This window comes from Neltuma alba, unplaced genomic scaffold, assembly GCF_004799145.2.
Source record: "Neltuma alba isolate B1F8T4 unplaced genomic scaffold, ASM479914v2 tig00011509_pilon, whole genome shotgun sequence".
In the NCBI taxonomy this organism is placed as follows: Eukaryota; Viridiplantae; Streptophyta; class Magnoliopsida; order Fabales; family Fabaceae; genus Neltuma; species Neltuma alba.
In genome coordinates this window covers 117,014-173,523 of record NW_021636177.1, presented here as the reverse complement: position 1 = coordinate 173,523, position 56,510 = coordinate 117,014, and the positions used below count along the sequence as shown (strand labels likewise).

Here is a 56,510-nt window from a genome sequence, read left to right as displayed (position 1 = left end):
TTTTCCCACGTGAAACGTTCACCCAGGACTGGAATTTCAAGGAGACCTGCCGAGTTGACACATTCTGCAAAGCTTTGCATTGCACAGATTTTTGGTGGAGATCCGCCCAATTTGTCAGAGGGTGTCAAAAAAGTGTTAAAATCTCCAATCACCAGCCAAGCTCTCGAAACTGATTCTGCCATTTCTTTGATGGCATCCCAAAGAGGACCTCTTCTAATGCGAGACGGTTCTCCGTACATAAAGGTAGTTAGAAAATTCTCCCCGGTATCTCTATTTAGGATCTGGCAATGTAAAAATTGAGTCGTAGAACAGAGGTAATCAATTGTACATTTGTCGTCATCCCAGAGTACCCAAATACCACCAGTGAAGCCCGTCGCCTCCAGCCTAATCCAATTATTAAAACCAAATCTACGGACAGTCTTATCCGCTCGCTCCCCACTAATTCTTGTTTCCGAAAGACATAGCACATCAACTTTGTACATTTTGACAATATGTTTGATGGTGGCAGAGAAGTTTCTACTCCCTACCCCCTATAGTTCCAAGAGGCGACTATCATTTTAAACAAAGGATAGTTAAGAGACAGGAGTGCTTACTAGTCAATTGGGTCCCCATCCATCCATGTGGGGTTGAGAGAATCCTGTACAGATTGTGTTCCATTTCGCTTTGCCACCACGAGGGGTCCTGGTGTCATCGTTCCTGCTGCTATGTGTCCCAGTGCTAGATCACGAACATCTGATGGATTTCGGTCTTCGGGTGATTTTGTGATCAACTGGGTGTTCTGCAAGTTCTCCGGTGCCCCCAACTGTGTAGTTGCTTTTGGAGTTGTGACTGGTGTGGACTTGATCACATGGGAGCCCACTTCGTTCAAGTGCCCACTAACAACAATGTGAGTTCGCTGGTGTGATTTATCCTGGGCTGGTTGTCTATTAGGAGGCAGAGGCCTTCCTAATTCAATTCCTTTCTCCACGATCTCGGCATTAGTGTGGGCCTTACCCAAAATCACCGGCCCACTTGTCCTAGGCATTATGTTCTCTTTTCCTTTAAGTGTCACATTTGGCACTCCCTTTTGCACTTCCCTCTTGCTTCCTCCTCTCTTCGTAGACCCTACTGCTACTTTTTGTCCTACTCCAAATTTCCTTTCACCATGTAGGGGTCGTCCTTGTTCATTTGAATTCGAGGCGTCCGAGCTGGTTTTACCATAGCTGACATAGTCCTCTGACATCATCTCTCCTTCTTCCAGAGTTGTTAAAATTTCGAAGCTCGACTGCACCCCGCCGCTCCTACTCTGCTTGAGTTGCTTGTGTCCTCTTTCTTGGTTAGGCCTGCCACCCTTTGTTTCTTCTTTCCTTGGATTACAAGCTCGGTTGCCTTTCACAATCATCCACGCGCCAAACTCTTTTTCCACAATGGGGTTTCTTTTTTCCGATGCCGGTGTCGATGAAGATGTTGACCCCATGCTGTCGCGTGTTGGTTCTGCATATGTCCAGGAATAGTTTTCCTTTTTATGTTCGTAGCGGCCACAAGTAAAGCATATTTGGTTCAAACCTTCGTATTCAACATGGAAGAGTCTGTTGGCAGCCATTACTCTCGGTACTAGTCTTTTTTGGAGGTCTAGTTCAACACATATCCTCGCATAACGTCCTCTTTCCACTCTAGAATCCTCTTCCGATAGTGGTGTTAGTGTGTTCATGTCAACCCGTAATGTTTTGCCTATTCGGTCACCAAGCCTAGATATGAACATCCTGTTATAGCACTGTAGAGGGATGTGTGGGATACGAACGCAGGTGACAATTCTTCCAAGCGGATTGCAGAACGGGTCGAACTCCGGTTGCCAGCGTTGCACTAGGACACAATGTTGTTTCACCACCCATGGTCCTTCGTACATGATTTTTTTGTATGTTTCCGTCCAGCCTTCCTTTCTGTGGAGCTTAACAACAAAGTAGTTGTTGGGAATATCTATGAGATCAAAATCCTGCGTGCCCCACATTCTCATCAGACAACTTTTCAGGGTATAAACATTGTATTTCCTTCCTAGCATTGTAATAATGAGCGAAGAGTTCCAAGGTCGACACCATTCACTATATTCCTCTGGTGAGATCGGAACAACTGGAACTTGGTTCATGAGTGATTTCAGTTCATCTGAGAATTCTGGTAATTCCCATTCTTTATTCATAACATCAGATAACAGTTCGTCTTCTTCCATACAATTTCCTTGGTTGGCTATTCCATTAAACCCCAACAACGAATCCCTGTATGAGACTTGGGGTCTTTTTGTTATGTTTTCATCATTCTCTGTCCCCGCGTCATGCTCCATTTCTTCTTCCTTTCCGTCAGCTACCTCCTCTACCTGTGAGTCTTGCATCAGTGCATCAGGTATTGGGGGCAGCGAGAGCACTTGCTTCTTCTTCTTCTTACTCCCACTAGCGAGAGCATCAGAGGGTCGGTCCGGAGGAGTTTTCCGGTGAGAGATGTCTTCCATTTTCCACGGCACGAAATTCAAGAGAGAGCACTTTAGAACGCACTATTTATTAATTTTATCCCTTCAAAGCCTTCGATTTCTGAATTCAATGGTAATATGAATATCTAGAATTGTCTACTTTTTCCTAAACTAAATACCCCCTCCTTATTATAATTCTACTTAACGATATTACGTGATTTAAAAAAACTTAAATAATAAAAATAAAAAATATATTTTTTCCTATGTCTTTATTTACAATCAAGTAGGTGTGAGTGAAAAAAAGAAAAGAAAAAATGTATTAAAAAAAAAGATAATGAGAGTATATTAATTAAGAGTAAAGTAGGTAAAAATATATTTATTGATTATACAAACTCAAAAAATATCTTATAAATAAGAGCAAATCAATTTAAAAAATTAAATCTTATAATAAAAAACGGAAGGGTATGACCTGCAAATTTCAATATATGCTTACATATGAGCGACCCGTAAACACAAAAGTTTAAATCAATTTAAATTAATATATATATTTCATTTGGTCTTATATATAAGTTTTATTTTTAGAGATGGATCTCATCCAAAATATTAGTTTTATTTTTAAATTTGTATGAGTATTTATTATTATTATTTATTTTATTCTTAGTTAACTGCATTTACTACTCTTTCTCTCGTTAATATTACTCTAATATATTCTATTTCATCAATTTTTATTTACTGTCTCTCATTTACTCTCTAAATAAATAAAGGTAAATTTTGAAAAATTCATTTCTAATCTATTATTATTTTAAACTGATTTTAGCTACTAATTCATTAAGCGGGATTCGGTTATTTAAAACTTATATATAGGAGCAGAAGGATAATACTATTTCTAATCCTAATATATACTATAAATCATTTCTTATATTTATGACTGGACATAGTGTCCAATTAATAATATCTAAAATATAATAATTCAATGATTTATTAACATAATCATGTAAAACATACGCTAACCATTCTGATGTGTGATGGTTAAAGATTTTTAGGATGAAATGACCCCATTAATAATCACTAAAACTAATTCTAAATTAAAATAATTCTCAAGGAAACAAGTTCGACTATTGTTGAACTGGAGGCGTTTGGTGAAGTGGATGGCTTGCGAATCAGAACATGCAACCTCTTTATGATGCGAAGCCTCCATCATCACCTAGGATTTCGCTTGAAACTTCTTTACAATATTAACATCAACGAAAATTTCAACTTTTTCTCCACTTTGTCACAAGCTCTTCTTCCGCCAGAGGAACCATACCTTCCAATTCGTAACCAACGAAGAATCAGACGTGAATTGGCCAACTTGTTACAATCCTCTGATTCGGTAGTTCCTGTGTCGCATTACAAGAAAATTCATGCCCACATTGTGCTGCTGGGATTTCACCAAGATGTCTTCCTCACAAATATTCTCTTGCATAAATACTCTAAAGGGGATCTTCTCAGCGATGCACAGAATCTGTTTGATACAATGCCTGAGAGAAACCTGATCACTTGGTCTTCTATGGTTTCCATGTACACCCAACATAACTATAATGAAGAAGCATTGACATTGTTCTGCCGATTTAGAAGAAGCGGCGACCAGAAACCTAATGAATACATTTTAGCCAGTGTCATTCGAGCTTGCACACAATTGTGTAGTATCAGTCAAGCTCTTCAAATACATAGTTTTGTTGTTAAAGGTGGCTTCCTTCATGATCTTTATGTTGGTACCTCTTTGATTGATTTTTACACTAAACATGGCGATATTGATGAAGCAACGCTGGTGTTTTGCGGTCTAGCGTCAAAAAGTTCAGTCACCTGGACTACAATTATAGCGGGGTATATCAAACATGGAAGGAGTGACGTTTCCTTAAGTTTATTCAACCAAATGAGGGAAACTGATGTATCACCGGACAGATATATACTTTCTAGTGTTTTGAGTGCTTGTTCAATGCTTGAGTTTCTCAAAGGTGGTAAGCAAATTCATGCTTATGTGCTGAGGAGGGGAATTAACATTGATGTCTCAGTAGTAAATGGACTTGTAGATTTTTACTTGAAGTGTCATAAAGTGAAAACTGGTAGGAAATTATTTGATCAGATGGTAGAGAAAAATCTTGTTTCATGGACCACAATGATTGCAGGTTACATGCAGAATTCATTGGATTGGGAAGCCATGAAGCTTTTCCTTGAGATGGCAAACATCGGCTGGAAGCCAGATGCATTTGCTTGCACAAGCATTCTCACTTCATGCGGTTCACTACAGGCTCTAGAAATGGGAAGGCAAGTGCATGCTTATACTACCAAAGCAAATCTTGAAAATGATAATTTTGTGAAAAATGGTTTGGTTGACATGTATGCAAAATGTAATTCTTTAACTGAGGCAAGAAAAGTCTTCGACCTTGTGGCTGGTTCTAATGTTGTCTCCTTTAATGCAATGATAGAAGGGTATTGTAAACAAGAGAAGCTGCATGAAGCATTAGATCTTTTCCATGAAATGAGGCTAAGTTCATCGCCACCAACTCTCTTGACATTTGTAAGCCTTCTTGGGTTATGCGCTTCCTTATTTCACCTAAAGCTGAGCAACCAAATCCACGGCATCACTATCAAATGTGGGTTCTCTTTAGACATTTTTGCTGGAAGCGCTCTGATAGATGTTTATTCAAAATGCTCATTTGTTAGGGATGCCAAACTTGTTTTCGAGGAGACGCAAGAGAAGGATATTGTAGTATGGAATGCAATGTTTTCTGGATATACCCAAAACATGGAAAGTGAGGAGGCTCTCAAACTCTTCAAAGATTTACAGATGTCAAAAATAAGGCCCAATGAATTCACTTTCGCGGCCGTAATTGCAGCAACGAGTAACTTAGTAAGTCTGCATCATGGCCAGCAGATTCATGGCCAAGTCATAAAGACAGGTCTTGACACTGATCCCTTTGTCTCAAATGCTCTGGTCGATGTGTATGCCAAGTGTGGAAACATCCAAGAGGCTCACCGAGCTTTTAATTCCACAACTATGAGAGACATTGCATGCTGGAATTCAATGATTTCTACTTATGCACAACACGGAGAAGCAAAAGATGCTCTTCAGTTGTTTGAATGCATGATTAAGGAGGGAACCGAACCGAATTATGTCACATTTGTCGGCGTGCTCTCAGCATGTAGCCATGCAGGACTAGTTGACCTCGGGTTTCATCACTTTAAGTCAATGGCAGCTAAATATGGAATTGAACCAGGAATGGAACATTATGCGTGTATGGTTTCCCTCTTGGGCCGAGCTGGGAGAGTATATGAAGCTAGGGAATTCATTAATTCAATGCCAATAAAACCAGCAGCAGTTGTGTGGAGGAGTCTGCTCAGTGCGTGCAGGTTCACTGGTCATGTTGAACTGGGAACATATGCAGCTGAAATGGCGATTGCAAGTGATCCAGCAGATAGTGGATCATATATCATGCTTTCTAACATATTTGCATCTAAAGGTATGTGGTTAGATGTGAGGAGGGTGAGGGAACAAATGGATGAAAGTGGAGTGATGAAAGAACCAGGTTGTAGTTGGGTTGAAGTGAATAATGAGACCCATATGTTTATTGCCAGAGACACATCTCATCGTGACACTCCACTAGTAGCTTCAGTTTTAGACAACTTAGTTATGCAGATGAAAGAGCTTGGATTTGAGGCTGATAGTGTCACGCTTCTACTAAATGATTGAGACCAAATCATATTGTGATGAAGTGATGATCTGGCAAATTAGCCTCACTTCACAAGTTGATCCTTTCTGCACAACAATTCACTTAGGATTGTTTGGAAACGTATTTAAAAAAGTGTCTCCGTAGAAGTTGAAACAAAATTCTTCTTACATATTTATCTCGAACTTTATAAAATCATATTTAAAAAGCTATTCCTGTGAGTCTAAAGTTAGACCATTAGAGACTTTTCCTTGGGATATAACTGGCGCTAACAATTAATGGACTCTGATATCTATTACTCCTCTGGTCCTTAATATAGGACTATGAGTTAGCCTAAATATAGACCCATTATCATATTAAATTTTCTCAAATTACCCCTGGATACTCCCATAATCTGGGCTATAATAAATAGAAGAAGATGGGTATTAAGAAGGATTTATTAAGAAAATGTTCACTTTTCTATAACTAACTAACTTACCTAATTCCTATTTAATCAAATTTTAAATAGGTCTTCATTAAAGACGGAAGTATTATCTTATTAATCTTTTTCCATATAAACTCTGCTTCCTGGGTTACAAAGAGTATAACGATGTTAATTTTTCATCTATAGCAAGTTTTTTCGATTGCTATGCTTCTCTCTGAATAGTTTGAGTATCTTCGGAAAAATGATGATGAGAAATAGTCCTATTATATATCCGCTCTTGAAAAATATTAAAATAATAAAAAGTTATAAGTTTTTTTTTCTTGCCTGGATAAAAAAGTTAAACCAAGGTTCTTTGAAATATGCTATGTCGTTGCCCACGGAGTCCCGCCATTAATTGTGGTAAATTGGCTGGTTGATTTTTAGTGTAAAAATAATAAGAAAGATTGTTGCCCTAAAATTTTTGTCAGGAAAATAGCAAAAAAGACCCTTAAAATTATAAAATTACAAAATGGGTTGATTAACAAAATTGCTATCTCTGATGTTAAATATGAATTATGAAATATTGAGGGGAAAAAAAAACCAGAATGTCCTCTTTCTTCTCTTTTTTTGTCACCCTCATCGTTTTCAATTTCCTTCTTCTCTCCCTCTCCTTCTCTCGGTCCCTCGTCTATCATCATGGCTGGCCCATCATCACCTCCTGATAAGAAACCTCCCTACACCACCTATGGATTCTCTCATTTTCGCCGATGATACCTTGTTTTCTGAAGCATTTCCATACATACTATCTCCGGTCTTAATTATAAGAGCCAGTTGACTAATTTGAGAAGATTAAGGAAGTAAGTTGAGTTAGTTATTTGTCGATGTTATCTTTCTTAAAATATCCTTACTAATCAAGTGTATTAATTAGAATTATAATTATTAGAAGAACTATCTTGAAAAAAATTGAGTAAATATGAGAGATAAAATAGATTGATGTCTTATATTTAGAACCAAAATAAAAGTCAAATAGAGTCTTATATTAAGGATTGAAGGTAGTATTAGATAAAAGGGGAACTTAATTTTTAAAAGAGCTGTTGGGAAGTAAGAGAAAATACCTTACATGGAATATGCAAATATTTTATCTAAACTAGCCATAGACATTATTAAACATTAATTATATGGAGCAAGTATAACACGGCTGTAGATGACCGATTTTCACACTTTCGCAACATGGAGCAATACTGTCGCAAAATCCCAGATGAGCGATTGATAAATTACACCTGACAATATTTGATTGAAACACGTGCAATAGGAAATTACACTAATGAAGAGCTGTAAAAATTACACATGACAAGATTTGATTGGAAAATTATAATAAAGAACGTATGGAATATCATTTAGAAAAATTGCAATTAGATATATAATTAATTACAAAAAAGTTACAAATTTTAGCAGAAATTAGGATTATTTCAACAATTTCATATCACCATGAAATAGGAAATTACAAATCTGTAATAGGAAATTATAAGTTTAAAATAGAACATAACAAATTTAAAATAAGAAATAACAAGTCTGAAATAGGAAATTATAAGTCTGTAATAAGAAATAACAAGTCTAAAATAAGAAATTACAAGTATGCAATTAGAAATAACAAGTCGGAAATAAAAAATTACAAGTAGGGCTGCACAACAAACAGATCGGACCAGACCAGGGTCCAACTTGAAGTTTGATTTGATTTTTGGTCGAGTTAGTTTTGGCAATCTATGGTTTGGTCTAGTCCAGTGGTGACCCAAGATCGAGTTGGACTGGTCCATGTGGTCCAGGTTTCTAATTTTTTTTATTTTATGAAAAGCAAGATTTCAACATGATAAATGCAATTTAAGACAATAAAAAATACCTATAATTATATAAAACCCATCCTAAAATATTAAGACTTCATCATAAATACATAAAAATTTCTAAAAACATTTTAAAAAAATAAAGGTAACATCAAAATTATAAATTGTTGAAAAATGAAAAATTCACCTAGACTGGATCAGACTAGTCCAGGTGGTCTAATCACTTGATCCAAAACTCACTCTAGCTCGACTAACCAGTCTGGTCTAATTTCATTATATAGTTTATTTGGATTGGACTAGATAAAACCAGACCACTTCAGGTTGGATTGGATGGGACCAAACTACTGGATTTTTGCACACCCCTAGTTACAAGTGTGAAATAAGAAATTACGAATATGCAATAGAGAGTTACAAGTTTAAACTAGAAAATAACTAGTTTGAAATAAAAAATTAGAAATTTGCAATAGATAATAACAAGTTTGAAATAAAAAATTATAAATCTAGAATAGAGAATTATAAGTTTAAAATATAAAATTACATATCACCCTCGTTAGACTTTTTGTTTGTTAGATCGTACGGACCCATGGATTCAGGATATATTGTATCGCGTAGTGTAGTCAGAGGGATGTTGCTCATGGAACCAAAAGGTTTAAATAGTGTTAGTATTTACCCCTTGTTAGAAGGAGTCCTCTCTCTTAAGTTATAAGCATTTTGGGTAGATTGCCATTTATTTGGCTGTAATTTCTATATTATTTTTAGAGTTAATATAAATTTTAGTATTTTAAGTTTATCTTCATTTAGTTTTAATCCTTCAAATTTCTTTTCATTTAAAATATTGGTTTTTATAATTCAATAAAAACTTTGACACTTTACCTTTAGAGAGATCAAAACTTATGGTTTAAAATTTGATGGACTAAAATTAACATGAAAGCAACCTTGAGGGTCAAAAATTATGTTTAACCCTTATTTTTATTCCATTTGCCACCTAAAAATTCCCAATATCGTGTCAATGTCCTAAATTGGCAAAGTCAAAGAGATTATGTGGCGATTTGATCTCACATCCACCATACCAACTCACCGCCTCCTTTTTTTTTTAGATTTCTCCATCCGGTATCCCAGGGCAATAGCCATCTTTCAGGCGTGTTAGCGGTCCCAGATTAAACCGGATCGAAAGTTTACAAAGAACCTTTCGGTCGACGCCCTCTAGCCCCTAAGGGTGCTGCATTCCCACGGCTCGAGACCAGTGGTTAAGCTAGGACAGCCCCGGCCAGCTGACCTAACGCTCGGTTTGACTCACCGCCTCCTTTTCCTACGCACAGGTGCATATGGACATATACATATTAACACCGAATCCATTACCCTCCACCTCTTGCTTTAATTTCTTGGCTATGAGAAATAGCTTCACTAAAACTTATTCAGAGTCCAGACTCCAGCCAATTAGAAAGGGGTTTATAATGGGAAAAACAGAAAAATCCGCGCCACCAGAACACGTTGGGTGTTTACATGGAGGAGGACGGAAATCACTCTCATCACTATTACCATTGCACCATCCTACAAAATCTTTACATTTCTTTCCCTGAAAGAAGAAGCCGATTTCAAACTCAGTAAATAATGGGGAAAACTCACAAGTTTTGCTGGCATCGAACGGCTATCATCGCCAACTGAAACGGGAAAAAACTTTGAGATTTATAATATGCTCTTTTGATGGGGCAGATATAATAGCTTTTCCCATAGTTACGGCCTAACCTTAAACCCCATGATCACAGCGACAATAAATCTTCGGAGGTGGGGTCTTTGCATTTGAGATTTTGAGGGTCGATAGGGCAGCCACGTATCCAATAACTTTGTCAGCCGCATCGGAAGCCAAAATCAGTCTGCATTCTTTGAAGAAAGAAAGAGAAGAGGATGAGATGGAAGAAAGAGAAGAATGGCATTTTTGTCTTTTTCTTCTCAACATTTCATAATTCATATTTAAAATCTGGTTTTGATAGTAGTTTTGTGAATTGAAATGCCCAAATTGTAGTTTTATATATTCTAAGGTCTTTTATTGCAAATTTTCCATTTTCTTAAGCCTTTTTTTTTCTGAAAATATGTATTTATATGCCATTTTGCGAACGGAGGTCCAGCCCAAACTACATTCAAGCTTGGGTTCGCGGGACGTCATTACGTGGCTAGCCAGAGTCCACCGGCCGGACTATTAGAAGGAACGGCCCAATATACTTACAAGGCAAAACTCCCTGTTCGTTTCGCTGCATTTGTTCTAGCACTTTCTTCGCCCTGGGACTTCAGCTCTCCTCGTGAACAAATAGAGCAGAGCTTCTCAATCAGTTCTCAGTTCTCATTATCCAATCGCGCTGCCCGTTAGCAGCAATCTACACCTTCTTTTCTTTTCTCGGAGGTTCTTTTTCTTCAACAATGGCGACGGTTATGCAGAAAATCAAAGACATCGAAGATGAGGTTCCTATACTTGGCCTTAATTCCTGCTTGATCCGGTCTCACTCTGAGAGGATTATAGGACTTGCATGTTGTAATATTATTTGTTTGATTGAAAATTTTACGTTATGACTGTCTGTGTTGATTTAGGAACTTCACACTTTTCACTATTTCGCAAGGCCGAGAGAGTGGTTGCTCTATCGCAGTATTTTTCTTTTCTGTTATCCGGTTCTATTTTCATTCGGTTGAGAACTCTTTTTTTTTAAAAAAAAAAAATTATCTCACCCTGTATAAACCTCAGCATATTCTTTCTTTGGTTGCTAGGTAGATTTGAGTTAATTTAAGTTAATCACGAAGGCTTGCCTTTAAAATGTTAAAGCATCAAGTAGGGAATGAACGGTATCATGGTTCTCAGAATAACTGAAGTTGGTTTATTGTATTGTAACTAAAATAACTTAGCTTCTCAAATGTGATATATTTATGAGAGAGATTCATTTCTAGATTCTATATGTACAATTTTTTTTATTGTATGTCTGAGGAATACGTTGCAATAAAAAAAACATTGTATATTCTGATTGTTTTAATGCAATAGACAGTAACTTTTATTTATTGTGCATTTTTTAATTCACAATATGAACGCTGGCATTTGAAATTTCGCAGATGGCAAGGACTCAAAAGAACAAGGCTACCGCGCATCATTTAGGCTTGCTGAAGGTGAATACCTTGGTTCATTTTGTTTGATTATCGAGTTACATTCTGGAAAATATGTTTTGGCTGCATTAGTAACCAATGTGTTGTAATTGAGGTTATTTTTATGGTGATAAATGACGTTCTTTAGCATAGTTGAGAACAACTTTTATAGGCCAGGGGATAAATCAGGGTTAATTCTTACGAAAATGTCATGTCTTGGTCAATTATTACCTGAGTGAAAAATTGGTAAGTTGGTGTTTGAACGGCTTAAAGGAGAGGATTGCTATGTTGATATGACTTGCATTTGCAAGTGCTTGTGGCCACTGATCCTATCTTTTCCCCAATATCTTGTTGTCAAAGTAGTGTTTACGGGCATTGAATGTTCTGCCTTCTCATTTTGTTGTGCCAGTCCCCAGGATTGTTAAGTGTTAAGAACTACTGGTAATCTTTGGAAAGGTAATCTAATTTTATGTCAGCTCATGCGTGTATATTTATATGGTTAAAAGGATGGAAAATGCTCTTGAACTCCGGAATTAAGTTCTGTCCCATAAAAATAGGATTGCTTGTTTCTGTTATACACAGGGATCCTTGATATGATTTTTTTAACATGTGACATATTGGAAGGGAAGACGGATGTTTTCTTTTTTTAATGTTGTTTCTGAATGACAAAGTTTCCCTAAGGATATAATCATACTTGAAATTTAACCCTTACATATTTTTAAAACTTTGCAATGTCTTTTTATATGTTTTGCATTTCTATATTTGTGGAGTAAGTACAGTATTTGTGAATGCATGCTACTAGGCCAAACTTGCAAAGTTGAGGAGGGAACTACTGGCACCTCCATCTAAGGGAGGTGGGGGTGCTGGCGAAGGTTTTGATGTTACTAAAAGTGGGGATTCAAGAGTTGGTCTTGTGGGATTTCCTTCAGTTGGCAAGTCTACTCTACTGAATAAGCTGACTGGGACATTTTCAGAGGTAAGGGAGTTTTATATAAATTTTCATCTTTCAATATGCCACATCATGTAGCCAATATTTTCATTCCTTGTATTGATTAGCATTTCATTCAGAATAGTCTGAGGAATTGATGCAGCTTTGGACAGGATTGAGACTATGAGAACATTAAGTAGAAAGTAACTGAGGAATGGAAAAGGTAGGAAGAAGCTTTAAGGAAATTAAATAAGCCATCTGAAACTTCTTGCCAGAGTAAGAAACTTGAATCAAGATAAACAATTAAAGCAATCTGAATAACCTAGTGAACTATAACCTTCTGTACAGCCTCAAGTGCTTTTAGGAATTCATTTTATCATAATTCACTCAACAGGTGTTGGACAACATCATAATTTTCTGAAATATCTAATTTTTAGGCTATGTGGAGGTATTCTCTGAATATTCAACCTTGTTTCCTCTCTATTTTCAGGTTGCTTCGTATGAGTTTACCACTTTAACTTGCATCCCAGGTGTGATAGTGTACCGTGGAGCTAAAATTCAGGTATGGTCACAGAAAGAAACTGTGTTGTATCATTCAGGCATTTAAAAATCGTTAACATGAGTTCTTCATCATGTTAGACATTAGATGTTCCCGCTAATATTGCTTGTTTTTAAAAGAAATATTTTAAAGGGAGAATCCCAATTAAATCCATTTAAAATATCAAAATTCAAATTTAGGCCTGCACTTTTAACAAGTTCCTAATCAGGCCAAGAAGTCTGATTAGAAATTTCAGAATGTTGTTAGGAGATTAGAATGCCCCTCTGTGGTTGAAAAATATTCAAGTTAATTGTAAGCCTCATTTTGATTTTGATAGTTTCAGCTGGATTTAATTAGAATTTTTTCCCTTTGTTTTTAGTTTTTTTTGTATTATTTTTTTTCATAAAATAAACAAATATTTATCTATATTCATGTATTTAATGCATAATAAAAAATTATTTCAATTTATCCATATATATAACCCAATCCCGGCAAAATTGTGTGTTTTTTTTAAATGATTATTTGTAGATTAGTATTTATTACACACACATATACATCACTGCTCATTGAAAATGAATATGCATTTTTTCAATGAATTTCAATCTCATGGCACCATTTCAAAACTCCTTTCACTTAAAGGTGATTTTAGGATTTATAAATTATTATTCTATTTTTGTTGACTTTGCTTCTCTAACACATAGTAGAAATTTTAATCATCTTTTAATATTTTACTAAAAAATAAAGATGATTTTTTCCATAAAAATTGGCATTTGATTTAAAAATTGTGAACAGCGTGTTTTTAAGTTTTTTTTTTTTTTGACAGTTCAGTTCTTAAAAAATAATTTTATGTTATTCATTAAATATATATTTGTTGTATAAAAAAAACAAAACAAATTAAAAATAAAGAAAAAAAATTCAATTAAATCTGGCTAAAATAATTAAAACCGAAAAGCCTACATCTGCCTTTTATTTTTTTAGCTCCAGATGAACATTTTGGTCTTTTAACAACATTTAAAATTTTTTAATTTAGCCTGTTGGTCTAATTAGGAACTTATTAAAAATATAGACCTGAATTAGAATTTTGGTATTTCAGCTGTATTTAATTAGGATTCTCCCTATTTTAAATGTATTCTCACTGCCGGAAATTTGTCGTCGATGAGTTAGATATGCCTATGTAAAGTAATAATCTTCTTTGTCTGCAACTTTATAATATTCCCATTTATAATGCATGATCTCATGTCACTGTCCACGTGTCTTTACATGGTTGGGCAGCAATTTTTTGTTGGTATTGTTATTATTATTATTTTTTTGGAACTAGGTTCATCCTCACACTTCAGAGTAATTACGCTTTACACCCCTTTAAGGTTTTGATAAGAAGGAGGCCAGAATTTTGTGGTAGAGTGTGGTTTTTTGATTTTTTAGTATATCTATCTGGAGAGGAGTGCCCAGATCTTCAAGAGCATCATCCCTTTGCCCCATACATATGTTAGAAGCTATGAACTATGCTGCTTTAAAGGAGTATCTATTTCAGATATGCAGAGATTTTATATAGCCTTTTGCTAATTTTAAACCTCTTGGGCCTTTTCTTTTCATTTTTTTTCCCACTTGGTTGTTAGAGTATCTCATACTTCTTTTCCTTTAGTTTTATCTCTTCTCCTTTATCTCATTTAACCTTCCCTTTTTAGCAAAAAGTTAAAAGAATAAATATTTAGCTTTTGAATAGTACTAACTGAATTCTACGTCGCAGTTGCTGGATCTTCCTGGCATCATTGAGGGTGCTAAGGATGGAAAAGGCAGAGGAAGGCAGGTAAAAGGTTATACTATGTCATCAACAAAATTTAGTTTCATGCTGCTTCTTTGGGATTATTTGTGTCCGGACTGCTTAGCTTTACTTTGCCAGCTATGACTATAAAATGTAAACTTTATTGCATCTTTAAAACTTCTTAAAAAAATTTATGGAATGTTTTTGTATCATGGGGCTTTGACTGCATGCATGTATAAGTCCAGGAGGGTCGGGTCATTATAGACATGAAAAATTGCGTTTTATGAATTTTCACATGGTCTAGAGTGTTGGATGCACATTGGTCTCTATATCTGAATAGATCGAACTTTGTATTTGTTGCTCATCTCCAGAATCCATATAGCTACTGTCATTGACGTTATAAGGGATTCTGTAATAGTTTCAAGTGCTTGAGACCCAAAATTCTATTACATATTACTGTTGAACTATTGAGTTTTTCTATGATGCTTGCTTGATTTTTTTCAAAATACGTGCATGACATACTAATGGTGTGGCTTTAAGTCCTGTCAGCAATTGACTGTCCTTTTTTGGGGTTTTACAACAAAGAAGGATTTGATTCATCTCATTTATGATTTCTCAGCGCCATTTCATCCATCTTTGCATATCTATGTATTGGGTTGTGAACTGTTTTTTTACTGCAGGTTATCAGTACGGCAAGGACATGCAACTGCATTTTGATTGTCCTTGATGCAATAAAGCCAATAACGCACAAGCGTCTCATAGAAAAAGAGCTTGAGGGATTTGGCATAAGGTAATATGTGGTGTTATTTCTCTTGCTTCTCTTATGTTATTTCTGTGTGGCATTGTTGATTTGCTATGGGGTTTTGGTCATCGTTCTCTCGGTGAGGTACAATTCTGAAAGATGGCGGACTCTTGGTTTTGCTTCCTGATTGAGTCTTTATGGAAGCAGCCCTTTATCATTTTGCTTTACTATTTCTGCATCCTTGTCCGTTTCATGTATTAATTGTCAACTTATCAATTCTGACATTAATGAACATGTGTTGGTAGTCTTGCTCAATTTCCCCCCGCCTCTCTCTTATGTGCATGGAGTTATGACTCCTCTTAAGTGGTAACAATTGCAATGATTGTATTTTTAAGTCACCTTGTTGTATTTGGATACGATCTGAAAGCACAGATAAAAATTCAGCAAATAATTGAACTGAACTTATCATTATGTAATTGGCCTGGATCTGTAAGTCGCTGTGAATTTAATACAAGTTTCTTGTGAAAACACAGTGCATATTTAGTTTTTAACTCTGATAATGATAATGTATTTTACTTTTGTCTTCTATAAATGTTTGGGCTTTATTTGGCCATTAGCCATTCAGATTTGAATAGCCATACGGATTATATTCTATGCATTTGAATTAAATATTTGGCTTTTGAGATATTCTTGCTTCTATTTTTTTCCTTTGGAAGATCAGCATCACACTCATTTTATTGATAATTTATCTTTTAACCACAGGTTAAATAAAGAACCACCAAATCTGACTTTTAGGAAGAAAGATAAAGGTGGGATCAATCTCACATCAACTGTGACCAATACGCTTCTGGATCTTGACACCGTGAAGGCTATATGTAGTGAGTATAGAATTCACAATGCTGATATTACTCTCAGATACGATGCTACAGCAGATGACTTGATAGATGTCATAGAGGGCAGTAGAGTATACATGCCTTGTATCTATGTCGTGAACAAGATTGATCAGATTACACTCGAGGAATTGGAGATCTTGGATAAACTACCCCATTACTGCCCAATCAGGTAATTGTTCACTTGGTCATTGTATTTTTTCTTGTTGAAAAAAAATGAATATTATTATTTGTAACAGATTGTGTTCTTATTCTTTATACTTCCTCAAATGCATTTTAATTGGTAAGTTGTTATTTCTTTGAGTAGTTTTGATAATTTGATTTGAGGGGTGTGACTTCTGAGGTCTCTTATTTACTCATGTCCCTTATATGTGCCGAAATATATTCAAGATATTTACAGTTTTCCATTGATTTATTGTGATTGAATCTATTTTCTCCTTTCCTTGATATTTGGTTTACCAAGAGGTATGCTCCCATAGATTATCTTCTTGCTTCAGCCTTGTATGCATGCCCTGATGCGTGACAGACTGTCTAAATCTTTGTTTCCTTTAAGGTTTTGTCTCTGTATGCTGGTATTGAACCTACCATTAGCATCTGGAATGTTCCCAAAGCTTGGCTTTGTTATTGCGTTCAGCAGTAAAAGTGTTGAGAACTAGATTTAAGCTGATCAAGCCATTATAGAAAGTATAATAGTGCCTTGTGTAAAGAAATGCTACTTTACATGGTTGAATTTGTTGTTTATAGCCTTGCGTAAAGAAATGCTACTTATACATGGTCGAATTTGTTTATAAATTTATTTATTCTGTAGTGCTCACCTGGAGTGGAACCTTGATGGTCTGCTTGAGAAAATTTGGGAATATCTGAATTTGACTCGTATTTATACTAAGCCAAAAGGGATGAATCCTGACTATGAAGACCCTGTAATATTGTCATCTAAGAAGAGGACAGTGGAGGACTTCTGCAATCGCATTCACAAGGATATGGTTAAACAGTTTAAATAGTGAGTACCTTGTCCCAAAATTTGATATTACTTAAGGTTTATGTATTCAAAATGCCAAGTAATTCTCCGTGCTAGCTTGAATGAGGGGCTATTAGTGTAAAAGTTGGGTTTTGTGAACTGTATCCAGCATGTAAGTAGTCTTGTTATGTATATGATGCATTACACTGATTTTCTTTTTCAAGGGTGGAAAATTAGTTTTGTTCATGTAGATCTGTTCACTTATGGTCCCTTCTCTCAAAGATGGTTGCAGATGTTTATCAGTCATCTGTGCAGTGCTCAGACTTTCTTCACTCATTTATACTTTATTAGAATGGATCTCATGATTGATTAATGAATGTAATTGGGAGAGCTCCGGCTTTGCAGTGCAATCTTACTTCTAAATACAAGGAGAACACTAATGGGCTGATGAGTCTACTGCAGTGTTTGGTTCATTTAAGGGAAGGAATTTTAATGAAGGGGAGGTGAGGGGAGGAATTTTAATAATCCCTCCAAATCCCCTCCCCTCCCTTTCCCTCCAACCAAACGAACCCTACATCAACTTGTGGTCCTGAAATGTGATTTTCTTATCATATTATATGTCTGCATGTCTGCATCTATGTGTACTCTGATTTATTTGATCACATCAGCTAATATTGAATTCCATTTGTTTGATGTTGTTATTCCAAATGCTTTTGCCCTTTTTTGGGGTTCCGTTGTATGGTGATGTGATTACGCTTATTATTGATGCAGTGCTTTGGTTTGGGGTTCGAGTGCGAAGCACAAGCCTCAAAGAGTTGGCAAGGTCCGTGCCCCTTGAATTATTATCTCATCTTTTTTTTTCTCTTCCTCGTTTTGTCCTTCTGCCTAAATCCCCTTATTAGATACAAACACACACACACACACCGAGATGTAAGGTGCTAACCAGGGTTTTGCATCTCCAGGAACATGAACTTGAAGATGAAGATGTTGTTCAGATTATCAAAAAAGTATAGTTTACGAGGGATTGAAGATGATATATATATGACAAGTGATCTGAAAGCAAGCCAGGTAAATTTGGATTGTGTTCTAGGGCAATAATATCTCACGAAACATATGATTCCAGAGTCTGTCAGTTGCATTCCCATCACTTATTTTGTGCCCCCCTTCAGTGGGGAAATTTTTATAGATTATGGTGCTGCTTGATGTATAGTTAGAGCTATTTTGTGGTCAAGCGATGCCTGTAAATCCTCTGGGTTGTCCCGTGGGTTTGTGTCATAGTTGTGTCGGAATTTTTTTATGGACATTAAGCTGAGGCTTTGTTAGTTTTGACGCCTATGCGAAATTCAGTCAAGTCCCAGGCATTCCGAACAAGATTACGGTGGTAGACTAGTAGTTCATTAGGGGATTGACACAGTACGCTAGGCTAATGATAACACTATCTTTGTATGAGAATTCGCTATGTTGGTAACATAGTATTCCTTTCTTTTCTTTCGGACATTTTGGTTCGTAGAATTTTCATTAAATTCTTCTTTTTTTTTTCCTTGGCGGGATTCAGTAAATTAAGTTGAACTTGGAGCACGGTTCAATTGTACTTAGTGTTTTTCTTGTTCTCAATATTACGTATGCCTACCTCCCTTGATATTTCCCTCTTCAATTTTTTTTTGCCGTGAAGCAATCGTGGTGCCGAAATTTTATGTTAACGTGATTTTTTTTTTTTTTTTGGGGTTAAGAGAAGCACTTGAATATAATATTTGACATTACGATGTTAATCCTATTTTTCATTTTAGGTGATTACTGTTAAGTATTAGTACGCGCGCGCGCGCGCACTAGTATTTGGTTTAATCAATTAATCATTGATTTTTGTGGAGTTCTTAAAAAAAAAGAGGGCGTAAATATCTTTTTTTTAAAAATAGAGTTTATATAATTTTTTGTTTCTCAGTGCTTTCATTTTGGTCTTAGTGTCTTTAGTTTCAAAATATCATTTTTGGTTCTCCAAGTTTTTATTAAATTATAGAAACTAATATTTTAAATGAAAAAAAATTTGAAAACCAAAATGTATGGATTGAAACTTAAGAAACTAAAATTAAAATAAGAGTAGGTCTAAAGGACCAAAATTTATATTAATCTAAAAAATTATCTGCGTAACCTAATTTATTGCTTCCTGATTATTTGGTGTTCAGTCTCAAGTCTCATTCTTCAACATTCAGATTGTGGATTATGCTTGATGGCAACTTCTTTAACGCTCTTGGTGTTAAATTTTGGTACAAGTGTATTACCATAAAAAAAAAATTGATACAAGTTTTTTTTTTTGGAGAGAAAATAAACTGTGCAAAAAAGTAATTTTATTAACAATGAATTTAATTTAATGAAATAAGAAACGTCAAATGTAAATCAACAAAACATCCAAGGATTCGTTCTGCAGGCTGTGATTACCTCGTTTGGAGGATCGAAAAATTATAAATTTCTCAAAGGCAGTAATGAACAAGATTGACTCCGGGCTCAATCTGTTTTAAATAGCGAATAACTTTCAAGCAGCTGAAACCTCCGGATTTTAGAACAATGAATCGGAAAAAGTTCAAGTATGGGTTTTCGCGAATGAAAGATAATGATTAATGTGGCGCGAGAGACGCAAGACACAATTGAATCTCAAGCGATATCACGCCATTATCAGAAGATGGCCAACCAATAAGCACGGACGTCTGCCGAGCTGGAACAAGGAGCGCCTTAATGTTTGTAATTTTTATCTGCCTGTTAGTGCTTAGCTAAATTTCTGAATACTTTAGGGAACAGAAAAACAAGAACAGGATCAAATGGGAAAGAAAAACCTTCATTCAAGATCAAAAAGGAAAAAAAGGGGGGAACATTTAATCACCAAATGGGAAGAAGCGTGATTGTTTTCAACCAAATCTACAGAAGGCAAGAAAAATAATGTACACCGCCTCTAACATCAAGCTTTCACGCAGCAGTTGAAGTAGCTGAAGAAGCTCCTCCTTGCCTGTCAAAGAACATCAGAAGTCAATACGGAATGAGCTTTGCATATGACAAACTGTACGCTGCTTATTAACTCGTTGTTTTACACTCAAAACATTCCTTCAGAAACCTCGACCTGAGACAGTTCTCTTTTGGATCTCGAGGTTGACACTGCCGTTCGGAAACTCTAATTTAACACTTACACCAACACAGCTCCATGACTTACATACTACTGCCTCCGGTTTTAATTATAAAGATCTTATTTATAATCTACAGATAATGTCTTATAATTAAGACTGAAGGTAGTATAGTATTAAGCAAAAAATAAGGCAATAAGAGAATTCAATTTAACTTCATATGATAGTCAGTCGTTTTCCTTAGAATACATTCAAGATGTGAAATGTCTGGCAATATGTTTCCATTAGCCTATTAAAATTGTCATTTTCATTGATGTATTGTACCCAAAGGGCAATGGTCAGCCATATTTTACCGCGTAATGGAAAGAATATAATTGACCCAATCATCAGAACGAGAAACAAGAGATCTAATGTAATGAATCAACAGACGGGACGCTTGATTTCTAGGAATGCATCCACATCTCTGCCACATATTTTGGAATACTCTTTAATTTTCTGTAAAAGTAATGCGAATGCTTCTTTGTTATTCGTAGCTACAACTACGAGTTGTACGATAATACGATCATATTTTGGGTTAAATAACTTTTTAATTGAAAAGTGAGGGAAGAATCTTACAGTATGAGAGTGGTGGCTTCGATGGTAATGGGAATGCTGGGGCTCAGGGATGCTGTGGCCTGTGTTCATGCTGGCAGTTGAAGAAGCCATGAGTTCTTCTTCGTTACCAAGACTCGCCCTGGATACATTTGTCTTGTTTTGCTTCCTCATTTCCCGGATTTTTGAAAAATCCATTGAGTAGTCTGGCACTTGCCCCTTCTGATCCCAATCCCCAAACTGTGGAACCGATAGCCAGGGGGCATTTTTCTGCAAGGAAAATATTCATCAATTAAATCTACGGATCAATGCGCATGGATCATCGGTTATAACGGGAACGAGATAAATAAAAGAAGTAATGATATCATTTCTCATTGTGAAGTGAAAGGTATGGCCTCAGGCACAAAAAACCATCAATACGTACCAGCTAATGCTAGCACTGTATACAAGTATTTGGGAAATTAAGAGGTCAATATCTTTTGGTCAACAGAACCCAACCTTTTTTTTAAAAAAAAAAGGTTTCAACGTTCTAGAGTTAAAGAGAAATGTATCATTACTTGTACGAATGCGTCATTGACGTTGTCTAGTCAAAGGATTAACAGTAACACAAATAAATTGATTGACTGAACTGAGCTGGAAAATTCTGTCGAAAAAACAAAAATAGCTGGACAATTATTCGCATCCATTATTGTTGACAGCGTAAAACGGCGAAAAGTATAAGGAGCGCAAAGAAAAACAGCGAAAAAAAAAAAAAACAAGAATCTGATGGCGCGTGAACAAATTACTAATTACTAAAATGAAGATTGAATAACAGGGACAAGGCTTCAGAAGGAGCAAAATATCGAACAGAACTTTCAAAGATTCATTTACGCGAGCTTCCAAAAGCAAGCTTAATTTCAAAACCAATAACAAGCTGCTTTTTCAGGCGTTTCTGTCGGAACTTAAATAGGCTCAGTTCAAACGGAACCTTACAAGTTTCTATCCAGATTCACGATGATGCCAGACAGCAGAGCTCTTAATCGATTCATTTTGAAGAATTCCTCAATCGCACAACACACTCACACAACAACATCGATTCTTATGTCCGTATTATAATCATGCAGTTCTACGAGTTTATTCCCCTCCCTTGCTTCTCTCAGCAACCAAACACATCTAAAGAAGAACGGAGAGAAATAGAAAACAGACAATAACTTACCTCCTTACGATCCTCCATGTGAGAGCGACTTCAGATCTTGAGGATTCAGAAAATCTGGAATGGATATACTGAAAGAATAACAGCACTTTAAGCAGAATATAGAAGCGTGAGTGTGTGTGTAAATATATAGAAATATATTCAAGTGGGGCGAAGGAGGAAGGGGAGAGGCACGAGAAGAGCAAGGCAGCTAAGAGCCAACAGAAAATAGCTGTTTGGAAACGTACTGGACGATGATTGGGCAATGGCGTCCTGGCAGATTATATGCAAAGGGGGGGGGCCTTGTGGGCCACTTCTTTATTAAATTTTTGAGTAACTTCGTCAATACAATTACGGAAATGCCCTCGCTCTCACACGCTTTTTCCGCTGTTATTGTATCTTTTTTGCCTTTCTTTATTTTGTACTCAGATACCCCGCGGCTTGCTTTGGGTTTTCTTAGCTGTCTCCAAAGCACAAAATATTCTTCGCATTTAATCGTTTCGATGAATTGTGAATTTATGATTATGTTGGTCACTTTCCCCAACTACCCTTCATTACTTCCCTTTTTTTTTTTTAACTCCTGCGACAAATTCTTTTTTTTTAATGAAAACATCAATTATATAAAACAAAAAAATTATACCAACTGTTTTCATTATATAACACACAAAAAATTATACCAACAAAGTTCGTATAATAGAGTCCAATCAATGGGAAATTATGAAACATTAGTTTTTTATGCAACATTTGAATAAATCACGGGGATCAGAAATTAGTTAAAATTAATTAAAGATAATAAGAATGTAAAAATTATAATTTTTTTCAAAAATATATTTATTTATGGAGGAGAGAGTATAAGCAAAGGAATAAAAATTTATTAACATAAAGAGAATGATATTTTGAGAAATTAGATATTAAATATAGTAAGTAATAAAATACTGCCGTCAGTCCTTAATATAAAATTCAGTTGGCTAATTTAAGTAGAATAAGAAAACTAGTTAAGTTAGTTATTTGTAATAAATATGTATTATTTTTTTTAAAATATCCTTGTTAGTCAAATGTATTAGCTAGAACTGTCATTATTACAAGAATTACTTTGAAAAAATAGATAAATATAAAAAACAAAATATATTGAGGTCTTATATTTAAAACTAAAATAAAAATCAAACGAACTCTTATATTAAGGATTAGAAGTAGTAAGTAATTAATGGAGAAAAGATAAAAAAAATTAATAAAAAAAGTCCGAGATATCTTCCAAATGTTTTTTATAAACTGGGATAAGATAGAAATGATTATTTTTTTCGTTATAAAAAGTAATGGAATGAGTATATTTTAGCCCTTCATCATCAGTACTAATTTTTTATATTGTTCTTAACTTCATAAAATTTTGACCGTTCTTATAATAAATGACTATTTTTCACGTACAATTTTCCGTAGTTAAAATGGTATGCGCGGATAATGTCGTGCCAATGCTTACAATTTTTGTGTCAATGGGACTTCCTGAATTGTGTTCGTCAAATTGACCTACAGAATTATTTCAAATGCAGTAACAGATTTTACTTCTTCACTTAAACGATGTGAACTTCTTGTTTAAACGGGTTCTTGGTAACTAAAATTACTATTTTTCATCTTTAATATAAAAATTTGTTTGATTTTTAATTTAGTCCTAAATATGATATCCTAGTCCACTTTGTCCATCGTATTTATCTATTTTTTTCAAAATAGTTCTTATAGAACTTGCATATGTTAAATGTTTCATTAAATGGTAATTCTAGCTAATATACATTACTAGTAAGGATATTTTAGAAAAGACAATACATATTTATAACAAATAACTAATTTAACCACATTTTTTAATATCTTCAAATTAACTAACTAGATCTTATATTAAAGACTGAAAGTAGTATTTAATATATTTTACTTCTTCACTTAAAAGATGTGAAGTTCTTGTTTAAATGGGTTTGTGATTACCGAGAATATTGCCAATTTTTTCTTTCCTTTCTAATTAAATTGTGAAGGTTTTCTGGTAGGGCAAAAGATTATCATACGTTGGCTCAATTCTAAAATAAACATGAGCTTCGTCTGCGCGCAGATTTCCTTCTTCCACAGGCGAATGTCTAAAAGAAAAGGACAAAAGAGAGAGCTCAGATGCACGAGATAGATCATCCAATTAGGTCAGACGCGTGTGATTGAACACCAACCACAGAACGTGCGAGAGTTTCCTCACAGCCCTCGAAATGCACCAGCCGGGAATCGAACCCGGGTCTGTACCGTGGCAGGGTACTATTCTACCACTAGACCACTGGTGCTTTCTGATTAGTGTTTTCAGTGTTTATATTTATCTTATTGTGCTACCTTGGATTTTTTATTACTACTTCTTACAATAAATATAGGAGTTGCTTTTAATTATAAATATAAATATTTAATTTTCTTTAAAAAATATTTCTATTATTTGCAAATATTACGGAGATTTTTTATTAAATAATATTTAATGTAAATAACTTTTAAAAAATACTTTAAGAAAACTAACACCCGCTTTTTTTTATAAATAATTAAGTTAACTAATTCTTTTATAAATTAATTATTTTTCTCACATGTTTATGATAGGAGATAATACATTATTTGGTTTCAGTGAGTAATTTATTTATTTATTCCTGTCAAATGATGACTAAAAGTATTTTAGTCAAAAATTTCTTTTAAAAGATAAGAAGATAAATTTTGTACGCAACTGTTTAATTTTTTCTACTTTGACTAATCAATAAGCAGTTGATTATTCAATGTAGTTGAGACTCAATTTATGCCTTTACACACATGAATTCAATATCTGATATTTGAATTTTGCTTCTTTTTTGGTTCTGATTCAAAATCTTGACTCGTCCATCAACCTTCAAATGTGATTTTTTTCCCATATATTCTGTTATAAAATTTTCACTTCATTTTTGAAGTTTTTATCAATCATCATCACGATTCATGACAGGAGTCACTTTTGCTGTAAGGGGTTGTGTGTGTATCATTTCTTATTTTTATGCCTTGTTTCTTGCTTGTTAGGATAAGCTTAGAAGAAGAAATTAATTTAAAAGGGAAATCTGATCCCTTTTAGGCTGAAATCACGTTTGATATATTAATATATATGCCCCAATCCCCATCATAATATAAAATTAATACGCAGCTGAATACTAAATGCTCCTTCCTATTCTTAGTTTAGAAGTTATGAGTTATATTTAGTCATATTCATATTTTTTCAAACTTTATCTAATTAATAAATAGGATAAGGTGTTTGAATACTTAGGAAGAATTACAGAAGAACACCTAGCATCTGAAATTTTTTTTGACTCTTATGTGTCCTGAAAATTTATTTTCGTAACAAAAATACTTTAACCATTATCCATTGTTAAATTTTACTATTAAATTATATAGTTTGACTAGTGTTTTTAACAATCAAACTTAATAATAGATAACAGTTAGCGCAGAAATGCTATGAAATAAAAGCTCTAAGGCATAGAAGAGCTAAAAAAAAACTTTTAGTTGTTGAGTGCTCTTTCATGAATATTTCTGAGATATTTAAGCATCTTATCCCTTGATAAATTGATATATAACCCAATGTTACATATAAATATTTTATGAAGATCAAATAATTTTTACTATAATTAATTAATTAATTAAAATTTTTAATATATTCAAAATTAGTTAATTAGATTTTATATTAATGATAAGATGGATTACAATAATATAATCATTTGGTTTAGAAGTAATTAATGTGTACCCAGACTCATATTACTGGACCTGTGAATACAACCACGGCCCCCCATTGCCAGCTCATGTTGGCCTAATTTTCTCTTCACATCCAATTTGGCAAATCCGAATTACATATTTTTAATTGTAATTATAATCATTTTAATTTAATGGCCGGCGGCGCAGCTCTGACCAGTTAGGGGGTAGCAATTTTTCTGCTTTTGTATTTTGGATGGATAGTTTAGGAGAATTGGCCGACGTCACCAAATTATTCCATCAATTTATAAATATAAAATTTAAATCATTTTATGAATTTGATAAACAACACTGTCAACAGTTAATTAATTGATGGATTCCTGTCTTAAATTTATAATTTTTTTCAAATATACATATCGGTTATATATATTAGGAGTTTTCCATCAAAAAATAATTAAATAATATATTTTAGGAAAAATAAAATTTATTTGTCATAAATATTTAACATAACTAATTTTTTAATCTCTTCAAATTAAATTTATTTTACCGGTAATCTCTTAGACTTCTGTGTGTTGCAGCATTTTTCCTTGAACAAAAACAATTCAAGCAGATATAAGGTATAGTGGAGATTTGGCACTCTCATCATGCCAATGGCTTTAGTGTTTTCTTGCAAGTTGCGAGAGATGGCAAATTTGATCTGATTTGTAATCTCAGATTAGTGATGGTGCTTTTAATTAAAAAAATACTAATAATTAATTATACTTTCTGTTAAGTTAAAAATTCACAATATATATATAATGAAGTCTCTCTAAACAACCTGAGTATTTTTCTTCCTGCTAGTAATACACGGTCCTTATTCTCTTCTCTAAATTTAACTTTGTTCTTTATTTAAGAACTTCCCACTAATTTGAAAGTGATGTATACTACGTGTGATCTCACAAGTTGAGCAGAAAATAACTAAGAATAAAAGTCTATCGGATATCCTGATCTTTTTTTTTTTTTTAATATATCTAGCACTCTAATATTTAGGATGTTAGATATAACTAAAAAAATAATACTCCTCCGGTCCTAAATAGAAGACCTACACTATAAAATGAGTCTTATATTTAAGACTGGAGGGAGTATCAGAATAGTGGATGCACCATATAAAAAATTAGGGTATTAGATACACTTTGAAAATAAAATCAGGATGCAAGATGCACCTTAATCCAATAATTAATTATGGAGAATTATTATGTAATAGAGCAAGATGATTGACTTGCTCTTAGATTGTTGGTTCTACAAAGGGATTTTTTTTTTTTGGGGACTGAAAGTTCTACAAAGGGATCTGACTTCTCTGAATCATTTATCAACAAAACGAAGGAACATGTCATATTGACCAAATCAAGTCTATTGCCCATGCCATGTGAATAATTTAATACAGATATTACTTTCATCATATCAGCTGGGTCTGCATTCTTAAGCATTGACTTCAACAAATTCTTGGCCATCTCACACTCAAAAGCATATACTACTTCTTTTTTTTTTTGGCCAACATATTTACTTGATTCTCAACATATAAAGTTAATTGATGAATTGGTTTTGATACTTTAATCTTCCTCATTTTAGCGTTTAGATATGATGTTTATTTTTTTGCTTCTAAATTATTCATGTTGGTTGTCCTATTTGTGTCATTTTTTAAATTTTAAATTTTAATATTAAACAATTCAAAAGGAGGATATTGTAGAAAAATTAGCACATTTTCACAAATAATAAATTTAACTAATTTTCACAATTTATATGAACTATTTAATTAGCTCCCATATTTGAAATGGGAGAAAATAGTTTATTATACAGAGTACATGAGTGCCCTATAAGTCATGCAGTTGACACCATTAGATAAGGTTTGTTGCTATTGTTTGTATGTATATCTGTTATGTCTATGGAAATGTTCATAAGAACTCTATGGAAATGTTCATATGATAAACTCGATTGACTTTGATGACCTACTCGGTACATGCGAGAGGCTGGGATAGGAACCAGAGACAAAAAGAATTTTTTTGTTTTATTTATTTTCTTAGTCAAAGCTATATGGATTGGAATGACAATTGGTATGCGTGATAAGTTAAACTACTCCTCCGGTTCCAAATATAAGAACCTTTTTGTAGTGTAATTTACACTACAAAAAGGGTTTTATATTTAGAGTCGGAAGGAGTGATTAACTATGAATCAATGGTTAAGTGATTTGATATTACTATTATTCTTTTTATACAGTAAATTTTTGATGAGTTGGATTCTAGTTGCTCGTTAAGGTCATACAAACTTTCAGGCTTATAAAGCACTTGCAGATTTATGCACGCTTATAAGATTTTCACATCAACAGTAGGATTCGAACTTATAAACTTATAGGTTATGAGTCGACTCTTTATTAACTAGACTAATTTTTGCTAATTGAATTAATATAATCTGAAACATACTGCTAGATATGAAAACATTGAGTAAAGTTCCGTAGTTGGATTATGCATTAAAACCATCTGACCTGAAATTGATGACAAATAACTAAAAAGAGGGCCCGTTGTATGAAGCCCATTTTTATTAGACCCACCAAATCAAGCCAGTGATAAGAAAAACACTTCGAGTCAAGCCCATTTTGATCCATTGAACACAAATGGCGCATTACTGTCCTTTTGTGAATCGTTATTACTTTTGTAGTTAGGTCTAGCAGAGAAAGATAATCTCACATTACGAATCAAAGTTTAAGTTTTTATTAGGAGAGATAGTTGCATCTAGTGCCTAACGGTATCTCAAACATGATTACTTTCAATAGAAAAATAACTCTACTTAGTTAAAAAAAAAAAAACACTAGGGATGATTCACGAGTGATGTATCTAATAAAAGAATGAGATGCAACATGACAAACAAAAATTTGTTTTTATTGAAAGAACAATATCTCAATCTGAACTGTCTCTAATAAAAAGATATTTGTGTTTAATTTTTTTTTAAATAAAAAACTAGCAATGATTCTTCCTCAGTCCTCCATCATGCTTCTTCTTCACTATGCATTAGCTTAGCCTACATGATCAAGCACACAAATTTGTATATGTGAACCTTATTTTCCATAGGCCATTTACTTTGACATTAGCTAACTAACTAAACAATATTTTGTGATTAATAATTTGTTATTCCTTCACATTTCTTGTACGTTCCAATTCGACGTGATATGAATGTTATAATGTAGATAAAATATTTCACAATTAATGGAAAATCAAGCCTGAATAATTAATTGTTAGAGCCTTTTTATAATTATTTTTTGGCATGAATAGTTAACGCCTTCGCAGATCCAGTTAATAAAATTGTTATGATTTTTGTTTGTTGATCAAGAATGCGAAAGTGAACTTCACTTTAAATTTGATTTTATTGATTGATGAATTTTTGGACTTTTTTGGTTGCATGCGACGTGGCGGGAGCGTGATCTTGCAAGAAGATACACGTGGCATAAGAAGAAGGGGTGTTATCGCTCACTCGGTTCCCCAGCCTCAAGCTGCGCCACAAATCTGATATTCTCCGGATATTGCCATCTCTGCCCTCGACGACTTATCATCATTCCTTGTGGCTATAATCAAATTCCCAAACAAACCCGTAATAATTTGTTTTCATTTTAATCAAATTATATGTCTCTATTGATTTTTTTTTCTCATCACGACTTAACAAATAAATAGTTGATTTTCTCACGACTTCAATAAACGAATGGTTGATTCCTTTGGCTGAATTAATTTTTTTTTCAAAGTTTTCTGGTCGAGAAAAAAAGATTTTTTTAACTGTTTTTTATGATTATTATATATCTATGTATCTAATGGAATAAAAAAAAAATCATTTCAAATGATTTACAATTACAAAAATGATTACATCCAGCTTATTGAGAGGGAATTATGAGAGATAAATAAAATAAATCACACATATTCTATATTTTTGTAAATAAAATGCACAAATAGCACTCGTTTATTCTATATTTTTCACCCACCTCTTTTTTTAAAAAAAATCTTTGAAGGTAAAAATACTTTGCTATCCTCTAAATTTTTTTTTAAAAAAATAAATTCTATCTACAAAATTTGCTTTTAAGCAAATACAAAACACATACAGAGAGTAGTCAATTAACCTAATAACAGATTTTCATAAATATAGAAGAGAAAATCTGCTGTCCATAGAAGTGGAAATCCTCCACCGCATGCGAAAGAGTTTGATGGGCTGAAAACTTTCCAGTGTGCTGTTAGTGGAGAGAAGTTCTATCTGTAGCTTCTTCTCTCCTCAGTTGTTCATATCCATTTTGATCCTGTTCATTGCCAAATCCTATCCTCTCGAATATTTACCATCCTTCTCTTGAATTGCTTGCTTTGTTTCTCAATCGAATTCTCAGATATAATCGTCAATCGATAATGGACTTGACCGCGAAGCTTCATCACCTTGAGCTCAGTTCAAGCTTCCTCGCCGGCACAGTCATTTTGGACACACGGAAAGCCGCTGTACGACCTTACATTCGGCCAGCTTCAAATCGTGTGGTTTCTCAAAGCCTTAGAGGTAATAGTAATTTAGTTAAATCCACTCAATTTATTGTTCCTAGAAGAGCGAATTTTAGTATCGCTGCTAGTTCATCTGCGGTCGCCGTCGAGACATCGGCGGCAGAATCCACTGCCAAAGAGGACATTGAGTCTTTGTTTTCGGAGTCTTCGGTTGATGAATTTGAGAATAAACGTGTTAAGCAGTCCAATACCGGTGCGTCGAGCATTTCATCTGGTGTCAAGTTAGAGAATGTGAGCAAAAGTTACAAGGGCGTCACTGTCTTGAAAGATGTTAGTTGGGAAGTGAAAAAAGGTGAAAAAGTGGGATTGGTTGGTGTAAATGGTGCAGGAAAGACGACACAAATGAGAATTATTGCTGGTGAGGAGGAGCCAGATTCGGGGAATGTAATAAAAGCCAAACCAAATATGAAAATTGCTTTTCTGAGCCAGGAATTTGAGGTATCTCTGACTAGGACCGTGAGGGAGGAATTTCTGAGTGCATTTAAGGAGGAGATGGAGGTAGCAGGGAAGTTGGAGAAGGTGCAGAAGGCACTCGAGGGTTCTGTGAACGATTTAGAATTAATGGGGAGGCTTTTAGACGAGTTTGATTTGCTTCAGAAGAAGGCCCAGGCAGTGAACTTGGATGTAGTAGACGCGAAGGTAAGCAAATTGATGCCGGAACTTGGTTTTTCTTCGGATGATTCAGACAGGCTGGTGGCGTCATTTAGTAGTGGATGGCAGATGAGGATGTCCCTGGGAAAGATTTTACTTCAGGTATATCACAATTGGCAACACTTTATTTCAACCTGAAACTACGCATAATGCATGCACTTCCGTTATTTTCTTCTTTGCTACACGTAATTGCAGCCATAGTTAATTGCCAAATCAGTGCAGTGAATGCTTAGATGTTTTCTTGATCTTTGTACACTTGAGTTACAGGACTTGATAAATTATTGCTGCTTCGTCATTGAAACTGGTTATACTTCTACACAGCAATTAATCACAGCTGTGTAACTTTATATGAAATTTACATACCGTTGGCCTATGAACTGCTTTTTAATTCCTTTTCTTTAAATCTTTTCTTCTTGCATATCTGTAACCATATGAAAAGATTATATGTGTTGGAGTTTGAACGTCACTGATGTGGATGAAATTTGTCTTCATTTGCAGGAGCCTGATTTATTACTGTTGGATGAACCAACAAATCACCTTGACCTTGATACCATTGAGTGGCTTGAAGGGTATCTTAACAAGCAAGATGTGCCAATGGTTATCATTTCCCACGACAGAGCTTTTCTTGATCAACTGTGTACAAAAATTGTGGAAACTGACATGGGTGTATCCAGAACATATGAGGGAAATTATTCCCAGTATGTAATTTCAAAGGCAGCATGGATTGAAGCACAGTATGCTGCATGGGAGAAGCAGCAGAAAGAAATTGAGCAGACAAAGGACTTGATAAACAGGCTAGGTGCTGGAGTAAATTCTGGCCGTGCTTCATCGGCTGAGAAGGTAGCTGACTTTTTTTTTTAAACTGAAATTTATTAAGGGACATGCCCCCCCCCCCCCCAAAAAAAAGAAAAAAAGAAAAAAGAAAAAAGATAAATAAGTGAAAGTTTTATTAGTACTCATGCATATAATTATCACATACAATGATTACTAAGCCATTGGGTGCTGGTATTTTAATTGTTGAGAGTTGAGATTAATTGAATTTCCACCTGGTTGATTTCAGATTATGCTCTGCTTTGTTGCATGTCCACATAGTTTATGAGCAATTAGCATTTAATTGTGTTGCTCAGTTATGTTTCCTTTTGCTATGACTACAGAAGCTGGAGAGACTTCAAGAAGAGGAACTAGTAGAGAAGCCATTTCAACGGAAACAAATGAAAATCAGGTTCCCTGAGCGTGGAAGAAGTGGAAGATCCGTTGTATCAATTAAGAATTTGGAATTTGGCTTTGAGGATGAAGTGAGTTAACATGATTATCTTATGCTAAAAAGTGGGTGTAAATTTCTTGTATATGCGTGTGGGATATTTATTTTATTGACATCAAACTGATGATTTTTGTTTTTTCGGTGCTAGGTGCTCTTCAAGAAGGCAAATCTTACAATTGAAAGGGGAGAAAAAATTGCCATTATTGGTCCAAATGGATGTGGCAAGAGTACTTTGCTGAAGCTCATAATGGGTTTAGAGAAGCCAAATGGGGGTGAAGTTGTGCTTGGGGAGCATAATGTATTGCCAAACTATTTTGAGCAAAATCAGGTATCGCTTTGATCGAGTAAATGCTATATCGAGTTAATCAAAGATGATGTTTCCAGTGCAGTTATCCATGCTGAACCTTTTGGGTACTTATTGCTGATACAGTTCTAGTGCTAACATGATTGATTCATTTCATAGGCTGAGGCACTTGATCTGGAGAAGACAGTGCTTGAGACAATAGAAGAAGCTGCTGAGGACTGGAGGATAGATGATATCAAAGGACTTCTTGGGCGTTGTAATTTCAAATCTGATATGCTTGACCGGAAAGTTTCCCTATTGAGTGGTGGTGAGAAGGTAAATTCAAAATTTAATTGATATCCAATTACCTTTTATGGGCAACTAAAACATCAAATTTTGCCATTAATTCTGCAATGAGTTATGGTTTTCCCCGAATCCTGTATTTGGTTCAGCGTGCTTAGCTAATAAAATTTGACTTACCAAGTGCATAATGACCTTATGACCAGAGAGCTTGGGAATTTTTTTTGAAGGAAATGAAGTGAGCTAGAAGAATTAATATTGCTTAAAAAAATGTTAAGATGTGAACTCCAACTTTAAATACTGGAACGGATGATCCTTTCTCCCGATTTTTTTTTTTTTTCATGATTTAGAACTTTTGGTATATTTCCCTCTATTTGTATTTGATTGGACTAGAGTGTGTCATGTGTTTTAGGGACAAGTACAGGAAACGTTTACCCCACTCTTAGGGTATAATGTTTTCTTATAACTTAATTTCTTACATTCCAATGAATGCTGCTAGTTAAGGTTTTGAAAAATGGACCAGTTCATCCAGTCTAACTGGAAAACTAGTGAACTGGAGTCTAGTCCAGTCTGAAAGTTGGCAAAGAACTTAACAGATGGGAAACAGGTTGAAAGTTGGATGAACCAACCAAAAACTGGTCTGCCCATACAAAACTGGATGGGTCCTGGCGATACTTGTTTTCACCGCTAGGTAACTGCTTGAAACATAGGTCTTTTGAAACTTCAATAGCCCAGTTCACATAACATGTCCGAACTCATCCTTTCCCTTGTCTTTTATGAGCCCTTCTCTACTGGTCGATATGGGATAAGGGCCATCACATGATCTCAACTTCACCACTCCTGGCCCTATTCAAAATTTTCTTGTCTCTTCATTCATCCTTGGTTTTAAGCTTCAAAATGTTCTTTGCATGAGCTTCAGCTGCCTGAAGCGGGGAAAAAAAATCCATTTGGTTATTTTCCTCTTTGAAAGGTAGCATTTTGTACTTCAACAAAAGCCCTTTTATAGCAGCTCTCTGTCTGTAACTTCTTTTCACTCTCAAGTGCCATTGATGAACCCAGCTTCCTTGAGTATGGCTATAGATGAAGATTGGTTTTGGGTTGGATGTGTGTGCGTATCTAATCTTTCTCCCTTCTCTCCCTTCCCCCTTTTTCTATATATGGATGCGCATGTACTTAACAATTATCATACTTCTCATAGTATTTCCTTAACTAAGCCACATTGTGAGGTTGAAAGATGGTATCCATGAGGAAGCTTGAGCTATGGATAACATCATCTCTGGATGTGGTCATGAGTAGTTGAACCTGTATGGTGTCAAGGAACCTGTATTGTTTTTAATTGGACCAATTAATGTGCGTGATGAAAATCTCTAATTTAAGATTTTCATTCAAATTGAAAATAATTAATATGAAATTGAAAATTTATTATTTTCAATTATGACTGGTTTAACCATGGTTCAACCAGTAAACTGTAAACCAAGTACTTTAACTAATTTAGTATCTTGTCCAGTTTTCATAACATTATTATCAGTTGAAATTTTCAAATATGGATGTTGAGATGAATAGGCATGCTTCCATTTTACACAATGTATGGAAAGTGTGTAGTGATATTTCAGCAGTTTTAAATTCAATGGCGTTACCCTTTCTCTTTCTCATCTTATGAGGCATAATTATGTGCATATTTTTCATCTTGTTTTACTAGGCACGACTGGCTTTTTGCAAATTTATGGTAACACCATCAACTCTGCTTGTGTTGGATGAACCAACCAATCACTTGGACATACCTTCTAAGGAAATGCTTGAGGTTTGCGTTTCTTTTTCTTGATGCTTGTCTTTGCTTACTGCGTGTGATACTCTATTTATAATTTTTTTTTTCCAGGAGGCGATAAATGAGTACAAAGGCACTGTTATTACAGTGTCTCATGATCGATACTTCATAAAGCAGATAGTTAATAGAGTCATAGAAGTTAAAGATGGAACTATACAGGATTATGCTGGCGACTATAATGTAAGTTAGATCATCACAATTACCCACTCCGTTTTGATAGTCAACAGTTTTGTATTCATATTTAGTTAGATACGGATCACATAACTTTTAAAGGCTCAGAATGCTGTCAATTCTACTTGTTTTAGCATTGATGATAAGACTTGGCATGATATTGTGGCATTTACTGGAAAGGAAAAACAGGACACGGTGGTGGCTGAGATAAGAATGCATAGATGCATTTTTCCTTTTTTTTTTTTTTTTTGGGGTGGGGGGTGGGGGGGTAGTTTATCAGTCAAGTTCTTTGCTTGTGATAGTTTCTAACATGTTTGAATCCTAAAATTTGCAGTACTATTTAGAAAAGAATCTTGATGCTAGAGCTAGAGAGCTTGAACGTGAGGCGGAGCTTGAAGAGAAAGCTCCAAAGGTGAAAGCCAAATCCAAGATGTCAAAGGTAAACGCCTACCTAGCTTGGAATGAGATTTTTAGAAGTGCAATGGTTGTTGTTTCACACTTTTATTGCTTAAATATGTTGTTTCATTTGCAATGACAGGCTGAGAAAGAAGCACGGAAGAAACAGAAGATGCAGGCTTTTCAGGCAGCAAAGCAGAAGTCTAAAGGGTCAAAAAATGCCAAGAGATGGAATTGAGTGGCCCGTTTTATGAGGCCATAGAAATTATTAATTTTTACCTTGTAAACAGGATAGAATAGCTATCGTAATTGAGCTAGCTATTAAAGCTCTTGTATAGGTCACGCATGAACAAACTGACAACTTTGGATATAATTTTGATGGAATATAGAAGCTTGGTTATTGCCATCGTCTTCTGTGCCCGTGTTATTACATTTCAGACTAATAATGTCCCATCCTTCATTAACTTTCTGTATATACACATCAAAACACGTATATATTGGCAGCTTCCTTATTTCCTTTTTGCTCATTTGACTCGCCAACTGCGTTTTCTTGAAAGAGTTCTGAATCTAGTCCCACTCTTTGATTTTCCCAATTGCTTCCTTCATGTACAATCCCAACTTTGACAGCGTAGACTACAGCATCAGAACTGTTCCAATATTCAGGTTCTAATGATTGGTTGGTTAATAAAGATTGCAGAGTCCGAAGGAAGATTGCAAAAAGGTGTACATTGATGAGTATCCAACATCGCTTTCAGATTTTGGAGTTAGCTTTTTAGGATTTTCAACTTCTACATGAATAGGGTAGTTTGGTTAACCAACCCTTTTTCTTGAATTTCAACTTTTTTCAAAAAAAAAAGAAAAAAGAAAGAAAGAAAGAAAGAGAAGAAAAGAACCCATGTTCTTAATTGTCATATTCAAATGAAAATTTCAGGATTTTAACCATCATCCCTCTTACTTAGCCTTGAAGGCTTCAAGCATCATGTTCCCCTTAAACTGTAATTTCTGATACTTGATTAACAACGAACACCTAGACAACTCAGAGGAGAGCTCATTTGGGTTGGCGGTTATAAACATGTTTCACGTAAATTAAGATAAAACTCCTTATATACTTACTTTATATTTCATAAATTATTATTAAAAAGCTATTTATATGCCATGACAAACAGGTCTTTAGGAGCTGTGATAATCTTTGGCTATTTTATTTAGGGCCTGTTTGGAATGGCGGTACAAATCACTTATAAACACGTTTTACATAAGTCAAAACAAAACTCTTCTCATATACTTGTCTCGTATTCTGTAAGTTACGATTGAAAGCTACTTATAAGCTGTTCTAAACAGATTATTATATTCCAGCGTTAGAGGTGTGTGTATATCTTATAAAATAAAATATTTACCATGTTATTAACGTCTCTGAAAAGAAGGGATGTGTATTTTAAAATAAAGGTGACTAGACTAATATTTGGTGGCAGACATAACATTATTTTTATTATTTAGAAGGGATTTGAATCTCGAACTTTTTATCTACCCTTTGCATCATTTTTATCTTTTTAGTTAGTTTTAGGTGAAAAATATAACAGCTAGCATCTATCTATTATAAATGAAATCAAAGGCAGTAAAAGAAATATATCTATTTATAAGATGTTAAAATAAAAAAAATTATAACAAATTAAATTCAATAAGTAATTTTTCAGTAAATAAATCGAAAAATGTTTAAATTAAGGACCATGTTAATTTTTCTGGCCAAAAAAAGAACAAATAATTTTCCAAAAACGTTGCTAAACGGGCCGAGCCACAGCTTAATATGCTCGCCCATATATTAAACCCTGGCTCCAAGCCTCCAATTGCCACTCCTCAAGCTGGCGCTCCGGCCTTCGGTTCCCGCGGCCACCGTTAATGACCGTTCATCTTTGCCTGTAGCTCTTGCTTTCCTTTGAAGATTCTGATTCGTATGTGTGTGCGTCCATATGATACTACACACTCTCTGATAAGAAAACATTGAAAGAAACTTTATCACTCTCGTCGTTCAAGTTGTTGTTAATCCAGCATAGCACCAGGGAAGCGCGGGAGTGTTGTTACTTGTAACTAAGCAAAAGACACAGATTTTCGCCCGTTTCATCTGTTCAAATTCCATTCACTGGATTGTTGCGTGGTGATTTTTTATTTTCCTTTTTGTTTTGACTGACTCCTGTGTAATTCTGTACGTTTTAAGCTTTTGTTGTTGTTCTTCGATCTCTCTCTCTCTCCTTGTTCTAGGCTTCCTATTAATTGTTTCATTGATAACTGTTGTTCAGATTACAATTTGAATGCTAGATTTTCCATTAATCGGCGTAATTGTTTCGTTTGATCGCTTCTTTTTGGGTTACAGTTTACTATGTCATCTGTTTTTGGAGTTCATATTATTGATTAATTGAAACTTACTGCGATGCTTTCATTATGCTCTCATTGTACTAGACCGAGCAATGGATGTGGTTTCTCTGGGAATGCCAGGGCCATGGGCTGAAGACTGTTACGAATCAGCTGATCATTACACAACAAAAGTTGGAGGAGTTCCTGTAAGTCATTGCGGTGTCTATCAAATTCAACATGATTTTCAGAAGGATCTGATCCCTTTTTATTCCTAAACAGGACTGGCCCCTTCCCAAGGAGGCAATACAAGCTAATTTGCTTCAGTGTGGTGCGTGTGGGATTAAACTTTGTCTTGTTGCTCAGGTCTTTCCTTTTTCCACCGTACGACTTTACTTGGAAATTCCCAAGAAATGAGTACTGAGTGACGTATTCTTTTCCGTCTTCTCACAATACAGGTTCATGCTCCAATATCAAATAAGACTGTAAAGATTCAGGAACGCTTTCTTTTCGTTTTAGGTTGTCTTACGCCAAAATGTGGAAGTTCTTCAGAAAGGTTGTTTTTTTGTATTTATTCTTGAGTAGCTCTAGCATTTAAATGATAAGAATTATTATTTTTGCTTATGTTGATTCATGCTCTGAATTTCCTGTTTTGACCACTTGCGGCTTGTAGCTGGCGGGTTCTTCGAGTTCAGAAGACCTGCACTCAGGATTTGGAAGTGGCTTCTGCAACTACATCATCTCCTGCTGTTCAAAGTACCAGCTGGTTGGATGATGTCAATGATGACGACGACATGGATTTAGAGCAATTGCGCAAGGCTCTCTTTGAAGCTGGGACTTTGGCTTCTAGCAGGAAAAAATCAGTCTCTCGTTCGCGTACTGACACTGCTTCTTCTTCTTCGCCGAAGCCTAGAGTTAGTGAGGTTGATATTGATATGCCAGGTAAATTTTCATTAAGCAAGAAAATTTGCCAAGATTGAAGCCCTGGCTTAATGTTTTACTACCTCTGGTTTCAAGACTCACTAACATTAATGGCAGTGCTTAATCAGCTGATCCCATCTCTTTTTTTCTTTTTCTGTGCTCATGCTAGTCAGACTATTTCTTTCTTCTATCTTTCTGTTTTAAGTCAATTACAATATTTCAGGCGAGACAGATTCACTTCGTCCTAAGTTAATGTCAACTTAATTAGTTAAGGTACAAGAAAATACGGAATGTATCGGAGAATAGCTGTTGTTAGAATGTGTAAAGGTGCAAGTAGATTTTGTTGAAAGAAGACAAACAGTGAAGTAACCTATCTACGTGAAAAGATGTTTACATGTTTCTTTAGGCATTATGGACACTGCTCTAGGGTTGAAGTCATTGATTGATGTCATGGTTGTTTCCAGTGGTGCCTTGCTTTTATATATACTACGTACATGAAGAACCATCCTCAGAGGGCCTTAGTTCAATATGTTCTAACTACTCATCGCTTTCCATTAAGGAGAATGGAAGTGATAATGAGGACGAAGTTTGGGAAAAGGAATCTTATGAATATGATAGAGCTTTGACTGCTGATAGAACATACCTCAAGTTCAAGAAGCGCTTGGAAGCACATCCAGAGCAGTGTTTCAGGTATGTAACACATGCACACACGCATGCTTGCTTCAATTTTATCAGTCTCTTTTTATCCCCCTCCCCCCCCCCCCCCCCAAAAAAAAAAACTCCAATTTATCCTTGTTTCTGTTTCATCCTTCCGTTCTTCCTCTTCCCACATTCGTGGTCTAAGCCATTGTATTATGCTTTTTCTTATCCTTCATGCGTACAGATATTCATATGGTGGGAAGCCACTTCTAGCTGCTGTTGATAAGATAGACCCTGGCAGGTGCAAGCTATGTGGCGAACCGAGGAATTTTGAGATGCAGCTAATGCCTCCATTGCTATATTTTCTGCAAGAAGCACCTGATGACAAAAAACGATTGGTAGAAAATTGGGATTGGATGACCCTCATGATTTATACTTGTTCCAAGGTTAGTATTATTCTGCCGTCTCCTGTTGATTTTAGGTGACAAGTGTTCGGTACCTTTTAACAAGCTAAACAATCACAAGAAATAGTAGATAGCGAACAATGGTATTGGTGTTGCAAATATTCTAATTGTGCTCAAAACTGGACTTGTCTATATGTTAACCAAACTCCTGAACTTTGTTTAAGTTGAAGTCCAACCATGTTTCCAGTTACCTTTTCATATCTTGCGTTTTATTTAAATATCTTCATTTCATTTCTCTAGAAACATGCATGCTTCTGGCGAATAGTTGTCTCAAATTTGTCTGAACTCAAGCGTTTACGTTGAAATCGATGGTATTTGTTAGGATCGTGCTCTCAAAGTTTACTTTGACGATGTATGCAATTTAGCCGTAGAAAGTTTAATTATACTCGGAGAATGATCTGTACTGTGAACCTTTGTTTTTGTCCCTATCATGCACTAATGTTTTGTATCCTTCCAGAGCTGTTCTGAGATAATTGACCGAGGCAAGCCGAAAAGTAGTGAATGGATTGTGACTGAGGAGGCAGTTGTGGCACAGTGTGAGAAATCCATGCCTGTTCGTAACTATGATTGGTGACATTGTCAAGAATACCACACAATGAGTTGAATTTTGTCCTGATGTGCCTTGAGGGTTTTGCTTTCTGTAAAGTTCACTTTGCATGAAGATTATGCAACTTTAATGTAATTCTACACTGGTTTTGTTTTCTTTCGGGAAAAAAAAATATTTGTGATCCAAATTAATTTATGATGCTTATAAAGTAGTGGTTTAGACTGTCGTCTGAAAAGAGGCAAGGTAAAGAAAAATCAGAAAGAGTACTTCATGAAGTTGTTGAGTAGAACCTGTTGGATTAACAATTTATCCAAAAATTTGATTGTTAACAGCGTTGTCTGATTTATATAGTCCACACCCCCCCCCCCCAAAAGAAAAAAGAAAAAACTCTGTGAGATTAAGCTTCTTTGGTAAAATTAAGCTTCTTGTTGTTCAATAGAGTGGTTCAATCATAGGCATGTTTGGATAAGGATGAAATTTGGAAAGGTAACAGAAGCTTCAAGATAAACAGATTGTTTCACATTATCGTTTTCTACTGATTAAATAAGTGTGTAAGTGTGTGTGTGTGTGTGACAAAAAGATTTAAAGCTCTGAATCAGACTCTCGCTCAGAGGCAGAGGCAGAGGAAGGAGCCTTCACTTTTTGTGCGGTCTTGTGAACTGCATCTCCAATCATTTCTGCTGCAGATTTTGCAGATTCCTTCACTGTCTCTTTGCTTTTATGGAAGCTCTTCTCTGCTGCTTCTTTCATTCCATCACTTTGGGCCTCCTTCGCTCCCCGGAAACTGATCAACAAGGTGTCACATTTCTCTCAGGTTAGATCATTTACAGTTACACACAGTCAATACATTTAGACGAAATTCCTTTTTTCAACTTTCATTATCAAACTATGGAATAGATTGGTATTATTCTTCTGCATATTATAATATTTAAGTTATTATAAAACTTAAAGCAACACTGAATCAAAACCTTCTAATTTGTGCAGACTCAAATCCTTTACTATTCCTATTAAAATCAATCAATATTAAGCATTAAACTTATGACAAGCTCATCTATTATTTACAAACTCTGCACTAAAAATGCGTTTAGCCAATATACGAGGTTATGGGAAAAAATACAAGGTTCAGGAGTCATAAATGAATTATTCTTCAACTTCATATTATATAAACAAAATAATAATAAATAAATAAAAATGTCGAATTAATTTCTAAACTTTCACGTGCTGTGTCCTCTGTTCAACATCAACGTGACTAGGGAATGAAACTCCAAAAGAAATATGTAACAAACCGTTAAAACTTACTCCAAATTTGGAGGAGAGAACTTCATCTGAAGGTCATGGATTACAGATTTGACCTTCTCCCACGAGCTTTTGTGAGACTTTTTGAGTAGGGAAACAGTATCCAGAACATACTTATGTAAGAGGGGGTATCCTTGTTCATCTTGAACGACAGGGTGGCCGGCGCCGCCTTGTTGAACGGCGATCTGGAATTGAAGAACCACCACGATGAAGAAGAGAAGAAATAGAAGCACAGCGTTTCTGCTTAAATTTGCCATCATGATGCTGCTTCTTTCTAGGGGGATAAGTACCAAAGAAAAGAGAAGTGAAAAGGAAAGAAATTTTCACTTCGGCACGTAATTTGCAGAGTCTGGGTTCTCAAGATCGGACACGTTCTTGCTACGTGGACGAAACAGGGGACTCTCGTCTTGCATGTACATAGGGGTCAATGCTTGAAGTTTTCAAATTGTGATGTGGTTAGTTTTTCACTCTTTTTGGGGCCAAAAAACTGCAATTAGTTAAAAGCAGAAAAAGAATAATGGAATTAATGTAGATATTTAAGACCAAAATTTGTAAGATATTTGATTTGGTTCTAAATTTAATATTCTAATCTATTTTGTCTCTCATATTTATTTATTTATTTCTCAAACTATTCTTATTTATATTTTATTAACTATAATTAAATACTACCACAATAATTCAAATAGATATTACACATAGCAAAATTCTACTTTCTCTGCGCGTCTCTACAAATTTAATATTTCTTCCGATTCTGAATATAAAAGCTAATTTGATTTTTAATTTAATCATAAATATAAAACTCAAATTTACTTTATCTCTCATATTTATCTATTTTTTTCAAAATAATTTTGTAGTAGTTGTACATATTAAATGTTCAATTAAATAGTAGTTGTAGCTAATATATGATTAGTAAGAGTATTTTAAGAAAGATAATACATAATTATTATAAATAACGAACTCAACAAACTTTTTTAATCTATCCAAATTAATCAACCAGCTCTTATATTAAGAACCAAATGTAATAATTAATAATCTAACCACCTTTCGTTTGCTCGAGTGAGATGTTGGAAGTGATTTTTTTTTTGGGCCAAGCAGAAGTGATTTATGTAGTAACGATGTGAAATATATTTTAATAATATGTTAATTCAAAGCAAGACAGGTGATCAGGCCCAAAAAATAAAAAAGCAGGATAGGTAAGTAATATGTACCAACCTATGGGTTGAACCCATATGAGTTGGATTGATGGGCCAACCCGTCAATAATAGATTTTTTTTATTTTTGTATTTTTTAATTATATTTTCCTTGTACAATATCTAAGACATATAATGAGATTTTTTTTTCTTGAAACATTTGAATGACAACATCAAATAAATTATATAAGTATTTTTTAATTTTTAGATAGAATATAATAATATAATTATAATAATTAAAAAATAAAGGCGGGTTGGTGGGCTAATCCGCAGCAAGTTACGGGCTTTACGGTGCGAGTTAAAAAGATTCGTTTATTATGGATTGATTTTTAGCCAATCATAACCCATCATTTTTTATGAGTCTAACTCATATTACCAACTCTAACCCTCACATGTATCAGCACTCATACATATATTAGTAACGCTATGAAATAATTATACATGGCGTGAGCTTTTACTGATCAGGTATTGTATTTTTTAAAATTTTATCTAAGAGTACTTTTGAAACACCAAGTCACATTTATTATTATTAACTAACTAAAATAAATTTTTTATTTTTTTCAAATTAATCAATTGGATTTTCCATTAAGTACGTAGTATGAAGTTTTGCCCCCTTCATAATAAATTACTATCTCGATATTTAATATAAGATTTAGTTAACTAATTTTAAAAAATTAAATAAATTAACCATATGTTACATGATTTCTAAAATGCTTATGTACATCATTAGATTATATATTAATTTATAAATAAAACAAATTAGCTAATTTTAAAAAAAATGATAAATATAAATACTTTAAAATTATTTAGTTTTTTTAATCTCCTAAAATTAATTAACTAAGTTTATATTAAATACCAGAATTAGTATATTTTACCCTTTGCTCAGCACTACTTTTTGATATTGTTCTTCACAGAACTTTGACCATTCTCATAGTAAATGGCTATTTTTAAAGTATAAGTTTCCATGGTTAAAACGTTGTTGTTCAAAGGGGTTTTCGATGAAAGAAAATATTGAGAAGTTTTTTTTCCCTTTCTAATTAAATTGTGAAGGTTTTGTGGTAGGGCGAAAGGTTATCAAACGTAATTACTAAAGGCTCAATTCTAAAATAAGCTTCATCTGCGCACAGATTTCTTTCTTCTACAGGCCAATGTTTTAAAAATAAAAAAAATAAAAAGGAGATTTCTTTCCTCTACAGGCGAATGTTTGGGGGAAAAAATAATCAAAACCAAAAACAAAAGGGAGAGCTCAGATGCACGAGACAGATCATCCAATTAGATCAGACGCATGTGATTGAACACCAACCACAGAACGTGCGAGGATCTCCTCACAGCCCTCGAAATGCACCAGCCGGGAATCGAACCCGGGTCTGTACCGTGGCAGGGTACTATTCTACCACTAGACCACTGGTGCTCGTTGATTCCTAATTGCAGTGTTTATATTGATTTTATTGATCTCTTACATTGAAGGCCATTTGTCTTCTCCCGCCGCGTTCCCCTTTCTACTGCACCTGTCCTTCTTGCCTCGGCCACAAGTATGCTAGAGAAGATTGCTTTTTTTTTTTTGGGATAAAATCCATTTGTCTTTTAATTTTTTTTTTGAAAAATTATTTTTATTTTTTATTTTTGATTTAAAAAACAACTAAAATGCAAATTGTTTCTCCTATATTTAGAATACTACTTTATTTAATTTCAGTAAGTTATTTATTTTTTGGGTGATAATTTCAGTTATTTATTTCTTTCTTTCTTATCTTCGTCCCCATGTTCAAAATAACAAGAGTGGCGGAGGCTTACCTCTTTTTCTTCTCAATCCACTGCTGTCATTTATCCACCATGCTAAGAAAACAAGAACGGTATATATTTTTTGCGCAGCTTCATACCCCCTTCGACACAAAACAAAAGAAGGCTGATTACATAATACTTCCTCTGGTTTTAATTATAAAATGTCGTTTGTAGTCTACAAACAAAATCTTATAACTAGAACCAGAAATAGTATATATATCATGAAGCAAGATCATCCAATGGAGTTTCCGATTGGCATGTCATATGTTCAAGTTGCCTCATTTTCTTATTTGATAGGAAATCACTAATCAGCAAAAAAGATCATCCACCCCCGTTGCGCCGAGGTGGTAGATGATTATAGGTTGAGCATTGTAAGACCCTGGACTAATTAATGAATTGTCTTCCTGTTTCATTCAAAAAAGAAAAAAAGAAAAACAGTATATATAAGCTTCTATCAACTAGGAAATTCCTTTACATTTACAGAAAATGTACTGCTGAAACTCTGAAGAGATAAACTAAATTTTAAATACAGAAGAATCGATCTTAACTATAGATGCTTCCCGAAACACCCTTTGTATTGATAAAGCCTCTAAAAAAAAAAAGAAGAAAGAATCAATTGGCCACTTACAGGTAAAATAGTGAAGCCATTGCACCAAGTTATGACTTCATTCTAAGCAAAACAATACATCAGTGCATCAACAAATGAACAATTACCCAAAGCAGAGGTCCTCAGATATTAATATCTGAGCGCTTTGTTCTAGTGCCTGCCCCACTCTCCGAGGAGCTAGAAAAGAAAATCTTGGGAGGCTATAGCTTTCAGATATTGAAGCTGGCTGTTGAGAGTAAAGCATGGGTGGCAGACCGAGATTACCCGAAGCCCAAGGGGGTGGAGCAAGATTACCGGGAGCCCAAGTGGGTGGACGTACGTTGTACATGTAAGAATCACTCCTTTGACTGCAGTCACCAATGAATGTTTCTAAGAAGTGATGCAAAACCAACTAAAGAAAGAAACTAGATGGAGCTACGGCTTCAAAATGATTTGCCGGGCAAGCAGAACATACCTTGCAATAGAAGACTGATCATCTTCATCAATCACATTGTCGTCGTCATCTATACGCTGAGCAGGTCTTGGAACCGAAGAAATGGACCAGGCACTTGGTGCAGGTATTTCATCTGAGAAATATCTCCTCCTGATCAACTAAAAGAAAAGGCACTAGAAAAGTCAGATGACACCCCATTCATTTATTTACGAGAGGGGAAAAATGGATATTAGATAGTATACAGACCATATGAAAAAAATTTCATCACAGCTTCCTTGTCATACCTTGCTTCTTTTGCAGCCTGCAGATGTCCAGGATACAAACCAACATATCAAAAACTTCCATACAAAATGCAAGCATAACAGATCCCTACATTAAGTGTTGTCAATTATCAGATATGGCTTGCTATATCTTAGTTACATCACTTAATTTAGGTTTTGAATGCCTGCAAGAGAAATCAAAATCCCCATGTAGTGTATATTTAGCCTCTCCAGTTCAAAACCAAAGCTCAAAGCACAGTGGAACAACACAGATAAGTTCATCATTCATGGTAATCATCTAAGTGCATTATCGTATACCTATACATCAAGTATAGGATAGTTGTTAAAATACAAAGCAAGCATAACAAAAATTTCAAAATGCCACTATATCAGCATGTACTTCGAAATCCAAAGCCATTAACATAAAATTGCATATTATCGAATTCTGACTCAACACAAAGTTTTCATGAAGTAGCACACTATCTTAATTGTGAAGAATTGGAAATCATAACTCGAAGTCACAAATAAAAATGACATATATAATAATTTTTGTGGAGACACTTACTGCAACTAACCCTCCGCTACCAGGAAAACTCTCAGTCAGAGGAATCTCCTCACTTGATGGAAGGAAACCCTGCTTCTCAACCCATTGGCGGGCCACATCAACAAGATTCCCGCTGCTTACTCTTCTACCCTCTTTTAAAGCAACATCAACCTTGTTACCAATAACAATATAGGGAACAGTAAGACCACCAGGACCACCAGAGCTCAAAGGGGCAGAAAAGGTGCCGGTTGCAGCAATCTCAGCTGCCCACTTCTGTAAGCTAGCCTTTGTTCTTCTCTGTGAGAGATCGTGAACAAAAATTACACCTGCAGATTAAGTTTCAATAAAAAAAACCTCAGTTTCAAAAATAGATATTCAAGTTTCACGTAATTGATTATTGAGGCTTCATTAATTACAAATGAATTCTAGTTGTAGAAAATTCCATAAACTCAACTACCATCGAAATATGGACGCTCGTATAGAAAATAGTAGCAGAAGTGTGCCATGCAACTGAGATTCAAACCACCAATTCCAGATAAATTTCAGATACAGATTAATAGTTTCTGATTTTCCATTAAGTTATTTTGAATGGTGCGACAAACTCATTTAAGAGATAACATTTAAAGTTTAATTCAATATCATTTATTATATTGAATATATAGGGCTTAAAAAGAGAAGTCAAAGATACATTAGGTGGTTATTAAAGTATCAGAAATCATTTTCTCCTCTTTGAAGACTTAACCCTATATTACATAGCAAACACGCAACTTCTTCCTAATGTGTCAATAATTAAGACAAAAAGGTAGATTATTAATTATCACTCACCGTTAAGTTGTGCATAAAACAGAGACCTGCAATCTTTGTACCGATCATGTCCAGACACGTCCCAAAGTTCAATGAAGAAACCTCTCTCAGAATCACCTTTAAGATTATTTGAAGAGCTGCCAGAGTTTCCATAAGAAGTGTGCTGGAAGAAAGCAACAATGCATGGGACACCTGGTGAAGATTTGTACTAGAGCAACAACTATGCATTTTCTTGTGTGACCAGAAAGCGGGGAATCTTTACCTTCACACCAACTGAACAACCTATTGTCTGAGGAGGGCGAGCAATGGAAGAACCTTTGATGATCAGATGAACTAAGGAAGTCTTCCCAACACCTGCAAGAACATCAAAATACAAAATGACTGCAGCATAGGACTCATCAGCAAAGAAAAACGTGGATATGATATGACTGACATACTTAAAAGAGCCATATGGTGCCCGTGGATTTAGTAATAAAGAGTTTGAAACCATGGATTTTCCTATGGATGGGCGGTCTACACGCCGTACCTAGTCCCCTGCTATAATTATGGAACTTTCTACATTTATGTCTATAGAAAACGAGGCAGTTCCCTCTCTGCCAAAATTATAAAGACTTTTTGCTTTGATCAATGGCTGCCCAATCAAAAACCATTATTTACTATTCACGAGATGAAATAGCCAATGCCTATCATGCATGCAAAATATGATTTATGCCAGATTAATAATTCATGCCACAGTTTCTTCGCTCCTATATTTTAGAATGCCTTTCCATTTAAAATATATAAAAAAATGTGATTAAATAATTGTATCAAATCACGCAGTCATCTGCTGAATCCATCCATCAGAACTGGTCAAAATACTGAATTAACTTAGTCAAACCAATTCAGGCAAGAAATTTGCAGTTTAAATCGATCCAGAGTCTATAACTTCCCAGAATCAGAGATTTCCAACATGTAAAGCTGATATATTAACCAGAAAGACTTCTCTACGATAACTCTGACAAACCACATAGATAGGACTCAAGTTTGTCAAAAGAAATTATAGAGTGAGTTGAGGACAACTGCCACAGAAATATTATTTGCAATTCCCACCATCTTCAAGTTGTTTCTCAAACACAATAAGTCGTTGACAATATTAAAATCTGCCTAGACAATACATTTTCTAAAGCCCTAGCTGAATGGAAAATATATGTAATGCACTAAAATTGGATTTCTGTCACCTTGCATACAACAGACTATGTGCCGGTCGATTGGTGTAATGTAATTCCTGGAATCACCTGGTTTCACTATTCTTATCTAAGGTTGTCAGCGGCACTACCATGAAGCCCCAAAGATATTTACAGCACAACTACTACATGCTATCGGTTGAGAGATAAATAACTTTACTTTCGTTCACAGCACATAATTTTGAAATTTGGTCGACAAGCTACACTCTAAGAAATAGTCGACGCCATAGCAAACTTTAAGCACAAAAAGATTGGGAAAGAATACTAGAATGGAAAAATCACTCACCTGAGTCACCAACAACGAGCACTCTAATCTGCCCATACGGCGGCCCGCCGCTCTGGCTGCTGTTCTCCCTTTCGCGTTCCCTCCAGAACATGGTTTCCTCCAGACACTCCTTACAAATTTAGCTTCTAACGCAATTACGAAAACAAAACAAAACCTGAAACAATTCCCCGGCACATCAACCCGTAACGGATTCAATCTTCACGAAAAGGACCAATTTCTCAGCATGTAAATTCCGACTTCCATTCTAAAATCCGTCTGAGGTAAAGATTAAGTCAATCTCCTAGCAGAAATTAGATATAACACATTATTTCACTTCTCGGAAAATCATCCACTTTGGTCGACGGATCTGACAAGAAGTCACGAAGCAAATAACCAAAAACGAATCGACCAGGAGAAGGTCAAGCAAGTTCGCTCAAAGTTGGCAAAAATTCACAAGCTATCCGAACAGGACAGTGAATTGACAACTTGCAGAAGACTTGTCATCAATCTGCAATGTTCAGAGAGGCCTAAGACAAAAATAGTGCGGATCGAGAAGGGAGTCGCGAGCAACAAAACTTGAAAGAACGCGATCGCGCTTATCCCACGTGAATGCGGCATTTCGCTTTCCTTTTCCCGTCGTTTTTAATTACATTTCCGTTTTCCATTGCTCGCGCCCGGCATCACGTTCACCGACAAATGAGAAAGGTTCAAGTCCAATATCTTGGAGATTTCTTGAAAAAAAATTTAGGTAGAAAGTATTGCTCCGGTCTTTAACACTTGCAGGTATTTATTTATTTGATTTTTATTTTTATTCTAAATATAAAATTACAATCTATTTTGTCTCTTATATTTATACATTTTTTTCAAGGTAGTCCTTCTAATAATAATAATTCTAATCAATACACTTGATTAGCAATGACATTTTAGGAAAGACAACATTTATTTATGACAAATAACCAGCTTAACTTACTTCTTTAATTTCCTCAAATTAGTTAACTAGTTCTTATAATTAGGACCGGAGGTAATATAAGATTTATTCAACTAATTTGATTAGATTTAAAAAGTTAGATAAGTTAGCTAATTATAAAAAAATATTACATGTTTTTCTAAAACATCATAATCATCTTTCTTAATATTCTCCCTTCCTCTTCTACTTAATCATGATTGAGGGAATATCCATGGAGATAATTTAGAAAAAATTAATATATATGATAAATAAGTTTATATTTAGAACCAAAATTAACTTAATAATTAGGTCTTATATTAAGGACCAAGAGAGTATAAATTTATCTTAAAAGTTTAAAAGTTTTAAAAGTTTTTTACGTAAATTTGCCTCAAACGTTAAAATCATAATAATATTGTCTCCTCCTTAGCAATGTTAATAGTTAACATCATTGTCTTAACGGTCAACATTAGTCTTTCAAGTTTTAACGATAAAAAAGGCTATATTATGACAGTTTTAAACTTTCAAAATCAATTCACATTTAAAAAAAAAAACTTTCAAGTATTTAGTGCTTCTAGGTAAACATTTCTAGAGCAAATTTATAACTTAACTCAAAATTTAGAGGTCAAACACCCCTCTAGTTAAAAACAAAATTAAACCATGATTTTCAATTTAAAAGTTACTTTGTAAAAAACACATGATATTTGGATGATTTTGTCCTAAACCATGGTTTTTCTCCAAAATGATGATTTGAAGTAGTCAAACACCCCTTAGAGTAACTCTCATGATACGATACAAATGTAGGTTACTATTCACAACTAATCTAAAACCATGATGGGATATATGTAGCGTGCTCCTAAATAACAAAGATGGAATAAAGCACAAAGGCTAGACGTTTGCAAAGAGATGATTCAATGGGGACATGAACATTGATAACATGCATAAACCAGTACAAGCAATTGAAGAAAACACAAACACCCTGAAAATCAAAATGTCAACCTGCAGCATGGAGCAGAAGGGAAATGAGGGCTTGTTACTTTTGATGACAAAATGACATTTTAACCCTTCTATAAACAGTACTCCTCCGGTCCTAAATGTAAGACTCTTATATACATATAAGGGTCTTACATTTAAGACCGGAGAAATATATAATTATCAAGAAATTATTAACTCATGCTGATGCCATGTCGGATGTTATGGAAGATACCACATCCACTTCGTTATTCTGACGTGGCAATTTCTGCTTGAGACTTGGTGGCAAAATTAACGGTAGGGGGCTTAAGGTAAAAAAATTTATAATATTAAGGAAGCTAAATTTAAACTTTGAAACATTAGGGAGATTATATGCAAATGACTCAAAGTTTAAAGGAGTTTTTAATATTTTAGCTATTCATAGTTAAGATCCGATTTCTAACAATAATTTTTTAAATTCAAGAATCCAAATGACAATTTTATATTTTTAGAGTCTTTATTTGCAATTCTTCCTAAAATATACCAAAAGTCATATAAATAGAACTGGGGTGATACTTTTCACGTCAACTATCTAAGCATAAAATTGATTTGCGATGGGAAAAAAAATTAGTTAAGTAAAGGATGCGTCATAAACATATGTTAGTTTTATATTTATGTGTGTGTATTCTCATATGGCTAACATATATGTGATTTAAAAGTTATTTAATTTGATCAAATCGACCCAACCCGATGCTTTGTATGATTATTAATTAATAGATGAACTTGTTGTGTGTGGTAATTTGATAACATTAAGATGAAATATACAAAGCGGCTTGATGAGAATAACTCAAAGGTGATTAGTACTAGTACAAATTAAAATATTAATAATTAATTAAAAAGTAATAATATGTATCTAGGAAGTGGTAGTGGAGGATGAGTTAGCAGAAGAAGAGTGGAAATTATAATTAGGATGAAGCAGTTGGGAATAATAGGCTGAAGAGGGGCTCTCATGATTGTGAACGCCTTCATAGGTTGTGATCACATAGTTCGCATCCTCTGTGTCCCTTTCCACTCTCTTCTTCACATTGCATCCTTCACTTCCACACTTGTAGTAGTTCCTGTTTCATCATATATATATATTCACATTTTAAATTCACATCCTAACTTTTATTGCTTTTAATTAATTAATAGCTCTGCATATATTCCACATTAAGTTTGTTTCATTTTTCAAAAAAAAAAAAAAGGCATGCAATGGAATATAGATCGATGCTCAAGTTTCTTGAGTTACAAAGAAATATACGTGCACATTAATTAGGTCTCTGTTTACCATGCACGTAATTATGGGGATGTTAATTAATTAATTAGGTCACACGAGGCCAAAAAAATTAATTAGGTCATATGGTGTAGTAAAATCACAGAGATAATATGTTGGTTATGTGAATAGTAGATTAAATGGGATGAAATTTTATAACTTGCCATTTAATTATCAACATGATTATGGCATGATTAATTAAATCAAATTGAAGGGCACGCTTTGTAGATATATAGAATCTTTCATAATTATGAAATCATACAAATTTAGAAAGAGACAGGAGATAGCATGATTATATATTTCCATAATTTTTAGAAAGAGACAGGAGATAACACTCATTCTATAATTTTTTTTTTTTTTGGTTGGTCAGACATTCTATATTTCCATGCGGAATACTACTGTCGGTCGTAATAAAGTTAGATAAAAGGATTTACTCAAGATTGCTTTTCATAAGAAGATGCTTATGCATAACCAAAAAAAAAGTTTACTTTGAACCTAACGTCCACTTCAATCCACTGAGTCCTAAATTTATAATTTTTAAAAAAATATTTCTATTAATTGTATTTGTGTAATTAAGGAGTTTTTTATCATATGGTAGTTATAATGCACATGATCAGGAGTATTCTAAACTAACACATATGTATATTACAAATAGCTAGCTTGAATAATTTTTTTAATACTATTTGGTTGTTATATACTATCTTCAACCAGTTGACTAATTTAAGTATATCAAGAAAGTCTGTTAAATTAGTTATTCGTAATAAACAGATGTTGTCTTCCCTAAAATACTCTTACTAATTATGTGTAATAGTTAGAATTACCATTTAATAAAATATTTAACATGTGCAACTATTACCAGAACTAATTTAAAAAAATAAATAAATATGAGACAGATATATTATATTTGGCATCAAAATTAAATGTTAAGTTGATATAGTTAAGTTCATGAATACAATACAATTTTTTATTAGGACAGAATTGAATACCACACATGTTTTGTTGGTTTGTGTGGTTTTTGGACTATGTACCCCAGTACCCCCACACAGTCGCTGTGCAGACAAAGGCTTCACTAATCGGCTCGCATTTAATAATATGAGCAGCCACATGCACATGAAATCTGGGGTCCATTGGGCACTCACGCTCAACATTTATTTACCAAACATAACTTTAAATTAACTAATCTATAGCTATATATTATTTGGGGTCTTACTTATGAGCAAGTAGTAATCTCTTTCATTTATTTAATTGTCATCATTTCATATTTTAATGGTGAAACATCACTAATTATAATATTAAACCATTATATATTGTTCATTAATTTAGGTAAACTAAGAAAGTGAAATAAATTACTTAATTTTAATAAATATGACATGATGCCCTTATATAACATTAAATTATACATCAGTTTATAAGTTAAATAAATTAATTTTAAAAAATATAGATATAATCACATAAGGAATAAAATAAATTAAGATATTAATTAGGTCTAAAATGAAAACCATCTCTCCCACTCCTACGTTTGGTACAAAAGCAGTACAAAGAAACATTATGATGTTTTTTCAAGAAATCTTTAAGTAATAATAAATGCGCATGTACTATTAATTAAATTAAATGAATTATGGAGATTGATGTATATGGAGAGCCGATAAGGAGAACCTATGGTGGGATCCATTAATGTGATTCGCATGCTCATGTAAATCTGAGTTAAAAAAACTTAAATTGGAATAAATAATAATATTAATGAAGCCCCACTATATAGCTAATTAAATTACCAATGCATCAAAGAATATTCATATAATTAATTAATAGTAATTTGGATATTTGATGAATTTAATTAATAATTACCTTGGATTTGGATTACTCTTCACAGATTTCTTTCCGTATTTCCTCCATTTGTATCCATCATCCATAACATCAAGCTCCGATCTTGTCCTAAACGCGATCCTTTGCGTCACTTGTGTTCTAAAGTTTCGCTTTCCCCCATCTTCACATTCCCTGTACAACGTCAAAACATCCGAAACACAACAATTAATAATAAATTAGATCAGAAGAAACATCATTAGCTTCATCATCTTCTTCTTCTTCTTCGTCTTGTTCAAATGAACGCAGAATCAGACATACATAAAACCAGTAGAGAGAGAAAGTAGCTAATTAATAATATAAATATAATTCACTTGCATGTTGTTGTAGCTGATGTCCGATGTTGCACCAGTGCTAAACTCAGTACTGTTCGCCTTCTCCGATGATTCTGTGCTCTGATGTGACCAATCATGTTCTTGACGATGATCGTCTTCTGCAACATCCTCGAACATGAGGTAATCGGATAAGATGAACTCAGATGGGGAAGAAGCCACCACCTCCATATTATTCACGCCGCCATAATTAGGGTTTGGATTAGGGTTTTCAAAGTAGTAGTTCATTTTTCAGCTGTGGATCGATCCAGCCACTGCAAAAATGGTAACTAGCTACTGTTATTAAACGCAGAGGCTGGTGAAGAAGGAGGTGGGTTTAGTCTCTTTTGACTGTTTTATGCTTGAAGCGAACTAGCTAGTGGATATATACGAGATGGTATCTTGGGGGAAAAAGTCCTTTTTTTTTTTTAAATATTATTTTTAATTTCTTTTTATTTTTAATGCTTATAGGATGCTTCACTGACATCTTCCAGGATGTTGCGGGGAAGGTTCTTCAACGACTACGTGTCATCATCAGGGACGTTGAGGTGACGTCATTGTCATGACGTAATATAAAAGGGGGTAGCTTATGGGTAATTCGGGATAGCCACAAAAAAATGGCATCATCTAGCTGGCATAGAGCGATGGGGGTGGCTAGCACAGAGTAATCATGGTCATTTACTCAAAAGCAGTCCAAAAAAATGGTAGGAAAAATTACCATAAAATTTTAAAGAATAAATATAATTATAAAAACAAATCAATAACAAATAAGTAATATGGATCTTCTTTTTTTCTGGTGAAACTTGTTGTTCATTAATTATGAGATCTTTTTTAATAATTATATTTTTTTAGGACCAAATTAAATGATAATTTTTCCTAATTTATGTGATCTATCTTAAATTTGCATATAAATTATATAATCTATTTTAGTTTTGTACTTTTGTACAAAGACCTACTCTATTTATATAATATTACCTCCGATCCTTAATATAAGACCCTATTTAACTTTTATTTTGGTCCTAAATATAAGACCTCAATCCATTTTATCTCTCATATTTACTCAATTTTTTTCAAGATAGTTCTTCTAATAATTATAGTTTTAGTCAATACACTTGATTAGCAAGGATATTTTAGGAAAGACAACACCTATTTAGGACAAATAACTAACTCAACTTACTTCATTAATCTTCTCAAATTAGTCAACTGGTTTTTATAATTAGAACCGGAGGTAGTACTATTTATATTTATTTATCCCCCTCTATATACAATACTACAATCAATAGAGCTTGATTCTATCTGAAGGAGTCAATTCCTTGCAGAGTATCGAATCAAATTTTAGATTTTTATTGGGATAGACATTTGTGTTTAGTTGCCAAGAATATTTCAAACAAGATTTTTTTTCCAATGTAAATCTATTTACCATTCTCATTCATTACTTTGATTTATTTCATCTAAAGGTCTCAAATACTACTCATGATCCTTAATATAAGATCTAGTTAATTAATTTAAGCAGACTAGGCAAATTTTTTAAATTAATTATTTGCAATTAATATGTATTATCTTTCTAAAATATCCTTACTAATAATCTGTATTAACTATAATTATAATTTGATAGAACCTTTAACACGTGCAACTACTATATGAATTATTTTAAAAGAAATAAATAAATATAAAAAATAAATTAAATTAAATGTTAAATAAGTTTTCACGTTTAAAAAATGGGAAATAGTAGTTGTTAACATTAATTCAAGACAGCAACATGTCTCTTTTCGGTTCCTTATCTGCATAACGCTGCTCGGCGGTGGACCACAACAGATGCGTGAGCCACTCTAACAAATAGGCCCCTTGTTATTGACAGCTTTTTTCCCCTTACTTTTTTAGAATTAATTAAACTAAAAACTTGTTTGTTACAGATTTTTTTTTTTTTGAATGTTCGATATATAGCGTTAAAAGTGCAGTTAACTGTATCTTGTTTTTCTTATGGATGCGCGCTTTTTTAATGATTCACGCTTGGTTGTTAGAAAGATGATCATTTTGTATTAATTGTGACAATTTTACTCTGTCTCTGGATCCTCTCCAAAAAAGTGTTCACTTTAATGTGGTAAAGATCCCTCCATCCATGGGCAGAAATTCTCCTTCATCACATTACCTTTAGTTTTTCACTTGAGCCGCCATATGCTGCTCACTAAACTATTTGTCAGCCCCAAAACGATATCGCTTCCTAACTAATATTAGCTATTGTCCAAATTATAAAATTTTATTTATAGTTTATAAATAAAATCTTATAATTAAAATTAGAGGTAATATAAGCATTTACAAAATACGTTTAAATAAACCGAGACAAAATTCTTTTGACATATTTACCTTATATTTTATAAATCATCAACCAATTATATTCTTGAAATATTATAATACCTAATTCATTTAAAAATGGAACGTGTATGATCTGAATATATTCAATTAATAAGATTT

General features: G+C 34.3%; 7 protein-coding genes, 4 non-coding genes and 1 pseudogene across 13 annotated transcripts; 4 read left to right on the top strand and 8 right to left on the bottom strand.

The window, feature by feature from the left end:
- Nucleotides 1–3,561: 3,561 nt before the first annotated feature.
- LOC114714487 (pentatricopeptide repeat-containing protein At4g39530) lies at nt 3,562–6,341 on the top strand. Its single transcript, XM_028899226.1, has one exon. The coding sequence runs from the start codon at nt 3,618–3,620 to the stop codon at nt 6,168–6,170; it is 2,553 nt and encodes an 850-aa protein (XP_028755059.1). The 5' UTR covers nt 3,562–3,617; the 3' UTR covers nt 6,171–6,341.
- Nucleotides 6,342–10,644: 4,303 nt separating this feature from the next.
- On the top strand, nt 10,645–18,824 carry LOC114714489 (developmentally-regulated G-protein 3). 2 transcript variants are annotated; one of them, XR_003737454.1, is made up of 11 exons: nt 10,645–10,845; nt 11,482–11,535; nt 12,314–12,487; nt 12,930–13,001; nt 14,725–14,784; nt 15,420–15,529; nt 16,244–16,543; nt 17,180–17,371; nt 18,101–18,152; nt 18,292–18,397; nt 18,499–18,824. XR_003737454.1 is itself a non-coding variant. In XM_028899228.1 (10 exons), exons 1-10 carry the CDS (start codon nt 10,804–10,806, stop codon nt 18,340–18,342), a joined length of 1,107 nt encoding a protein of 368 aa, XP_028755061.1. In that variant the 5' UTR covers nt 10,645–10,803; the 3' UTR covers nt 18,343–18,824. The 2 variants fall into 2 exon arrangements, 1 of the variants encoding a protein (XP_028755061.1); XM_028899228.1 differs by having other exon boundaries at nt 18,292–18,824.
- Nucleotides 18,825–20,210: 1,386 nt separating this feature from the next.
- On the bottom strand, nt 20,211–22,406 carry LOC114714551 (uncharacterized). The gene is made up of 3 exons (XM_028899303.1): nt 22,223–22,406; nt 21,052–21,297; nt 20,211–20,324 (listed from the first exon to the last, which is right to left on the bottom strand). The coding sequence occupies exons 1-3, from the start codon at nt 22,238–22,240 to the stop codon at nt 20,277–20,279; spliced, it is 312 nt and encodes a 103-aa protein (XP_028755136.1). The 5' UTR covers nt 22,241–22,406; the 3' UTR covers nt 20,211–20,276.
- Nucleotides 22,407–24,335: 1,929 nt separating this feature from the next.
- Nucleotides 24,336–24,427, bottom strand: LOC114714564 (small nucleolar RNA snoR114). The gene has a single exon (XR_003737461.1). It is a non-coding gene; the product is annotated as a small nucleolar RNA snoR114 (small nucleolar RNA).
- A 6-nt stretch (nt 24,428–24,433) lies between these two features.
- TRNAG-GCC (transfer RNA glycine (anticodon GCC)) lies at nt 24,434–24,504 on the bottom strand. The gene has a single exon. It is a non-coding gene; the product is annotated as a tRNA-Gly (tRNA).
- A 5,576-nt stretch (nt 24,505–30,080) lies between these two features.
- Nucleotides 30,081–35,756, top strand: LOC114714498 (ABC transporter F family member 5). The gene is made up of 9 exons (XM_028899235.1): nt 30,081–31,212; nt 31,609–31,950; nt 32,265–32,405; nt 32,520–32,699; nt 32,835–32,990; nt 34,654–34,755; nt 34,831–34,959; nt 35,285–35,389; nt 35,489–35,756. Exons 1-9 carry the CDS (start codon nt 30,316–30,318, stop codon nt 35,582–35,584), a joined length of 2,148 nt encoding a protein of 715 aa, XP_028755068.1. The 5' UTR covers nt 30,081–30,315; the 3' UTR covers nt 35,585–35,756.
- Nucleotides 35,757–37,359: 1,603 nt separating this feature from the next.
- Nucleotides 37,360–40,591, top strand: LOC114714499 (programmed cell death protein 2-like). Of its 2 annotated transcripts, none has more exons than XM_028899237.1 (8): nt 37,360–37,495; nt 37,798–37,898; nt 37,972–38,020; nt 38,148–38,245; nt 38,363–38,631; nt 39,075–39,300; nt 39,494–39,695; nt 40,171–40,591. In XM_028899237.1, exons 2-8 carry the CDS (start codon nt 37,810–37,812, stop codon nt 40,285–40,287), a joined length of 1,050 nt encoding a protein of 349 aa, XP_028755070.1. In that variant the 5' UTR covers nt 37,360–37,495; nt 37,798–37,809; the 3' UTR covers nt 40,288–40,591. The 2 variants fall into 2 exon arrangements, with proteins under 2 accessions (XP_028755070.1, XP_028755069.1); XM_028899236.1 differs by having other exon boundaries at nt 37,972–38,055.
- Nucleotides 40,592–40,671: 80 nt separating this feature from the next.
- Nucleotides 40,672–42,078, bottom strand: LOC114714500 (uncharacterized). The gene is made up of 2 exons (XM_028899238.1): nt 41,560–42,078; nt 40,672–41,044 (listed from the first exon to the last, which is right to left on the bottom strand). Exons 1-2 carry the CDS (start codon nt 41,814–41,816, stop codon nt 40,843–40,845), a joined length of 459 nt encoding a protein of 152 aa, XP_028755071.1. The 5' UTR covers nt 41,817–42,078; the 3' UTR covers nt 40,672–40,842.
- A 1,910-nt stretch (nt 42,079–43,988) lies between these two features.
- Nucleotides 43,989–44,080, bottom strand: LOC114714562 (small nucleolar RNA snoR114). Its single transcript, XR_003737460.1, has one exon. It is a non-coding gene; the product is annotated as a small nucleolar RNA snoR114 (small nucleolar RNA).
- A 6-nt stretch (nt 44,081–44,086) lies between these two features.
- TRNAG-GCC (transfer RNA glycine (anticodon GCC)) lies at nt 44,087–44,157 on the bottom strand. Its single transcript has one exon. It is a non-coding gene; the product is annotated as a tRNA-Gly (tRNA).
- A 792-nt stretch (nt 44,158–44,949) lies between these two features.
- Nucleotides 44,950–49,326, bottom strand: LOC114714501 (small GTPase LIP1-like; annotated as a pseudogene).
- Nucleotides 49,327–51,344: 2,018 nt separating this feature from the next.
- On the bottom strand, nt 51,345–54,378 carry LOC114714510 (probable WRKY transcription factor 51). The gene is made up of 3 exons (XM_028899251.1): nt 54,046–54,378; nt 53,713–53,862; nt 51,345–51,673 (listed from the first exon to the last, which is right to left on the bottom strand). The coding sequence occupies exons 1-3, from the start codon at nt 54,285–54,287 to the stop codon at nt 51,469–51,471; spliced, it is 597 nt and encodes a 198-aa protein (XP_028755084.1). The 5' UTR covers nt 54,288–54,378; the 3' UTR covers nt 51,345–51,468.
- Nucleotides 54,379–56,510: the final 2,132 nt, after the last annotated feature.

What these genes read in the sequence shown, in the direction of transcription:
- LOC114714489 (XM_028899228.1), top strand. Translation starts at nt 10,804, where the DNA reads ATGGCGACGGTTATGCAGAAAATCAAAGACATCGAAGATGAG. An exon ending in TGACTGGGACATTTTCAGAG is followed by an intron (nt 12,488 to 12,929) that starts GTAAGGGAGTTT and finishes CTCTATTTTCAG; the next exon opens with GTTGCTTCGTATGAGTTTAC. An exon ending in ATGGTTAAACAGTTTAAATA is followed by an intron (nt 17,372 to 18,100) that starts GTGAGTACCTTG and finishes TTATTGATGCAG; the next exon opens with TGCTTTGGTTTGGGGTTCGA.
- LOC114714498 (XM_028899235.1), top strand. Translation starts at nt 30,316, where the DNA reads ATGGACTTGACCGCGAAGCTTCATCACCTTGAGCTCAGTTCAAGCTTC. An exon ending in CTTCTAAGGAAATGCTTGAG is followed by an intron (nt 34,756 to 34,830) that starts GTTTGCGTTTCT and finishes TTTTTTTTCCAG; the next exon opens with GAGGCGATAAATGAGTACAA. An exon ending in CCAAATCCAAGATGTCAAAG is followed by an intron (nt 35,390 to 35,488) that starts GTAAACGCCTAC and finishes TTGCAATGACAG; the next exon opens with GCTGAGAAAGAAGCACGGAA.
- LOC114714499 (XM_028899236.1), top strand. Translation starts at nt 37,806, where the DNA reads ATGGATGTGGTTTCTCTGGGAATGCCAGGGCCATGGGCTGAAGACTGT. An exon ending in CAAAAGTTGGAGGAGTTCCT is followed by an intron (nt 37,899 to 37,971) that starts GTAAGTCATTGC and finishes ATTCCTAAACAG; the next exon opens with GACTGGCCCCTTCCCAAGGA. An exon ending in TGATTTATACTTGTTCCAAG is followed by an intron (nt 39,696 to 40,170) that starts GTTAGTATTATT and finishes GTATCCTTCCAG; the next exon opens with AGCTGTTCTGAGATAATTGA.
- LOC114714487 (XM_028899226.1), top strand. Translation starts at nt 3,618, where the DNA reads ATGATGCGAAGCCTCCATCATCACCTAGGATTTCGCTTGAAACTTCTT.
- LOC114714551 (XM_028899303.1), bottom strand. An exon ending in GAAGCCACCACTCTCATACT is followed by an intron (nt 20,325 to 21,051) that starts GTAAGATTCTTC and finishes GTTCTTTGACAG; the next exon opens with GCAAGGAGGAGCTTCTTCAG.
- LOC114714500 (XM_028899238.1), bottom strand. Translation starts at nt 41,816, where the DNA reads ATGATGGCAAATTTAAGCAGAAACGCTGTGCTTCTATTTCTTCTCTTC. An exon ending in TTCTCTCCTCCAAATTTGGA is followed by an intron (nt 41,045 to 41,559) that starts GTAAGTTTTAAC and finishes CTTGTTGATCAG; the next exon opens with TTTCCGGGGAGCGAAGGAGG.
- LOC114714510 (XM_028899251.1), bottom strand. Translation starts at nt 54,287, where the DNA reads ATGAACTACTACTTTGAAAACCCTAATCCAAACCCTAATTATGGCGGC. An exon ending in GACATCAGCTACAACAACAT is followed by an intron (nt 53,863 to 54,045) that starts GCAAGTGAATTA and finishes GACGTTGTACAG; the next exon opens with GGAATGTGAAGATGGGGGAA. An exon ending in AAGAGTAATCCAAATCCAAG is followed by an intron (nt 51,674 to 53,712) that starts GTAATTATTAAT and finishes ATGATGAAACAG; the next exon opens with GAACTACTACAAGTGTGGAA.